This window comes from Globicephala melas, chromosome 10 (assembly GCF_963455315.2).
Source record: "Globicephala melas chromosome 10, mGloMel1.2, whole genome shotgun sequence".
Taxonomy (NCBI): domain Eukaryota; kingdom Metazoa; phylum Chordata; class Mammalia; order Artiodactyla; family Delphinidae; genus Globicephala; species Globicephala melas.
Window position 1 is genome coordinate 6,043,355 of NC_083323.1, and position 52,979 is coordinate 6,096,333.

General features: G+C 51.5%; 1 protein-coding gene and 1 pseudogene across 23 annotated transcripts; both read left to right on the forward strand.

Moving 5' to 3' along the window:
* The first annotated feature begins 3,199 nt into the window (after positions 1 to 3,199).
* LOC115852568 (mitochondrial import inner membrane translocase subunit TIM14 pseudogene) lies at positions 3,200 to 3,801 on the forward strand (annotated as a pseudogene).
* A 5,484-nt stretch (positions 3,802 to 9,285) lies between these two features.
* On the forward strand, positions 9,286 to 46,783 carry TTLL1 (TTL family tubulin polyglutamylase complex subunit L1). Of its 23 annotated transcripts, none has more exons than XR_009565363.1 (14): positions 9,286 to 9,420; positions 13,007 to 13,038; positions 17,652 to 17,848; positions 18,124 to 18,264; positions 21,050 to 21,166; positions 27,405 to 27,613; positions 29,301 to 29,481; positions 30,619 to 30,753; positions 31,516 to 31,624; positions 36,620 to 36,763; positions 40,081 to 40,167; positions 41,968 to 42,131; positions 45,316 to 45,611; positions 46,522 to 46,656. XR_009565363.1 is itself a non-coding variant. In XM_060305743.1 (13 exons), the coding sequence occupies exons 5-13, from the start codon at positions 21,054 to 21,056 to the stop codon at positions 46,649 to 46,651; spliced, it is 1,272 nt and encodes a 423-aa protein (XP_060161726.1). In that variant the 5' UTR covers positions 9,286 to 9,420; positions 13,007 to 13,038; positions 17,652 to 17,848; positions 18,124 to 18,264; positions 21,050 to 21,053; the 3' UTR covers positions 46,652 to 46,783. The 23 variants fall into 23 exon arrangements, 2 of the variants coding, with proteins under 2 accessions (XP_060161726.1, XP_060161727.1); XR_009565365.1 differs by having other exon boundaries at positions 17,774 to 17,848; XR_009565372.1 differs by having other exon boundaries at positions 17,777 to 17,848.
* The last annotated feature ends 6,196 nt before the right edge of the window (positions 46,784 to 52,979 follow it).

Consider the following 52,979-nt stretch of genomic DNA (forward strand, 5'->3'; position numbering starts at 1 on the left):
TAAGTGGGTTCCCTGAGCCTCCCTTACCTGTATCCCCACTTCTCAGCCTCCATAGTTCACAGAACTGTCTGTCCACAGTCCCCCTGCCGCCAGCTACTATGGAAGAAAGAGCCCCAGATGCAGAGTCCCGCAGACCTGGGCTCAAATCCCTCTGGCACCTGCCAGCTCCCTCCATCCTTCAGTGGCCCTCGCCTGGGCCATATGGAGGAGGCTGAGGTAAGAATGTCTGCAAGGGCTCGACTCCTGAGCCGCACTGGGCACTGGGCATGGGGGGCGTGCAGGACCCTGAGTCTTGGGAAGATCAGCCCAGTCTCCCTTGGGGGCTTCTGTGTCTGTGCTGGGGCCCTTTTGCAGGGGTGGGGAGGGAAGGAAGGGCAGATTCCCCAGGAATCTGAGATCTGTCTGGTAGAGAAGGTCTAGACTCTAGTCCCTTCCCTTCCAGACCCTCATCCCAACTCTCCAAACCTGGGTCCTGCTGTGGGTGAACACACACACACACACACACACACACACACACACACACACACAGCATGTGATCCTCACCTGAGGGCCTATTTTTCATTAATGATGGATAACAATAACAACAACAGTAATGATAGAAACCGCCCTCTGTGCCTGGACTGTCCTCAACATCCTCCCCTGCATTAGTCCTCGCAGCGCCCATCCCCCAAGCTGGTTCGTTATCTACTAGTAACTCCATTTGAAAGAGGAGAGACCCGCACCAGCACCCCAGGTTAGGCGTCCAAAGCCACAGCCTGTGGTGGGGCGGCTCCTTCCTCTATCACTGACTGAACACCTACTCAGCGCTACCTGGCGGAAGGCCTGAACACCTGACCCCGGCTGGGGTACAGTGTGGGGGAGCCCAGCATGAAGACCAAGGGAGAGCTCCCGTGGGCACAGAAGAGAGCTGGGCCCTGCAGAAGTGCCGCCCCAGCCCAGGTGGCTTTTCTCTGAGGAGCTGCCCTCACCCGCCCACTGGCTCTGGGCACGGAAGGCTCTTTCCAGAAGCTGTCTGTGCGTCCACTTTGTGCGGTGACAGGCATTCTGACCTCTGAACTCCCTCTCAGCCTCAAAGCCCTGGGGATTCTCTCCTCCCTCTGCTGGGTCCATGAGCCCCCTGGGGCGTGTAGCTGGGACAAGGCTGAAGCCTGAAGCAGCCATGTGTCCCCCGCCACCTGCTTGCGGATTTACCCCTCTTTCAGCTACCCTGTGCCAGCCCTGGCTTGGGGGCTGGGTGGGGAGCCTGGGCCCTGGCCCCGCAGCCCGGGCTTCTGGACAGGACCACAGGGCATTCAGGGCCAGGCCTGGGACACAGGCACGAGATGCGAAACCAAGGTGCTCGGGGTTGTGTTTTCTGCCTGAGTGGGGAGCAGCGTGGCGGAGGGTGAGGGGAAGGACAAGTCCACAAGGGGACTGGCCCAGAGTAGACTCACCACCGATTTTGAAAAAAAGGGAGGAGAGATGGGACTTCCCTGGTGGTCCAGTGGTTAAGACTCTGCGCTTCCACTGCAGGGGACACGGGTTCGATCCCTGGTTGGGGAACTAAGATCCCTCAAGCCATGCTAGTGAGGAAAAAAAAAAAAAAAAAGGGAAGAGAGAAAGAGGAAGTGACAGGAGAAACTTATAGACAAAGGAGTGAAATGGAGGAAGCCGGAACAGGTTGCAGAGGTCAGAAATCACTGGCCCCACAGGGCCTGTGTGTATTTCTTGTCCACAAATAGCACATAAGTACTTATTCGCTTATGCGCTAATGGTCCCTCTCCCCCAAGGGACCTGTGTTTGTCCCACTGAAGCCAAGCTTGGGGTAAGGGCCCCGTAATTATCTTTCAAATGATAATGACAATGTTTGTTTTCTAATGCTGGTGCTGCCTTCTAAACAGAGCTCAAACCCACTCTTGGGCAACCACAGTATCAAGAAAGATGCTATTCCTGACGGGTTTTCCCAAGAGGGTCTGTTCTCACCCTTTTATTTTTTTGGCCATACTGTGCAATTTATGGGATCTTAGTTCCCCAATCAGGGATTGAACCCAGACCCTCGGCAGTGAGAGCATGGAGTCCTAACCACTGGACCACCAGGGAATTCCCTTTTCACCCATTTCTTTTTTTTTTTAATTAATTTATTTTTATTTTTGGCTGTGTTGGTCTTCGTTGCTGCACGCAGGCTTTCTCTGATTGCGGCGAGCAGGGGCTACTCTTTGTTGCGGCGCATGGGCTTCTCATTGCGGTGCCTTTTCTTGTTGTGGAGCACGGGCTCTAGGTGCACGGACTTCAGTAGTTTTGGCACACAGGCTCAGTAGTTGTGGCTCGCGGGCTCTAGAGCACAGGCTCAGCAGTTGTGGCGCACAGGCTTAGTTGCTCCGCAGCATGTGGGATCTTCCCGGACCAGGGCTCGAACCCGTGTCCCCTGCACTGGCAGGTGGATTCTTAACCACTGCGCCACCGGGGAAGCCCCCTTTTCACCCATTTCTGAGCCCACAGGGACTCTACCCCTTTGGCCCCAGGCCAGGCAGCTCCCCTCCCCCCACCCTCACCCTGGGGCCAGAAATGGGTGTGACAGAACCAGAGCTGGGCTCCAGTGTCCAGTCCCTTCCTCAGTCCCTAGCGGATGCTCGGTCTGGATCTTGGTTCTGGCCTTCTGGCCTCACGCAGCAAGGGCCCGGGGTGAGGGTACTAGGGACCCCAGTAAGGTGGGGGGAGCAGAGGTCTGTGTACCTGCAGGGCAGGGCCAGCTGGCTGGCCTGAGCCTAAGCAGGGTGGTGGGTTGGTGCTGGTTCTGTAGTAATGCTGGGCGCCATTGCAGGTTCGTCATGGCCTCAGGGAACTGGGCTGGGGCTCCATCGAAATCCTTGAATGGTTCTGGCTGGCACCTTGACAATGGCAAGCCGCCCTTGGAGGCAGCATGAGTCAGGCAGGTCATTCAGTGCCAGTCACAGCTGGATTGATAATAGTAATGGGCGTCATGGCCTTGGGCAAGTTAATTAGTGCCTTCAAGCCTCAGATTCCATTTTTTTTTCAGATACCATATTAAAGAGTGGGGATATCACACCCATTAGGATCCCTGCTATTTAAATAAATAAATAAACAAACCCAACAACAGGAAATAAGCATTGGTGAGGACGTGGGCAGATTGGAACCCTTGTGCCCTGTTGGCGGGGGTGTGAAATGCTGTAGCCAGGGTGGTCGAGGCCTCTGGGCTGGGATGAACCTCGCTCGGGGTGGAGCCAGGGGAGCCACAGCCAGTACAGTGGTAGCGGTTGGACTGACCATTGCTGCTGCAGAGTTTGCAGGCTTGTTTTTTTCCGGTACGCGGGTCTCTCACTGTTGTGGCCTCTCCCGTTGCGGAGCACGGGCTCCGGACGCGCAGGCTCAGCGGCCATGGCTCATGGGCCCAGCCGCTCCGCGGCACGTGGGATCCTCCCGGACCGGGGCACGAACCCGTGTCCCCTGCATCGGCAGGCGGACTCCCAACCACTGCGCCACCAGGGAAGCCCTTGTAGGCTGTCTTAAGCTTTGCAAGCCAGGAAACACATGGAGCCTCAAGTAAAACAAGTTTTTCAAAGTCTACCAAAATGTGCCTTCTGTGGTGGTTATTACAGAGGTGGGTTTGAACCCAAAATGACAAAATGGGAGGCAGCATTAGCATGGTAATTAGTGTAAGCCCTACTGCCAATAAAGGAAAAATAAGAAATGTTTATTAACGAGCTATGCTTTTAAATCACATGACAACGGGGGGATCCCTTTATATAGCAGCCCAAAATCAGTGATGCTAAAGATTTACTAGAAGGCCAAACTGAAAAATGAAATAAATGTATGATGAAGTTTACTTTTTTTTTTTTAGGCCGAGCCACGCAGCTTGGGGGATCTTAGTTCCCCAACCAGGGATCGAACCCAGGTCCTCGTCAATGTAAGCACAGAGTCCTAACCACTGGACCACCAGGGAATTCCCATATGATGAATTTTAAGTTCTTATTCACTTATGTACTTGAGTACCAGCTTTTTAAAAATAAAGTGCCTCAAAACTTAAAATGGTGTAGACACCCCTCAAAAAACGAAACACAGAGTTATCATAGGATCCAGCAAGCCCACTTCTGAGAATATCTCCAAAAAAATGGAAAGCAGACTCTTGAACAGATACTCGATCACCCATGTTCAGAGTTATTCACAATGGCCAAAAGGTGGGAACAACTCAAATACACGTCCATTGACTGATGAATGAATGAACAAAATGATAAATACATACAATGGAGTATTATTCAGCCTTAAAGAGGAAAAAGCATTCTGACACACGCTACAACAGGGATGAAACTTGAGGACATTATGCTAAGTGAAATAAACCAGTCACAAAAAGACAAATTCTGAATGTTTTCACTTACGTGAGGCACCTGAAGTAGTCAGATTCATAGAGACAGAAAGTAGATGGTGGTCAACAGGGCTGGGGGGAGGGGAATGGGGAGTTAGTGTTTAGTGGGAAAAGTTTCAGTTGGCAAGATGATTGAGTTCTAAAGATTGGTTATGCAACCATGTGAATATACTTTATCACACTACTGAACTGTACGCTTAAAAATGGTTAGTATAATAAACGTTATGTTGTGTGTATTTTACCGCATTAAAAAGAAACATGAGATAACACTACTCACCAAGCAGGGTCCTCGAGAGGGTGTAACGAGGGGACTTCCGGCTAAGATCTTAGGGTGGTATCCTGCACAAAGTAGGGGCGGGCTCCATGGGCCTGCAACCTGGGCAGCCATACAGGGCCCCTGAGCTCAGATCGGTCCCTCACTTGGTTAATGCTGCTGTAGTTGTGTTGAAATTCCTAATAATTTTTGAACAAGGGTACGTGCGTTTTCATTTTGCACGGCGTCCTACAAATTATGTAGCTGGTTCTGCCCCTCAGCCAATGGGAGGCTGGTGGTTCTTAGTGAAAAAGACACCTGGACAGACCTTGCCATCCACCTCGTTCAGAAAGAGCTGGTGAAGGATGTGCTGTGTTGGGGGTGGAGAAGGGTATGGGGGCCACATGGCAACAGCACCCCTCCCTGGGGGTTGAGGAGCAGTGGGGCCACCTGCCAAGGGAGGAGAGGGCCACAGACAGCAGAGGCTGGTAAGGGGCTGGGCCATATCACCCCAAGATGGGGCCCCGGCCATCGCCGAGTTGGTATTTCAAGTCTCCCCCGGCAGACCGAGGCCCCAAGGAACCAGCCTCAGAAATCAGCCATCGAAGGAACGTCTCATACGCGAAACAGTGTTTATTGAACACCTACTATGAGCCAGCGGTAAACACACCATCTGTGATCCTCCCGTTCTCATTCACTTTCTGGGTTTAAGGACTGAGGCCGGGAACCAAGGAGGGACCAGTGTCAGCAGTGGGGTGTGAACCCGGCCAGTCGGGCTCCAGGTTAGCGCTGGCTCCACTAGATGGCGCTAAACGTAAATAATGATGGGCGCAAAGAGCTCCACGGGCCAGGGAGGGGTTGTGCGGAGGTTTCTGGAATGCCCGCAAGCAAAGCTCAGAGCATCACCTTGAAAGTGCAGCCGTCTCTCCAGAAGGCGGCTCTTTGTTTTTCAGGGAGGCAGTAGTGTGAACGATCAGGTTTCCTAGGTTCAAATCCAGGCTCTGCCACTTAAAAGTTCCACACATTTTCACAACTTTTAAATTTTTATTTATTTATTTTTCTTGCTTAATATAAGTTTTATTTGATATTCTTCCTAGCTTTTCATTGCTTTTTTAAAAAATTCACAACTTTTTAACTGATGAAATAAAAATATAATAACAATTGAGCATAATTTTTTTGGTAATACAGGTCTACTAATGAGAAGAATGGATTTCTTTGCGGGGCAGGAGAGGAGATAATTTCACTTAATTGGGGTCCAAAGTTAGTGTGTTCCCTAACAAATCGGCTGCAAACGGTCACAAGTAAAAATCATTCTTAGCTTTCTGGAGCCGGTAGTGGGCTGGATTCGGCCAGTGGTTTGCTGACTCTTGATCTAGTATTTTAATTGCGTTAACTGTTTCCTTGGCATTCAATTTTCCTTTTGCTGAATTTTGTGCCTTTCTTGAATGTTCTTGGTCTTTAATGTTTTTGGCTGAGTGTCTGAACTCTCTCTTTTATGAACTATTCTCAAGGTTCACGGACTGAACTGAATGTTTATGTCTCCCCTCACCACCCCCGACCCCCCCCCCCATTCCTGTGCTGAAATCCTAATCCCCAATGTGATGGTATTAGGAGGTGGGCCTTAGGGAGGTGATTAGGTCATGAGGGTGGAGCCCTCATGAATGGGATTAGTCCCTGTATGAGCCGCCAGAGAGCTCCCTCACTCCTTCTGCCATGTGGGGACTCAGCAAGATGATTATCCAGGAATCAGGAAGCAAGCCCCCACCAGACACCGAATCTGCTGGCGCCAGAATGGCGAGAAATATATGTGTTGTTTAGAAGGCACCCAGTCGCTGGTGTTTTTGTGTTCGAGCAGCCCAAATGGACTAAGACACATGGATTTATCCTAAGTGTCAGAGGACTGCTCTCTAAGGAGACCGACCAGTGATTACCTTACTTAATTTTCTGCCCAACTGTCCATGTCCCTGCTTCTTACCTCAGGGCAATTTCAGAGTTTTGTTCAGAAAACTGATTATGGGTGGAACTTCTCTCTTTTGCATGTTGGGGAGCATTTGTCCTCATTTTTATTGGGGTTGCCCGTTTATCTGTTCTTATCTCATCTTCCAGGAATTCCTCACTGTTTTTTTTGTCTATTGGGAGTATTTCTACTAGTCTTCCAACTATGTCATGGATTTCTAGCAGATGATCACTTATGCAGTCTGTAGTTCAACTAACTTAACACCAAAAGGGAGATGTGTCTTTGAAAAGAATTTAACAACCAACAATTGCAGTTTAGTACTTTATACAATGGTTATCCTTCAAAACGTATAAACTGGGATCTGCCATAACTTGTGATACTCCAAGGTGACATCTCCCCTGCCTGAGTCCTTCTGCCCATGTGAGGAAGATGGGAGTGCCCCATATGAGCAATCCCCCTTGCCTGCCTGGTGGAGCTAAGAACACCAGTGATAACGCAGAATGACAAACGGATCCTCACTAGCCACAAAGGCATGATTTTGGAACAGATGATTTTTTTTTTTTGGCCGTGCCTCAGGGCTTGCGGGATCTTAGCTCCCCAACCAGGGATGGAAACCCGGCCCCAGCAGTGAAAGCGCCGAGTCCTAACCACTGGACCACCAGGGAGTTCCCAGAAACAGATGATCTTAAAACAAAACCTTTTAGAGAAATTCCTTTATTTGCATGTTTTTGGTATTCAGATTCCTGGATAGTTAATTTTCTATTGTATTTTTCTATTTCTTCTTCTGCCATTTCAGTGAGATTTTGGGGTGTGAAAAGATGTTCAGTCCACTGTTTCAAAATGGAAAAAAGTTTGTTTTTTATTTTATTTTTTTAATTTTTAAAAATATTTATTTTTATTATTTATTAATTTATTATTTATTTTTATTTTAGTTGCGGCAGGTGGACTCTTCATTGCAACACAATGAAGTTGTGGTGCATGGGCTCCAGAGCATGTGGGCTCACTAGTTGTGGAGCACAGGCTTAGTTGCCCCTCAGCATGTAGGATCTTAGTTCCCCGACCAGGGATTGAACCTGCATCCCCTGCATTGGAAGGCAGATTCTTAACCACTGACCACCATGGAAGTCCCAAAAGTTTGTTTTTTAACTTTATTTTATTGAAGCTTTAAAAAATTTAAAAATAACACTTTTGTGCTACTAAAAAATTCAGACAATAAAAAATATAGGCTATAAGAAGAGAAAGTACTTTCTATGCCAACTCCTGAAGAGAATGACTCTTAACAGTAACTGCATATCTTTTTTCAAGCTTTTTTTATGCCTCTTATATATAATGCATATACATATTAATGATTTTTAAAATCATACTATACAAAGTTGTGTAATTTTCACTTTTCATTTAATATATTATGTATATGTTTCCAGGTCAGCACACGTAGATCCACTTTATCCCTTTAATAGGTAAATACTATTTCATTAAATTGATGAACTTTAATTTAGCCAATAAGACTTCTGCTAAAAAACATTTATATTTTTCCCAATTTTTTTTTTTTTTTTGCCGTACGCGGGCCTCTCACAGTTGAGGCCTCTCCCGTTGTGGAGCACAGGCTCCGGACGCGCAGGCTCAGCGGCCATGGCTCACGGGCCCAGCCCTCGCTGCAACTGGAGAAGGCCCACGCACAGTAACAAAGACCAAATGCAGCCATAAATAAATAAATTTATTAAAAAAAAAAGAAAAGGCTGGGATTTTCCCGTGCCCAGACACCTAGAATGTAACAGAGCAGGGATGTAAATTCTGTGTCTCTTCTTTTATGCTGCCTTCAAGTACATTTTCATGGCTGACAGATGTCTGGGGTACATGCTCTTTTATTTTGTATTAATTCAACAAGTATTTGAGCAATTAGTATTTGTGCCTTTTTTTTTTTTAATAATCTTCCCAACAACCCTTCAATATAGGTGCTACTGTCCCATTTACAGACAAGAAACTGAGGCAAGAGAAGTGACGGTGACCTGCCAAAAGCCACAAAGCTAGTAGATTTTGAAGCAAGGATTCAATCTAGGCCTGGCTTGTTTTTCTGAGTTTTTTGGCCACGCGTGCGCGGCTTGTGGCATCTTAATTCCCCAACCAGTGACTGAACCCGCGCCCTCGGCAGTGAAACCGCGGAGTCCTAACCACTGGACCGCCAGGGAATTCCCCTGGCTTCAGTTTTAAATTTCTCACTAGGCTAGGCTGCCTCTTCCTAACAGAAGGCGTTTTAAAAATCTAGTTTGAGGACCTAAACCTGTCCCACGCTCAGGGAACACTTCACCAATGAGGTTACCTTTGAGTAGGCCATTTATTGATTACTGGCTGCTGAGCACAACTTGTTATCCTTACAACAATAGCACTAGGGAGGTGCTATGAACAGTCCTAGTTGTACAGATACTGAAGCTGAGCAGCAGAGGGGATAAAGAGCCGACTGGACCCAGGGCCCCAGGCATCATACCGCTCTACCTCCCACTATCAGGCTCGATCCCGAGCCCTCGCAACCTCATTTCTGGGCCCTGAAGGTTGCAAGGCTCCCGGGGGTGGACGACTGACTCCTCGTAGGATCTCAGCGCCAGGCGTAGCAGGCCACCGGCATAGAGGTGTAGAGACCGGCAGGGAAAGTCTGACCCCGGAAGCAGTCGCGGCGCTGGCAAGGCCGCGTCTTCGGTTGCCAGGGCGCCGCCCCGGAAGTAGAGCCTGTCCGCGCTGGGTAGCGGTTCGCGTCCTCCTCTGAGCGCCGAGTGGGGTTGGAGGCGGGGCCGGGCCGCGGCGCCGGGCCGCCGTGCTCCGCGCTTCTGGGCGCTCCTCTGCGCTGTGCGCCCACAGGTGAGGCCCCGCCGCCGAGGCCGCCGCCTCCGGGGACCGAGGGTGTGGCCGTGCCCGGTGGGCGAGTGCGCATGCGCGAACGATTGTGGGCCCTGGTCTACGGGGCCGGGAAGGTGCGGTTTAGATGCTGCTCGCTGGACTCGCGTTCCCCGGGAAGCCTGCGCTGACCACTGTACCCCTCTTCCTCCTCCGAGTTCCTATGACTTAACTTGTGCCGCTCGATCCTTGTAATTGCATTCTTCTTATTATTGGTTATCCCAGAATTTCATTGTTCCTAGGCTTTTTCATTCATTTGCAATCTGTATCGTTCCTATTGGCTTCTTGGAGGGCGCGGTGTACCTGTGGCTAGAGCTCTGGACAGGAGACAGGAGATAAGTGTTCCCCGCCCTGCTCACCTCTCTCTGGGGGACTGTTTTCCCATCATTAGACGGGGTGGGGTGGTGGTAGTCATACACTCCTAGAGTAGCTGTGGCATTACAGGGGATTCATTCTAGACCTAAAAGTATCTGGTCGTTGTAAGCCGTTTGGAGGTTTGTTTGCAAAGCGGTTCTTTGTTCAGGAAATATTTAATGAGCACATTTGGGTGCTGGGTTGTGACAGTACAAAAAGATTGGCCCTGCCCTGCACTCAGGGAGTTACAGGCACTGGTAAACAGGTACGTGGAGCATGGGGGTGAGGAGGCGGGCAGGGCAACACGGCTGCGACTGAATGCTGCACGGCACTGATGTGAAGTCATTTATATTGTTACTTTATTTAAAGATGGCTCTTTTTTGCCTTTTCAAAAAAGACTTAACTAGCTGGAAAAGAATGCAAGTGTCCTAGGATCCTGGCCTAGCTGGGACTTTATTTTTTCTTTTTTTGCAGTACGCAGGCCTCTCACTGTTGTGGCCTCTCCCGTTGCGGAGCACAGGCTCCGGACGCGCAGGCTCAGCGGCCATGGCTCACGGGCCCAGCCGCTCCGCAGCATATGGGATCTTCCCAGACCGGGGCACGAACCCGTGTCCCCTGCATCGGCAGGCGCACTCTCAACCACTGCGCCACGAGGGAAGCCCAGCTGGGACTTTATTGAAACTGATAGTGATTAAAGTGTCTGGGGTAGGGGGATGAGGCAGAGACTGCTCCCATTTTCCGATGGCTGGACCCGGAAGAGTGAAGTGACTCCCATGAGGGTGAGTCCCCCGCCCTCCGCTGTTTCTCCTCAGAGGTTGTTCTAACTTTTGTCTGGGAGTAGTCATAACTCCAGGAGGTAAAAGGCCTCTTGGCAGAGCTTTGTCCTCCTGGGGTTGTAGGCACAGAGATTTCCCAAGATGTTCCCTCGCTCGGTGGAAATCAGCTAAACTCCCGGCCTCCTATTTCTCACCAGGGTAAAGCTGTGGAAGTGTTTATGGGTGATGGTTTCCTGGGTCTCCCCCTTCGGACTTACAGCCCCTGTAGGGCTGGGCTGCGCCTACTTCACTGCTTGGCACAAACAGTGCTTGTTTGACTGTGTGTGTGTGGAGGGAATTCACGTCTTTATTTTTGTTCATTCGTCACGTATTGGTTGAGAGCCTGCTATTGCTAGACGCTGTTCTGGGTGCTGGGATTCAGCAGGAGATAACGTGGCACAGCACTGCTGCTCACAATGTGACGTATCTGTGTCAGACAGTCACCAAGGAACCAAATACATGAACTAGACCAGGTCTTTTCTTTTTAAAAATAATTAATTAATTAATTTATTTTTGGCTGCGTTGAGTCTTTGTTGCTACGCGTGGGCTTTCTCTAGTTGCGGCGAGCGGGGGCTACTCTTTGTTGAGGTGCGCGGGCTTCTCATCGCGGTGGCTTCTCTTGTTGCGGAGCACAGGCTCTAGGCGTGTGGGCTTCAGTAGCTGTGGCGCATGGGCTCCATAGTTGTGGCTCGCGGGCTCTAGAGCGCAGGCTCAGTAGTTGTGGCGCACGGGCTTGGTTGCTCTGCGGCATGTGGGATCTTCCTGGACCAGGATCGAACCTGTGTCCTCTGCATTGGCAGGCGGATTCTTAACCACTGCACCACCAGGGAAGTCCCTTTTTAAAAAAATTAAATTAAATTAAATTATTTATTATTTATTTATTTTTGGCTGTGCCAGGTCTTCGTTGCATGCAGCACACGGGATCTTTGTTGCAGCATATGGACTTCTTAGTTGTGGCAGGCATGCGGGATCTAGTTCCCTGACCAGGGATCGAACCCAGGCACCCTGCATTGGGAGCATGGAGTCTTACCCACTGGACCACCAGGGGAGTCTCATAGGCCAGGTCTTTTCAAACTTGCACTTGCATAAGAATCGCCTGAGAGCTTGTTAAGACACAGATTACTGGGCCCCGCTCCCAGAGTCTGAATGTGTACACTCTTGCGTGTGCATGGGGGCAGCTGGAAGGTTTGTATTTCTAACGAGCTGCAGGTTGTGATGCGGATGCTGCTGGTCCACGGACCATGCTTTGAGTTGGCGCCGACTAAACAACTGTGTACAACGTGAGCACCACGGAGAAGTAAAGTGACAGCTCTGTAAAGGGGGAGGATTGAGACTGGGAAGCCCAGTCTGAGGAGCTGACCTTGGAGAAAGGGCCAGATGTGGGGGAAGAGCAAAGCCTTAAGACTAGATGCCGCTTGGCGGGTGTGGGGAGCTGAAAGAGGCTGGCGCCTGGAGAGGGAAGACAGGTGGGAAGGGCGCTGGGAGACAAGGCCCGAGAGGCATGGGGGTCCCGGGTCACGCTGGGCCAGCCTTGCAGGCCATGGGTGGACTGCTAGGTTTATTCTCAGTGCAGTGGGAAGCCGCTGCAGGCTTATGAAAGGAGTGACAAGATCTGCTTTGTGTCTGAAAAGATTGGTCTGCTGCTGGGTGGGGAATGTGTTGCCATGGGGTGAGAATGGGGCCAAGGAAGCCAGTTGTGGCCAGGGTTGTGGGGATGCTGGGGAGAGACACAGACGGATCCGGAATTTTCTGGGGGTGGAGCGGGCATGATTTGCTGCTGGACTGGACTGATGGTTACTTCCTCCCCAGGACTGAGGTTGGATTTTGTTAGGTTGTTAAAGCACTTTTCCACTGGGGCTGCCGCTGGTTGAACGCGTCTCTTGCCTTCGCTGGATCAGGACTGTCCAGGAGCCCCTGGTCCCGGGTGGCTTTCCGTCTCCCGTCACCCGCCTGGCACGGAGTGGCTGTTGGTGCCCAGTGGATGGATGAGAAACTACACTGTCGGTGGCCCGGACGCCCAGGGATGTCCCGGCGGAAACCTGTTCTCAGGCTTGTGAAGATCCTGCCCACTTGCCCCAGGAGTGGGCCCCACGGTGTTCTGGAAATAACCAGCAACTGTCTGGTTTTAGGATGGCTTTCCGAGGCTGACATGCCTCAGGCGGTGACAGCCCACTCTGACTTCAAGCTGTGAGCAGCATGAGGACCAGCACGTCACTCTCTGCTTTTCCTGATTAGGTTTTTATGATGTTCAGTTTGAAAGTAGCTGACCCTGTGGCTTAAAATTCTGAGGTGTCAGTTCATATGAACCAGTAGAGAGGTAACGTGTCAAGTTCATCACATAATACCGCTAATTCCACTTTTTTTTTTCTTTTCTATTTTAGGAGGAAGCCACAGGAAAACAATCTGACATCAGGTATTTCTCTATTTACCTGATAAATAGATAAGGCTTAGTATTTCCTAGGGTTGGGAAGGCGTCAGCCCTGGCTTCCGTAATGTGGGGATTGGCCAGCTGGTTCCTTAGTCTTCTACAGATGATACCTGAGCCCCCTCATTGTGCCTGGCCCTGGCTGGGTGCTGGGGGACCCACCCCCTGCCCTGTGGGGTCGATGACGCCTGACAAGGGGGATGCATGTAATGACGGTTGACACCCGCGTGTGGGAGGGAGACTGTGCGGGTGGCCACGGCAGCAGTCTCTGCTCTGCCTCTTGCTTTCCAAGCTCCACATTCCCGTCTGTAAGTGGGGAGAGTACCTGCCTGCCGGCCTCAGGTGAGCCGTAACTATGTACCCAGTAGAGAAGGATCTACACACACACCACCCAGCCTGGGGCCTGATGCATCCTGGTGTTCGGGGAGTGGTAGCTGTTGTTTCAGCGATGATAGAAATACGTACTCAGTTACTGTGTAAGGGCGGGGCCTGGCAAGCCCTCCGGGAGGAGGAGCTGGAAAGGAGGCGCGTGCGGAGCCGAAATCGGGGGCAGCTTCAGGGTGAAGCTCTTTCTGCCTGATGCACTCGTTTCAAACCCAGTTGACGGTCTGGAGAACCTGCTGTGTGCCAGGTCCACGCCCACCTGACCTTGCAGTAATCCCAGCAGCACCGCCCAGGAGCTGTCACTTTCTTTCTTTCTTTTTTTTTTTTTTTTTAACATTTTTATTGGAGTATAATTGCTTTACAATGGTGTGGTATTTTCTGCTTTGTAACTGTGTGAGTCAGTTCTTTCCCATTTATTTCACTGGGGAGGCTGAGGCCCGGGGAGGACTTGCCAGGATCCGCAGCGGTGGCTCCATGGCTCAGATGCGTCTCTAACCGAGCTGGGTCTCTAAGCCTCGGGTGTGGAGGGAACTGCCCTCCCTCCTTTGGCTCTTCCCAAGGCTGCCTTTTCATCTGCTCTCAGTGGCGGTTTCCACATTGATTTGGTGCATTTCTGAAAAGAGGTTCTTTTAAAGGAGAGGGGGCCTTCCTTCATCCTTTCCTTTTTTAACCGTAAATGACTGTCTTGTCTTCTTGCTCAGCACTTTACTGTGCTCTGTTCCCCAAATATATATACGTAAACCTCCTTATGGGTGTACATTTCTTATGCTTCGTTTTTCCCTAGTGTTTAGGATGGTTATCTCTTGTATTAGTTTCCTAGGTCTGTGGTATCAAAGTGCCCCAAACTGGGTGGCGCAGTGAGGCCAGAAGCCTGAAATCAAGGTGTTGGCAGAGCCGTGCTCTCTCTGAAGATTCTAGGGGAGGGCTCCTTGCAGCTTCCAGTTTCTGGGAGCCCCCGGCATTTCTTGACTTGTTGCAGCCTTACCTCCGATCTCTGCCTCCATCTGCACATGGCTGCCTTCCCTCTGTCTGTCTGTCCGTTCTTGTGTCTTCACAAGGCGTTCCCTGCCTGTGTGTCTGTGTCCAACTTTCCATCTCATAAGAGTACCTGTCTTTGGATTAAGGCTGACCCGAATGACCTCATCGTAACTGCAAAGACCATACTTTGACCAAATAAGGTCATGTTTACAGGTACCCGGGTTAGGACTTCAATGTATCTTTTCAGGGGCACAGTTCAACCCATAACATTTTCAGGGAAGCAATGAGTCGGGTTCCAAGGACCCAGCCTTGAGGACTTGTCCATCAGTCACTCACACAACAAGCAGTCATTTTTTGCGTCTCATGTGCTGAAGGGCTGGAGATAATGGGGTCGGGCAAATGGACTGTAGGGTCGCTTCAAATACTCCCCTTTAAATCTAGAATCAGTGGGTTGAGAGGGAAACGGGTGACTACGAGAGTCCCTCGCCTCACACGTTTATGGAAGGAACGTACAGAAAGAACTGAAATGCAAGTCGGGAAGTTCTGAGTGCCCGCAAGGATGGCAGGAAGGGTCTGCAGGGGGTCCCGAGGAGGGAGACACTAATTCCAGTGAAGGCGATGAGAATGGCCCCCTGGGGGAAGTGGCCTTCGAACTGTGCCCCGCGTGGTTGGTGGAGCTGGATAAACGTTAGGATGGAGGGACAGCGCGGGCACAGGTTCGCGGGCGAGCACATGAGCACGGAGCAGCAGAGGGGGGTGCGTTCAGCCAGAGCAAGGGCTGCGTGAAGTGAAGGGGTGGCCTGGCAGCTTGGGAAGGTCAGCGGGAGCCAATAAGTAATTAATTCAGAAGTACTTATCACGACAAGAGAGGAACCCAAGGCATCCTCCGTTGGGCACTTAAACAGAAGACGCCATCCACTGAATGTTCCGGTTAGTTACCATTTGGCTGTATTCATGAACTGTTAGAACACCTCTTGATCTTGTGCTATGTACATTTCTCTGTGTATTAATGTTTTTTCTCATTTTTAATATTTTGGCTGCATGGCATGTGGGATCTTAGTTCCCCAACCAGGGGTCAAACCTGTGCCCCCTGCATTGGAAGCATGGAGTCTTAACCACTGGACTGCCAGGGAAATTCCTAATTTTTTTTTCTTTTTAATTTATTTTTGGCTGCATTGAGTCTTAGTTGTAGCATGTGGGCTCTTCTTTGCGGCGCATGGGTTCTCTAGTTGAGGCGCGCGAGCTCAGTAGTTGCAGTGCACGGGCTTAGTTGCCCTGCGGCATGTGGATCTTAGTTCCCCGACCAGGGATCGAACTTGCATCCCCTGCCTTGGAAGGTGGATTCTTAACCACTGGACCACCAGGGAAGTTCCCCTAATTTTTTTTCCCCCTAATTTTTAAAAAATTTTATTGAAGTATAGTTGATTTACGATGTTGTGTTAAATTCTGCTGTACAGCAGTGTTTCAGTTCTACATGCATATATTCTTTTTCGTATTTATTTCCAGTATGGTTTATCACAGGATATTGAATATATTTAGTTCCCTGTGCTATACAGTAGGACCTTGTTGTTTATCCATCCTATATATAGTAGTTTGCATCTGCTAATCCCAAACTCCCAATCCTTCCCTACCCTACCCTGTCTCCCTTGGCAACCACAAGTCTGTTCTCTATGTCTGTGAGTCTGTTTCTGTTTCATAGATATGTTCATTTGTGTCATATTTTAGATTCCACATATAAGTGATATCATATGATATCCGTCTTTCTCTTTCTGACTTACTTTGCTTAGTATAATAACCTCTAGGTCCATCCACGCTGCTTCAAATGGCATTATTTCATTCTTTTTTATGGCTGAGTAATATTCCGTTGTATATACATACCACATCTTCCTTATCCATTTATCTGTTGATAGATATTTAAGTTGTTTCCATGTCTTAGCTATTGTAAATAGTACTGCTATGAACATTGGGGTGCATGTGTCTTTTCAAATTATATTAGTTTTCTCCGGATACATGCCCAGGAGTGGGATTGCAGAATCATATGGCAACTCTGTTTTTAGTTTTTTGAGGAACCGCCATACTGTTTTCCATAGTGGCTGCACCAATTTACATTCCCACTGACAGTGTAGGAGGGTTCCCTTTTCTCCACACCCTCTCCAGCATTTGTTATTTGTAGACTTTTTGATAATGGCCGTTCTGACTGGTGTGAGGTGTTACCTCATTGTAGTTTTGATTTGCATTTCTCTAGTAATTAGCAATGATGAGCATCTTTTCTTGTGCCTGTTGGCCATCTGCATGTCTTCTTTGGGGAAATGTCTATTTAGGTCTTCTGCCCATTTTTTGATTGGGTTTTTCTTTTGTTATTGACTTGTATGAGCTCTTTGTATATTTTGGAAATTAAGCATTTGTCAGTTGCATCATTTGCAAACATTTTCTCCCAGTCCATAGGTTGTCTTTTCATTTTGTTTATGGTTTCCTCTGCTGTGCAAAAGCTTATGTTTGATTAGGTCCCATCTGTTTATTCTTGCTTTTATTTCTATTGCCTTAGGAGACTGACCTAAGAAAACTGGTACAATTTATGTCAGAGAATGTTTTGCCTATGTTCTCTTCTAGGAGTTTTTTGGTGTCATGTCTTATATTTAAGTCTTTAAGTCATTTTGAGTTTATTTTTGTGTGTAGTGTGAGGGTGTGTTCTAACTTCAGTGATTTTCACGAGGCTGTCCAGCTTTCTCAACACCACTTGCTGAAGAGACTGTCTTCTGCATTGTGTATCCTTGCCTCCTTTGTCAGAGATTAATTGACCATATGTATGTGGGTTTATTTCTGGGCTCTCTAATCTTTTTTTTTTAATACATTTTTTTTTTTTTTTTGGCTGCGTTGGGTCTTCGTTGCTGCACGTGGGCTTTTCTCTAGTGGCGGTGAGCGGGGGCTACTCTTCGTTGTGGTGTGCAGGCTTCTCACTGCAGTGGCTTCTCTTGTTGCGGAGCACGGGCTCTAGGCACACGGGCTTCAGTAGTTGTGGCTCGCGGGCTCTAGAGCGCAGGCTCAGTAGTTGTGGCGCACGGGCTTAGTTGCTCCGTGGCATGTGGGCTCTTCCCAGATCAGCGCTCGAACCCGTGTCCCCTGCACTGGCAGGCACATTCTTAACCACTGCGCCACCAGGGAAGTCCCTGGGCCCTCTATTCTATTCCATTGATCCCTATGTCTGTTTTTGTGCCAATCATTTGTATATTTTATTTTAGGTAAGAATCCGAGTCAAAATTTGGTGAAACTGAAGAGAAATTGGATGTTCCCGGTGGCTCCATAAGTACCTATGGTAGGTCCGGGCTGAGATGTTTTCCTTGGTGACCACTTGTCCACACAGCAGGTGGAGGGTGCAGGAGGCCGAGAGGAAACCTACCCTTCTCGGAGGCTCCATTTCCTGCTCAGTAAAGTGAAGGTGAGAATATTTGCCCCATCGGCCTTATTGGGTTTAGGAGTGTACCCTTGGAAGTATTTTCAGACTATTTTATAACTGAAGTGCAGCACACGTATAAAGTATGGCCTTTATCATTATTCTGTGTTGTTGCTCTTACTTCTGCGTCATCTCCAGGTGGGAGCTGTGGCGGGAGTGAGGTCGCCCAGTGAGACTGGCGCTTGAAGTGCAGGGTGTGGGTTGTGGTGTAGGCGCTACCTGGCTTGGGGGTGATTCTCACCGAAATCCTGTGTCTGCAGTTGGACTCTAGGGGGCAGAGTACGAGCAGGATTGGTCAGGGATGCAGGGCTGTTCAGACTGAAATCAAATACAGGCCGACCTCAGAGATAACTGCAGATTCCAGTCCAGACCACCGCAGTGAAGCGAATTATCGCAAGAAGGCAAGTCACATGAGTTTTTTGGTTTCCCACTGGATTTAAAAGTTATCTTTACACTGTACTGCAGACTGTATTGGGCGTTAGCAACTTGTCTAAAAGAGGTACATGCCTTAACTAAAAATTTTATTGCTAAAAAATGGTAGGCATCACCTGCGCCTTCAGTGAGTTATAGTAGTAACACCAAAGATCACTAGATCACAGATCACCGTAGCACATATATAATAATGAAAAAGTGTGAAATATTACAAGAATATTGTGACACAGAGACACGAAGTGAGCAAATACTGTTGGAAAAATGGTGCCGACAGACTTGCTCGATGCAAGGTTGCCACAAAACTTCAATTTGTAACACACGCAGTATGTGCAAATCACCGGTGGTGAAAAAGTAAACTCCCCTCAGCAGTCGGCCTGGACAGTGCAAGAGGGTGTGAGGCGTGCGGGGTTTGCTCCGGTACAGACATGAGTTACCGGCACACGGGGACTCGGCTTCTGTGGTGCTTCTGCCATCATTTCCGTGTGGTGGCTGCTGACCTGCACGTGGGTCATGACCGATCAGTCAGCAACCTTATGTGGCTGTCACGTGGCACTTAGAGCTTGCAGAGAGCGGTCCATTTATTCCTCACTTTGACCCTGTGGGCGTTGTCATCATCCTGATGAAGGCCAAGTTCACAGAGGGAAGGGCTGGGCTGTGTGGAAAGAGGTTTAGGGTAGGGTCACCCTAGGTTTGGCTCAAGCCACCATCAGTCCCTTTGGTCTGTTCTTACACAGGCTCTTAACCTTTGAGCCTCAGCGTCCTCATCTGAAAACTGGGGATAATGACAATCGTATGAGATGCTTCCTGAGTGCTTCTTACGTGCCAGGCACCGTTCTCGGTGCTTTACACGTGTTCACACATTTACTTCTCACTCCAGCCTATGACATGGATAGATACTGTTGTTATCCCCATTTTACAGAGGGGGAAACAAGTTCGGAGAGGTTAAGTAACTTGCCCAAAGTCACACAGCTCGTGAGCGGTGGAGCTGGGCCTCAAACCCAAGCTCCGGGACCTATGCTTGACCACAGTCCCGCCTCGATGATACTACCCGCCTTGCTGGGCAACACGAGGAGGGAGTGGGCTGATGCTGGGTGGAAGCACCCCAAGCTCCGCCTGGTGGATTCTATCATGAGAGTGTCTTCTCTTTTCCTCTCCCAAGCAACACATACCTGGGTCCCCATCTCTACGTCCCATGCCTTTTCTGCCCGGTTAAGTTGCCCCAAACGTGAAGCTATTATAAGTCCATGGGGGAGGTGCCTCCTTTCATAAAAGGCCCTCGAGGCTCCTCAGGTCCCCCGGCTTTCAAGCCCAGTTTTTCACAGAAGCCCTTCCTGAAAGCCCTTCACCTTCTGTGAAGAGGTACACAGAAGCGTAACAAATGCAGCCGTCTCTGGTCGGCGCTGGGGTGGGAGCCTGGAATCCTGGGCTGCCCCAGCAGTTTGAAAATGAGAATTCAAAGGAGGAAACAAGTCCAGAAACTTTCTCAAAGTCACATGGTGGTACTGACAGGCCTGTGACCACAGTCACTCATTCTCTCTGAAGTGATCATTTGCTGCATGCCAGGCACGGTGCCAGGCCCTGGGTGCAAAGCAGTGACAAAGAAAGCCAGCTCCTGCCCTCTAGCAAGGACAGAACTGCAGGGTGCCAAGGGGCTGCGTAGCTGGTCTGGAGAGTCAGAGAGGCTTTGTGGAGGAAGTGACATTCACTTATGCTGGCAGACTGGTGGGCGGTCGCTTGGCCAGGCAGAGCAGGGCGGAGTGCTGCAGGCAGAGCATGTGCCAAGGCCCTGAGGTAGAAGAGGAGGTGGGCAGAGAAGTCCAATGTGGCAGGAACAGCGGGTGAGGGAGAAGGTGGCACAAGATGTACCTGGAAAAGCAGGTGAGGGCCAGGGGGCTGCGTATTTTAAGTACAGTGAGAGCCACGTTGCTTGTTCACCAGGATTGATGTGGTGAGACAAACACTTAATGTCACCCACAGTTAGGGACTTCCCTGGTGGTCCAGTGGCTAAGACTCCATGCTCCCAAAGCAGGGGACCCGGGTTTGATCCCTGGTCGGGGAAACTAGATCCCACATACATGCCGCAACTAAAAAGATCCCGCGTGTTGCAACTGAGACCTGATGCAGCCAAAATAAATAAACAAATAGATAGATATTAAAAAAGATCACCCACAGTTAAAGAGAGTGAATTGGTGAAGCGAATCCGGAAGCAGCAGGGAGATAGGCAGAACTTGAGGGGACGGGGGGTGCCCAGACTGGGGTGAGTACTCGCACCCACCCGTCAGGAGCCAGCTCCAGGATCCCTGCTCAGGGCAGCCTCCCCGCTGCCTCCGCTCTCACAGTGGTGCCTGTCCTCGTGCCTGTCCTCGTGGTTCCAGTCACAGCTGCCATTCGGCGTGTGTTGCCGTTATTTGCCGCTTAACGAGGATTCTCAGTCTCAGCACACCTGGCCTTTGGGGCTGGATGCTTTGTTGGCGGGGGCCGGCGGGGGGCATACTGTACGTCGGAGGGCGTTGAGCAGGATCCCTACCTCTGCTCCCAGATGCCAGCAGCATCCCTCACCCCCAGTGCTGGCAAGCGAAGTGCTGCAGGCATTGCCGGATGTCCCCCGGGGGTGAGCTGCCCTGGCTGAGAGCCACTGTGGGGAGGACTGAGCTGGGGGTGGGGGACGTCTGCTCGCCTCGTGTAGAGGACTCCTTTGGGCGAAGGGACGTGAGCTGTTAAGTTTCATGGCTCCGATAAGGTGATCTCTTCCAGGATTATGGCAGGAAAAGTGAAATGGGTCACTGATATCGAGAAGTCGGTGCTGATAAATAACTTTGAAAAGAGAGGATGGGTCCAAGTGACAGAAAACGAGGACTGGAATTTTTACTGGTAAGTATAAACCAGGGTTTGGTTGTCTTCCAGAGCCCGTTTATCAGCGCGGTTAATCCCATACCGGCGCACGGACTGTCCTGTGCAGGCGCCCCCACGCCATCGTGCCGCCTCCCCTTACACTTCGCTCATCCGGGCCCTTCGTGCGCGCGGGGAGAAGGCCCTGGGTTAGTGTACGTGGTGGAGCGTCCCCTGCTCCTGGTTATCAGGAGGTCCCGGGATGTCTCAGCACGGCTGAGTGTGGTTACACGGCAGTGGGAATTTGGGTGAGAAACCAGAGCCCCACCCGCCTCCAGTTCGTGCTGGTCACAGTGGTGCCCTGTTGCCTGGCACCTCGGGGTGCGCTGGGGAGGTCAGCATCCTGTGGGGTGGTGTGGGGAGGAGATTGGGGAAAGGGCTGTGGGGAGGGCTCGGGACTTCCTTTCACCTCCCTCCCGTTAGGCCAAGAGGGTGCCGGCTGGACTGGCTGAGAAACCGCAGAAATGCGTGAGGCTGGAAAAGCAGTGTGTGGGCCCTGAGTCCCGGGTGGCACCACCCGCGAGGAGCCTGGAGGCTTCCTAGACCCCCCTCCTCGCCTCTCACTTCCTCAGGGTGAGGTCCTGTGTCCTCCTTGGTCCAGGCCTGGTCTGCTCCCTCCCTCGGGGCGGCCTCCACATCCCTGCTGGGTTCCTCAGCTAAACATTTGGCTGACCCTGTGCCGCTCCTGGGTCCAGAGCACTGCAGTGAACCTTTGAGGGGGCAGGGGGCCAGTGGGGGCACACGTCGGGGTCGGCAGGGGCTTTGTCACCCTGTACATCCCCCGCCCCGGACTCACTCTCCCTGCCGCCACCTTGAGAGACGTTACTCGGCTTCTCTCAGCCACTTCCCTTCCCCGCTCCTCCCCTGGTCCCCGCCGGTGCAGCGGGCTGCGCGTTTTCCCCTGTTGACCCGCTGCTGAAACGGTCTTTCTTTTCCGTCTGTGTACGTGCTACGCTTTCTATGCCTCCTCAGCCCCCCATTTGGAGACGCAGTGCATCCAGGGGTTACATGTCCAGACCCTGGAGCCAGAGCCACGCGTGGCTTCAGCCCTGGCTCTTCCGCTGCCGTCTGTGTGGCTGTTAGCAGAGGACTTGGCCTCTCTCTGCAAATACCGTTGTTTGAGGTTTCAAGGAAGCAGTGAAGCACAGAACTCGGGGCAGCGCCTGGCACATGGCGGGCACCCCATCAGCATGTGCTGCCACTGTCCTTTGTGCACCAGCACACCTGCCCTGGAAGCCACCTCTGCCTCTCGCGCCCTCCCAGGCTGCTCTATTCAGGTGCCGTGGCAGCAGATGCTGAGTGCCGTGATTTGTGATTTCCCGGCCTGTCCCCTCTTCCAGTGTCACTGTGAACCCCTGGAGAATGAGGACCTGGCCTGGCTTATGTCAGCATCCCCGGAGCCTGGCCGGGCCTGGGCACAGAGTAGGCAGCACCCAGCCTCCAGCTGCAGCGGTGGATGGAGAGGTGACCCTAGCTTTGCTCCTGGCAGCAGTGAAGTCACCTGCCCTTTAAACTGCAACCTGGGAACTCCCTGGCGGTCCAGTGGTTAGGACTCTGCGCGTTCACTGCCGAGGGCCTGGGCTCGATCCCTGGTTGGGAAACTAAGATCCCACAAGCCAGGCAGCATGGCCAATAAACAAACAAACAAACAAACTGCAACCTAATTTCCCTTCAGGAGTGTGGACTGCAGAGAGGAAGGGTGTTTATGGAGTAGTTCAGTGCCTGTGTATGGTTTAGTGTCAAGTTTACGTTCTTTCTTCTCAAAGGTAAAGTGAAATCCTTTATCCAGAGCCCTGTTTCATGGGAGCTCTGAAAAGAAGGCTGAACAGGACAGTATTTTGTACTTGCTGTTTGGTGTCCCACTGCCCAGTGCTGTGGGGCCCAGCAGAACTCAGCGCGTTCTTTCGGCTTCTCTGGGCAGGGGGTCACATGCCAGGGATGGGGGTGGGGGGGGGTGGGGATTTGAATGCTTGCTTCTTCATGCCGAGAAGCGTTTTGGAGCTTTTCTTAACCAACAAGAGAATGACGGAGAAGAAAAGAGCTAAACGGTATGATAAGTTTGGATATTTGAGATATCTTGAGAGCTCATGCTTTAAGCACTAAGTGTCCTGTCGGGTCTTAAAAATTGGTTAGGGAAGAATATTGGAAACAACTAAACATTAACTGGTTGGGGAAAGGTGAATAGATTAACCAAGTGGATTACGGTACAGCCATTGAAATAATTGCGATGATTATAAAGCAGTTTGGGAAACTGAATAACAGTAAGTGTGAAGAAAAACATATTACAAAATTGTATTTGTATTCTGATAACAACTATGCGAAAACAGCTTGCATGCGGGCAGGAAGCAGAAGGAGTGAGAAACAGGTAAACACTGGCTCTCCTGGAGGGGGTGTATGGGTTATCCATTGCCGAACTGATGGTGAGTAACAAACACCACAAACTTAGGGGCCTGAAACAACAACCACTTCTTGCTGCACAGGAGTTTGTGGGTTTGGCTGAGCGGTTCTTTTGGTCTGGCAGAACTTCACTCACACATCTGCTGTCACCTGGTGGGTCATCTGAGGCTTGGCTGGTCTAGGATGCCCTTGGCTAGGACGACAGGGGCTTCTCTCCACAAATCCCTCACATCCCTCCAACCGGCTAGCCTGGGCTCGTGGTGGTGTCGGGGGCCCAAGAGGGAGGTGGCAGCTCTCAAGGCCTTTCGGGGCTAGTCTCAGAAATGGCACACCATCACTCTGCCCTTCTTTTTGGCCAAAGAAAGGCATTAGGTCAGCCCCAGTTCAAGGGGAAATATATTTCACCTCCCGATGGGAGTTGAGGGGTGGACAGTTGGGACCCTTTTTACAATCAGGCTACACAGTAGGTGAACATTTATTTATAACAAAGGGTCCTTTGTTCCTTGGAGAGATGCCTGATGCTGGGCCTCAGGAAGAATTGTACAAGGTGAGCTTGGAATAGCTTGTCTTAAGGGAAAGCGAGGACGTCGTCGAGGCCTGCTGGATTCAGGTTAATAAAACTCAGGAGACAGCTTGCAGAGTTCCTTCTGCCCCAAATAGGGACACCTAGAGCTTCCATAAGAATAATGACAGCAGACTGAAACTCATGAATCATGTTTGAATCTATGAGTTCATAAAAATGCCCCCCAAAAGAACTGAAACGGAACAAAACCCCACATAATTTGTGGCACGTTAAAATGGCCACAGAGTTTTTGACACCACTTCCTTCTGCAGATGGGGTTTTCGTTCCCCTCCTCCTGACCTTGGGTGGGCTCTGTGATTGCTTTGGCCAGTGGGATGCAGGCAGTGTGATCCAGTCAGTGTGATACAGGCCTTAAGAAACCAGCAGCTTCCTCCTCCTGTGTGGGAACCCCCTGCGGGAGCCCTGAGCTGCCACGTGAGAAGCCTGCCCGTCCCGGGGCCGTTGTGCTGGAGAAGTTGCAGCTGCACCCACCTTCCAGCCACGCCTGCCAAGGTGCCGGATGTGGAAGAAGCCTTCTCGGGGCCCCCAGACCAGCCGGCTGAATCCCACCCAGCGACCTCAGTGCTGCCTGGGGCAGAGCGCTCTGCTGAGCCCTGCCCAAATTCTTGACCCACAAAACCTCGAGATATCATAAAATGGTGGTTGTCTTAAGTAGCTAACGTTGGGTAATTCGTGTTGCAGTGATAGGTTCCCAGAACACAGCTCACCACACGTCTGCGGGTGGTAGGGAACCAGCTCACTATTTTGAAAACTGGTAAAGGGAAAGAGTCACACACTTACTCAGTCTTCCCTGTACGAACCATTCATGGGTTACCTAAATTGTTGACGAAGGGAAGTTTCTCCTTGTAGAAATATTCCTGCCGATAAATGAAGGCGGAATGAAAAAGGAGAATTTTACTGTTTTGCAACCCCTCATGGCCTAAGGATCTACACCTGTGCAGGACGGAGGCCGCTGACCACAGGACAATAGGACACTTAAGTGTGGCTGGTCCAGACAGAGACGTATGTGCCGGAGTGTGACGTACGCTCCCGTTTTAGTACGAAGAAACAAATGTAAAATTCCTCATCACAAATTTTTATGTTGGTAATTTGTTGAAATGATAATATTTGGGATATATTAGGTTAAATAAGATACATTAAAATTACTTTCACCTCTTTCATTTAACTTTTTTTGGCTGCGTTGGGTCTTCGTTGCTGCACGCGGGCTTTCTCTAGTTGCGGCAAGCGGGGGCTACTCTTCGTTGCGGTGCTCAGGCTTCTCATTGTGGTGGCTTCTCTTGTTGCGGAGCACAGGCTCTAGGTGTGCGGGCTTCAGTAGTTGTGGCACGCGGGCTCAGTAGTTGTGGTGCATGGACTTAGTTGCTCCACGGCATGTGGGATCTTCCCGGACCAGGGATCGAACCCGTGTCCCCTGCATTGGCAGGCGGATTCCCAACCACTGTGTCACTAAGGAAGTCCCCCTTTAACTTTTGTTTTAATGTGACTACTAGAAAATTCACTATGTGACTCAGCTGTGGGTCACATTTTCTATTGGGCAGTGCAGCTGATTAGTCACTGACATCCCGAAGGGAGAGGCTCTCCGGCTGGATGCCACCCTGGGACGCAGCTCTGCCCCCATCAGCCTGCAGCTCATCAGACCTCTAGGTCTGACTCCCAACTTACAGGAAGTACAGGGCCCTGGGGAGCATGATAAATAAGGAAGCTGTGAGAACCCCTACAGAACAGATACCCGGTGTCTTCAACAAATAAATTGCCTAGAAAAAAATTAAGGAGGGGTGGGGGAGAATGTATAGATTTAAAGAGATGTGTGAGAGAGAGAACAACTAATCAGAAGGCCTGGCCCTTATTTGCAAAAGTTGTAAAAAAATATTTATCAGACAACTGGGGAGATTTGAACACTGAGTAATATTTGATGATATTTAGGAATTACTGCTCCTGGGATTTCCCTGGCGGTCCAGCGGTTAAGACTCTGCGCTTCCACTGCAGGGAGCGCAGGTTCGATCCCTGGTTTGGGAACTAAGATCCTGCAAGCTGCGTGGTGCAGGAAAAAAAAAAAAAATGGAATTGGCTGCGCTCCTTTTTTTTTTAAGTTGTGATAACAGTGTAAAATAGCATATCATATAATATAAAAAGGAGTCCTTAACGGTTAGAGATTCTAACAGGAATAATTTGGATGAAATGATATGGTATCTGGGAAGTGCCTCAAAATAAGCCAGTGCTGTGAGGTACAGGCAAAGCAAGGCTGGCCTCGTGGTGACTGTTGAAGCTGGATTACGGGCTTCTGTTACACTTTTCTCTATACTTCTTCGTGTGTTTGAGCTTTCCCATAATAAACAGTGTGGTTTTTTTTTTTTTTTAATCCTTTTAATCCTTTTGTTCTAATGATTATGGAATCAAAAGAAACCCTCTGGTTGGTGCTATGGGGAGGGGGCGGGTTGGGGGCAGGGAGTACAGAGAGGACCTTGCCTTGTCTTGTGACTCCAGGACTCCCTTGTGGGTGCCAGCCCTTCTGTCCTTCCTGCTTCTCTGGGGGTGGCTAGGGAAGTCAGACAGGTGTGGCAGGGAGACTGGCTTTCTTAGAGGATGAGAAGGAATCTATTTCTCTTTCAACTCTCATTTCACTGGGGGCTTCGCGGTTTAGCTGGCCTGTCAGGGGTCTCTCCAAGAATATCACATGCCAACTCAGGGTCCTTAAATAACCCCTGTTTTTTTGTTGTTTTTAATTTTTTGGGTTTGCCACGTGACTTGCGGGATCTTAGTTCCTGACCAGGGATGGAACCTGCACCGCTTGCAGTTGAAGCACGGACTCTTAACCACTGGACCACCAGGGAAGTCCGTGGGGTTTTGGTTTTAGGGGGTCCCTGTCCTTCCTGACTTTGGGTGCAGATATTGAGTCAATGAGTTTCCTGACTTCAGAGTCTGACTTTCATTAGTTGGGTATCAAAATCAATGTTATCATTAACTGATAAACATTTATTGAGCATCTACTCTGTGCCAGAGAGTACAACCAATCAGGGCAGAGTCAAAACAGCCCCTGCCTCAGATAGTTGAGGTACAGTCAGCGGACACACAGCCTGCTGCTGTGGGCCAGGCACCTGGCTCGGTGCCGGGCTGGGGACAGGTAAGCTCTGAGGGAGCGTGCTTCCTGGTCAGGAGTCCCCGGGCTTTAATGACACCCGCCTCCACATGGACACATTCTGAGCTTCTGTCCTGCACATCCCTTCTGTGCTTCTCTTTCAGGATGAGTGTGCAAACCATCCGCAATGTTTTTAGTGTTGAGACTGGCTACCGGCTCTCAGATGATCAAATAGTCAACCATTTCCCGAACCACTATGAACTGACGCGGAAGGATCTGATGGTGAAAAACATCAAGAGATACAGGAAAGAGCTGGAGAAGGAAGGGAGTCCTTTGGCAGAGAAGGACGAAAGTGGGAAATACCTCTACCTGGGTTTGTGTCCTTTCCACCGGCCTCACGTTTTAAATAGATAGTGGAGTATTCTCCAGTGGCACAAGACCGCGAGATGGTGACTGTTGGCTTTGAGGGATGAACGTGTTTGTGGGCACCTCTTTCATTCCAGGCATCTCCAGAATTGGGGGAGGGGGCTCCACTTGGAATCTGAGTTTGTGTGAGTGCCTTGGGAATGTGCACAGGAGGTGGTGGGCGTGGGGGACACTCCCTGAGTTACAGACTGCCAGGAGGGACCATTACTGTGTCCAGCAATGCCTGGGGAGCACAGTGCGTCCCTGCCCCGTCTGGTGAGAAAAGCTGGGCTGTTGGGTAATTTCAGAATCCCTTTAGCACACGTGGGGAAAAGTACATAAGTGACCTCTCTGGGCCTCGTTTCCTAATCTGATAAATGGGAATGATAACAATACCTATCTTACAGTTTACTGTGGGGATTAAATGATACAGATTTGTAAAGTACTTAGCACACAGCTAAAAGAGAAAACTCATTACAGGCAGACCTCAGAGGTACGGTGGGTTCAGTTCCAGACCACCAAAATAAAGCAAATTACCACAATGGGACTTCGCTGGTGGTCCAGTGGTTAGGACTCCACGCTTCCACTGTCAGGGGCCCGGGTTCGATCCCTGGTCAGGGAACTATGATCCTGCAAACTGCATGGTGTGGCCCCAAATAAATAAGTAAACAAATAAAAAGAACGAAGTTTTAAAATAAAATAAAGCGAATACCGCAATAAAAGCAAGCCACATGAAATTTTTTGGTTTTCCACTGCATGTAAAAGTTATCCTTACACTAAACTGTAGTCTGTCAAGTGTACAATAGCATTATGTCTTAAAAAAAAGTCAATGTACATACCTTAATTACTTAATTAATTATATTTTTGGCGACATTGGGTCTTTGTTGCTGCATGTGGGCTTTCTCTAGTTGCGGCGAGCAGGGGCTACTCTTTGTTGCGATTTTCAGGCCTCTCATTGTGGTGGCTTCTCTTGTTGTGGAGCATGGGCTCTAGGCGCACGGGCTTCAGTAGTTGTGGCACGTGGGCTCAGTAGTTGCGGCTTGCGGGCTCTAGAGCGCAGGCTCAGTAGTTGTGGCGCACGAGCTTAGTTGCTCCACGGCATGTGGGATCTTCCCGGACCAGGGATTGAACCCGTGTCCCCTGCATTGGCAGGCGGCTTCTTAACCACTGCGCCACCAGGGAAGTCCCGACATACCTTAATTTAAAAATACTTTATTGCTTAGAAATGTTAACCATCATCCGAGCCTTCAGTGAGTTGTAATTTTTTTGCAGTAGTAACATCAGAGATCACTGATTTCAGATCACCATAGCAAACATGATAATAATGAAAAAGTTTGAAATACTGTGAGAATTACCAAAACGTGACACAGAAACACAAAGTGAACAAATGCTGTGGAAAAATGGTGCCGATTAACTTGCTCCACGCAGGGTTGCCACAAACCTTCAGTTTGTAAAAAATGCATTATCTGTGTAGCAAAATAAAATGAGGTTCGCCTGCGTTGTACCGGGATTGAACTGCAGAAGCCCTTGCCCTGTGAGATGCTGGGTGGGGGCATGAGGTAGCGAAACAGGCCCTGAAGAGGCAGTGGCAGCATCTTTCTGTCCGTGGCCCCCGGCGGGCTGGCTCACCGTTGTCCCCTCTCTGTTACCCTCAGACTTCGTCCCCGTCACCTACATGCTGCCTGCCGACTACAACCTGTTCGTGGAGGAGTTCAGGAAAAGCCCCTCTAGCACCTGGATCATGAAACCTTGTGGCAAAGCCCAGGGAAAGGGCATCTTTCTGATCAACAAGCTCTCGCAAATCAAAAAGTGGTCCCGGGACAGCAAAACGTCTTCGTAAGTGGGGGAGCCCGTTGCGTGTGCTTTGCCACGGGTGGAGGGGGGGCCCTTGCTTGCTTTTCCAGGTGTGCAGCATTTGTTCAGGTATACACGTGGCAGCAGGACAAGGCTCTGTGGCCACTGTAGCGTCACCAGTCGTAGAATCTCACCTGGGGATGGTGGGTAAACTGGCGTAAGGCCACAGGAGCAGGGAGCCTCGCTGGCCGCTCTCTGTCCTGAAAGCTGGGGGGAGACCCGTCCAGTCCTGGTGCTTCTGAGGTGGCGAAGCACATGCTTAACACCTGGGTGCCTGGGCTTGAACCCCTGTCTGACACTCACCACCTGAGTTTTGTTGTATAGACTCTTCGGTTCTTCATCCGGGTAAACTGGGGACACAAGTAGCACCAGCCTCACGGGGCCGAGGTGGGGATGGACCCGAGCGCCAGGCAGTGTGTGCGGTCAGCGTAGAGAAGACCTACGTGACCGTCAGTCAGGTCTCCTCTCTGGGTTGGGTGCCCCTCAGAACGGAGGACACCAGGAGGTTTACTCTAAGGCTCACTCTTTGCCTCTTCGAGGTCCTTAACTGCCGGGAAGTGCCTGGAGGCCACCATTGGTGCCATCCTTTCCGGGTGGGCCGATGGCTCCCCTGAATTCCCAGGAGTGGCAGGGATGCCTCCTTGTGTCCCGCATTTAAGTCTGACTGCATGATGCCAGCACCCGGGGGTTCCTCTGTGGATACCCCCCACCCTCGTTTTCTCCCCGTGAACTGGCCTCTCACTTAATGAGAGGCAGCAAGCTTGTCACCAGCCGACTAAAGACTTCTGGTCTTTTTTTTTTAAATTTATTTTATTGAAGTACAGTTGATTTGCAATGCTGTGTTCATTTCTGCTGTACAGCAAAGTGATTCAGTTATACATATATAGATTCTTTTTTGTATTCTTTTCCATTATGGTTTATCACAGGATATTTGAATATATCTCCCTGTGTTGTACAGGAGGACCTTGTTGTTTATCCATCCTATGTATAACAGTTTGCAACTGTTAACCCCAAACTCCCAATCCATCCCTCCCTGACCCCCTCCCCCTTGGCAACCAGAAGTCTGTTCTCTATGAGACCTCTGGTCTTTGCATCTAACCTCGACTTTGACATGCCCAGGTTCATGACTCAGTCTACCAAGGAAGCCTACGTGATCTCTCTGTACATTAACAACCCATTACTAATCGGCGGCAGGAAGTTTGACCTGCGCTTGTATGTTCTGGTGTCTACGTACCGCCCACTGCGCTGCTACATGTAAGAGCCGGAGTTTTGTTTCCATTTCTTTAGACTGAGTTTTGGGAATTCCCTGGTGGTCCAGTGGTTAGGACTTGGCTTCCACTGCGGGGGGTCCGGGTTCGATTCCTGGTTGGGGAGCTAAGATTCCCACATAATGCGCGCTGTGGCAAAAAAAAAAAAAAGACCGTGCTTTGACACGATACTTCCTACTCCTCGGAGACCTTGCAAGGGTTGGTCGAACTCCTTGTACGCGTAGTGCCTGGCATGTGATCCATGTTGAGTAAGGCAGTAACTTTGACACGAATGTGAATCTTTAAAACAAAAAGCAACTCTTTTACCCTTACAAAGATACTCAGAGAAAGAAGCCAGACACAGAAGGCCACATGTTGTTCAATTCCGTTTATATGACGCACCCAGAAGAGGCAAAACTGTAGAAACAGAAAGTAGATTAGTGTTTGCCCAACACCAGGGTTGGGAAGTGACTACTGATGGTCGCAGAGTTTCTTTCTGGGGTGATGCAGATGTAACACTGATTGTGGTGATGGTTGCACGACTCTGAATACACCAAACACCGTTGAGTTGGACACTTCACGTGGATGAGTCGTATGGCACGTAAATGATATCTTAATAAAGCTATTATGTAAAAAGAATCATAAAAAATAACAAAGCAGCTGTTTAAAAAGTTTAAAACAAAAAGCAGCTCTTTTAAGAGAAAAAAAAGTGTTATATTTTGTTTACGCTTGTCCTCAGAGTATTGAATTGATCTGAATTCCCACTTAGGTATAAACTTGGATTTTGCCGCTTTTGCACAGTAAAATACACCCCGAGTACCAGTGAGCTGGACAACATGTTTGTTCATCTCACCAACGTTGCCATTCAGAAACACGGGGTAAGTGTTTCTTTTCCCTTGAGCTTAAGGAAATGGACTGATTTTATGGGTTTCTTTGTTTTTCTATTTGCAGGAGGGGTTGGGTGGGTACAGGAGTTGAATTTAAGATGCCCTGGCACTGATGAGGATTTTGTGGGTTTCTTCATTTTTCTATTTGCAGGAGAGGGTGGGTTGGTATAAGAGTTGTATTTAAGATGCTCTGGCACTGATTGGGAGGGGGAACCCCAAATATCCAGTGTGCTTGTCCCACGGGGGGTGGGGCATTTGGAGAAAGTCCCGCATTCAAGTAGTTCTGGGACCTTGGGCAACTTCATTGACTCTTGGAGCCTGGGTCTCTCGAGTTATAAGAGGAGATAATATTATTACCTTGTGGGGCTTGTGGGAGGATTATATGAGAGAACCTGTGCTTGGTCATTCAGTTAAAGACCAGGTACTGAGCATCTGTCTGGGTTGGTCCCATGATGAGGGCTACAATTATGGGCAAAAACCTCCTTCACCCCTACTCTCATGGAGCCTAGAGCCTGTGGGGGGAAGGCAGTCATCAAATAATCACACTGCAACTGAGATGCGCATTCTGCAGGTAGAGATGCAGGCCTGGAGGAGCTTGGAATGAAGGGGCCTGTAGTCCAGGTGGTCGGAGGCCGCCGCGCACAAGTGGCCTTGAGCAGAGAGCTGAAGTCTGAGCGGGGGTTCCCTGGGTGGAGGAGTGGAAAGAGCATTCTAGCAGAGGGCATAGCACGTGCCAAGGCCCCATGACAGGAAGGAGCATCGCAGGAGCTGAAAGGAGTTGGGGCAGCTGGAGCCCCCATGCAAGGCGGGTAGAGTGAGAGGGCCCTGTAGAGGCCAGCGGAGGCCGGGACACAGGACGTGGTAGGTTCTGTGCAGGCTTTGGGGCTATAATCCAGTCCTGGCGAACAAGGCCTGAAGGTCTCATTTCTATAGGAAAGACTCTTCTATTTGGGTCTTGCTTGAATGGAAGCCTGAATACCCTAGTCTTTTTATCATTTGAATAGAAAGAGGGTAAATATTGATAGAAAACAAGCTTTTCTGAGTAAACTACTGAAAGGTTTGGTCAGACCAGCTTGGGCCCAATCCCGTGCCCATCACTTAACCTCTGGGTGACTTGGGCAAGTCACCCAGCCTCCCTCTCAAACAGGAGCCCTGGTTTTTACCGTCCTGGTCGTGGCAACTGGCTTCCCTGTGGGGCTGACCCCAGTTCACCTGCCCCTCGGGTTTTCCTGCGAGCAAAGTGAGAGAGCGTTGCCGTTACGGTGCTCACAGCTAGAGGGGAAGGGGTGACTCAGCCAAGGCCTTACTCGTAAGAATTTGGGGAAATGGTCTCTCAGGTGACACAGCACAGAACTTGTCAGCCATTTGGGGACGCCACACCCTTCATAACCAAGTAGCACATTTTGTGAAGTCTGGGCAGGGGTGGGAAATGACAGTGACCGACCTCCAGTCCCCTTGGTGCCCCGAGGACAGGGCATGATGTGCTGGCCTGTTAAGCCGCCTCACCCTGGGGGGGCCAGACTGAAGTTGGGAGGGTCCCATCTGATGAGCCTTCTCAGGACATCAAACACGAGGTCACTATTTCCATCACTAAGGAAAATAAACCATTTTATTTATTTATTTTTTTTTGAATTTTATTATATTTATTTTTTTATACAGCAGGTTATTAGTTATCCATTTTATACATATTAGTGTATATATGTCAATCCCAATCTCCCAATTCATCGCACGAATTGACCTATTTTCTTTTGTCAGTTTTTCACCTATATATGTTGAGGCTTTCTTATTAGGTATATAAAAATACAAAATTGTTATATCTTTCTTTATTATTATGAAGTAACCCTATTTATCTCTAACAATACTTACTACCTTATGGTCTAGTTTCCCTGAAAACAATATAACTATACCGGGTTTCCTTTGCTTAGCATTTGAATGGTATTATATATAGTATTTTTTTTTAACATCTTTATTGGAGTATAATTGCTTTACAATGGTATGTTAGTTTCAGCTTCACAACAAAATGAATCAGTTATATATATACATATATTCCCATATCTCTTCCCGCTTGCGTCTCCCTCCCTCCCACGCTCCCTATCCCACCCCTCCAGGCGGTCACAAAGCACCGAGCTGATCTCCCTGTGCTATGTGGCTGCTTCCCACTAGCTATCTACCTTACGTTTGGTAGTGTATATATGTCCATGCCTCTTTATCGCTTTGTCACCGTTTACCCTTCCCCCTCCCCATAGCCTCAAGTCCATTCTCTAGTAAGTCTGTGTCTTTATTCCTGTTTCACCCCTAGGTTTTTCATGACATTTTTTTTTTCTTAAATTCCATATATATGTGTTAGCATAAAAGACAGAAGGAGAGAGCTGAGGCTGTCTTCAGCCTGGCATCTCTACGTGCACCGGAAGCAGCAGTGCTCTCCACGTTCTTCCTATTTCTAAATGCTTCGCTTTTTAATGTAAGAAACAGGTTACTCCGAGAAACGTCCGTTTCACCCTTGAATGAAAGCTTCAGCATTGCGTAGAGAATAGATGTTATATTGAACACAGAAATGCTGTGGACCGGTGGATCTGCTTGTCCACTGAGGGCCCCTGGGGGCAGAGCACCACCCTGCACTCTCGGGCAGGATGATGAGACACATCCCTGCCCTCAGGAAGCTCAGAGTCCAGCCAGAGGGGCAGATTGCAAAGGACTGAGTGTCAGGAAAGGTCAGGAGACCTCAGTGCTGCCTTGAGAGTGCGGGAGTGGGGTTTGGGGCCTGCCAGGAGGCTGGCTTAACCACGACTGCTGGCGGGTTTCCCAGGGTGCAGGGTGGGTCCTGAAATGCGCAGTGTTTGCACGTTGATAGGAGAAAAATGTTCTGAGATAACTCTGATAAAATAACTTTCCTACTGCCAAAAAGCAGGCGCTTTTTGGATCATTACTTTGTATCTATACTTTTTTTTTTTTTTTTTTTTTTTGCGGGCCTCTCACTGCTGTGGCCTCTCCCGTTGCGGAGCACAGGCTCCGGACACGCAGGCTCAGCGGCCATGGCTCACGGGCCCAGCCGCTCCGCGGCATGTGGGGTCTTCCCGGACTGGGGCACGAACCCGTGTCCCCTGCATCGGCAGGCGGACTCTCAACCACTGCGCCACCAGGGAAGCCCTGTATCTATACTTTTTATATTTATGCACATGTAAGACAGTGTTTTCATAAAGTGTACACTTTATGCCTCTGGAACTTTTTTTTTAAGTAAACAACTTTTTCTTGATAGTAAAAAGAATCTGTATATAGGAAAAGAAAAGGTATTGCTGGACAGTTAGCCTAGTTTTTCCTATAATTTATTTAGGGCTACAGTCCTTTTTTTTTAGGGATACAAACACCAAATAATATATTTGAGAGCCTGTTTGAGGTGAACAAGCTTGGGCACCTCATCTTTTGAGGCATTTTAGTAAGAACTGACATGTAAAAGGAATTTGTCTCTGACCTTGAAAAGATGCTTTTAAAGATATGGATAATTCTTGGCTTTTATGTGTAAACAGAGTCTGCTTTGAGTTTGTTCCTTGTTAGGCTGATTTTGTTTTAGTTCACAGTTACCAACTTTCTACTTAGAAAATGAAATCTCCGTCTCATAACTTTCTAATACACGTCAGTATTTTCTAGCTTTTTGCCTCCAAAGGGGCAGTGTGTGGAGAATTAATGTTCAGAGTCAGAGAAGTAGAAAGAGCACTGAACTGGCATTGGAAACCCTGGGCTAAGGTCCCAGCTCTGTCACAGCCAGGATGAAAGCTTGGGCAAGTAACGGGGCCTCTCTGAGCCCGAGTCTCTCAGACAGCTGGGATGCTGTGAGGGAGGTTCACGTGTGGGTCTCTTAAACCATCGTGCCCGGGGCACGGTGTGTCCCAGGTTGGCTTCTCCAGGAAACAGAGGCAGAGATGAGCGTGCAGGAGGTTTACTGGGGCACGATGTCGTGGGCAACGCCAGGAGTTGGGGGGAGCCGGATCGGGCAGAGGGGGGTCAAGTGGGGACACAGCTGCAGCAGGGGCCCCAGCCAACCTCAGCGCGCTCTGCAGCTGGGTGCCCCTGAAGAGTTGTCCCAGACGGAGACAGGGGCCAATACCCAGGCACCAACCCCTCACTGGCTGTGGGCTGCCCGAGGAGGGGTTGGACTAGGCAGGTCCTCTTAACCAAGGGCAGCTCCCTGAAAGGGTCTCTGCTGCAAGGAGGAGCGCCTTGATCTTGAAGGGGTGTCTGGGTGGCACTCCCTCCACAGCACGCACTGCGAGGGATAAAGCATTGATTATGAGAATACTGCAGAGTTGATTAGTTGGCCCTCCATATCCCAGGGCTCCACATCTGTGGGTTCAAGCAGTCGTGGGTTGAAAATATTCGAAAAGGGACTTTCCTGGCAGTCCAGTGGTTAAGACTCTGCGCTTCCTCCGCAGGGGGCGTGGGTTCCATCCCTGGTTGGGGAAGTAAGATCCTGCCAGCTGCGAGAAGCAACCAAACAAAGAGAATTCAGAAAAAAGAAAAATTCCAGAAATTTCCAAAACAGCAAAACTTGAATTTGCTGCTCAGTGGCAACTATTTTTGTAGCATTTATGTTGTGTTTACAATTTACATAGCATTTACATCACATTAGCTATTATAAGGAATCTAGAGATGATTTAAAGTACACAGGAGATGGGGAGGATGTGTGTAGGTTACAGGCAAATACAATGTCATTTTATATAAGGGACTTAGGCGTCCAAGGATTTTGGCATCCAAGGGGGGGTCCTGGAACCACTCCCCTGTGGATACCGAGGGACAACTGTATTTTAAAAAATCGCATGTGTAGGAGGCCCAGATCCCCAAGGGGCAGGGCGCATCCGCTTTGTTCCCGGGTGCTCGCCCGGCCCCCTCCCCCGCACACCAAGGGGCACCAGGAAATGCACAAGGGTGAGAGCAAGCGCTGGGCTCCTCTGGGAGCATTGCCTGGGGCCCCATCCCCTTTTCTGTGGCCAGGAGGATTACAACCACATCCACGGGGGCAAGTGGACGGTGCACAACCTGCGACTCTACCTGGAGAGCACCCGAGGCAAGGAGGTGACCAGCAGGCTGTTCGACGAGATCCACTGGATCATCGTGCAGTCCCTGAAGGCTGTGGCGGTGAGTCCCAGGGGTGTTGGGGGGCGGGGCGGGGCGCCCTGGGAGCAGAGGGAGCGAAGGAGACCACGCAGGCCTAGCAAGAGTTTGGGATTTGGGGGTGCAGGTGGCTCTTTTGTTAAAAATAGCTGTTTTTATGGTCTCACCTCCTACACGTCTGCCAGGGGCCAGGGTGGTCTCGGGAAGGGAGAGGGGCTGGCTCCTGGCTGGTGTTGCTGCAGCCATGGCCCTGGAACCTCTACAGAAGGGCAGGGACCTCGTGACGTCATCGTCGGCTCTTCTGTGCCCACTGAGTCAAGAATGAGTGTTTTGTCATGAGCTGATGCTTTGGAGATGGACTTTTCAGCAGCCTCCCGATTTTTAGGCTTCCTGCTTTGCTATTTCATAGACATTTAGGGCTGGAGAGAGCCTCCCTTTTTTTTTACTCAAGTCTCATATCTGTTGTCTGGTTTGAAGGTTTTGTGTTTCGTTTCACCGTTCTAAAGCAGGTGTGCATCTATTTTCAAAGGGAAAGCAAAGGATAAACCCTGGAGCACCAGCACGCAGGCCGCTATTTCTGGTGCAGGTAGCGGTGGGCAGACTGCAGTAGTGCCCACACACCGGCGTTGAGGGGCTGTGAAAAGAGCTGCGCTTGCTGGAGTCGGAAACGCGGGGAGATTGCTGTTCTGGAGAAAGTGTGATGTGGGTTTGGCAGCGAGGTGGACGTGTGTGAAAAAATTTATGTGAAACCTTCTCAGTGGAAGATTAAGGCCCTCTCTCCCCACTTTTCCTTTTCCCCCTTTGGCCGCGCTGTGCGGCTTGGCGGGATCTTACTTCCCCGACCAGGGATTGAACCTGGGCCAAGGCAGTTCCTAACCACTGGACCGCTGGGGAATTTGCTCTCCCATTTTTATCTTTGAAACTGCCAACTTATACTAATTCCCCTGTACGTGAAAAGCTTTGTTGAAACAACTGTGTAAAGAAAATTATGGACAGGAAAGGTGACCCGTCAGTGGACACCTTGGCTTTGCTGTGCCTTGAATCGAGCTCTTCCTGTGTCACCAAGCGCTGATGAGCCCTGCCTGTGCCTTCAGTCTGCATCTCGGGCCCACAGGGAGGACTCGGCGGGGAAAAGCCCAGGGTCTAGTTAGTCTAGTTAGCGGTTGGAGAGAGGTGTCTCAGGCGTCACGGTGCGGATGTGTGGGGGGGCCTGGGCTCAGACTTCAAGCCGAGGCCACCATGTGCCTCCTGGCGACGTGGCACAAGTGCCTGCCCTCCGTGGGCCTCGGGGGTGTCCTCTGTGAAATTGGGATCACGACCCTGGTGTCTCAGGCTGGTTGTGTGAACGCGCTCCGCGGAGGCTAACTTACGGGCTGGGAAGGTAAATGGCAGCGGCTGTAACACAGGCGATGTGGGAGCCTTAGTGCCTGGTTAAACCAGTGCCTCCGCTCCCGTCCTGGCCTGATGGGCAGAACTCTGAGAAAGAGTTCTCACACAGGCCTGTGTCCTGGCCCCGGCTCCACAGCCCGTCTCGAGGCTGGATCCGCCAGGCGCCTCTGAGCGTCTTCTCCTGGCCTCAGCCTCCTGAGCTGAGAAGCTGCTGGATTTCTAAGGCTCTGAGGCTTTGGGGAGCAGGGATTTATTTTTTCAGTTTTTATTAATTTAGCAAATATTTGGTCACCTTGTTTTTACCAGGTTGTTGCCTTCGGGGAATCTAGGGGAGAGGCAGGCAGGGAAACAGGAGGCTGCGGTAACTCGTGAGGAGGGCCTGGTGCAGGGTGTGGACCACGTGGGGGCCCACGGAGAGGCCGAGAGGCAGAGCTCGGGAGCAGAATGCTCAGAGGGCCAGAGACAGGGGGGCTGGGGGATGACAGAGGGTGAGTGACTGTCCTCTGTTCCCTCTGTGCTGCAGAGGCTTTGGGGGACAGTGGTGTGTACGCTGGCCGGGTTAGGACACCAGGCTTTCAGTGGAAATGCAACAATTCCGCTAAATTTCCACGTGATGAAACAGCCCCCCAGCCTGGTTTTCCTCCAGTGAGTGGGGCTGCACTGGGCTCTCTCCCCCTTAGACGTTTCCTGTTCTAAATCCAGTGTTTTAGGGAGAGTCCAGGCATCCACTAACGTATGAATAGGCCTCACCATCCTCACAGTCGCGTCTGTGTGCTCCCCTCGCTGTGGGGTGCATGAGAGTCCCCGGGGAGCACGTAGCACTGCTGCTGGCTGGGCCTCTCCTGGAGGGTTTAATCCAGGCAGCTTGGGCAGCCTGGAAATCTGTGTTGTAAACAAGCCGCTGGTGGCTTTTTTATGCACTTGGAGAACAGTTTTTGAAATGGAATTAAAAACTGAGAAGAAGGGACTTCCCTGGTGGCACAGTGGTTAAGAATCCGCCTGCCAATGCAGGGGACACGGGTTCGAGCCCTGGTCCAGGAAGATCCCACATACCACGGAGCAACTAAGCCCGTGCGCCACAACTACTGAGCCCACGTGCTGCAACTACTGAAGCCTGTGTGCCTAGAGCCCACGCTCCGCAGCAAGAGAAGCCATCGCAGTGAGAAGCCCGTGCACTGCAACGAAGACCCCAAAATAAATAAATTAATTAAAGAAAAAAAACCTAAGAAAATCCAAAAATTTTTTTTTTTTTTTTTTTTTTTTTTGCGGCACGTGGACCTCTCACTGCCGTGGCCTCTCCCGCTGCAGAGCACAGGCTCCAGACGCGCAGGCCCAGCGGCCATGGCCCACGGGCCCAGCCGCCCCGTGGCACGTGGGATCCCCCCGGACCGGGGCACCAACCCGCGCCCCCTGCACCGGCAGGCGGACCCCCAACCACTGCGCCACCAGGGAAGCCCAATCGAAAAATTTTAAGTAAGTGGATTTGACTTTTGACTTTTGTCACAGAGAACAGAGGTTCGTACGCTGCATCTCGAGGGGTCTGTGAAGGGACTGACAGCCTGGTGGGCTGTGTGTGTGTGTGTGTGTGTGTAAGACGCACAGGCCTGAACTTTGGGTGCCTGGGCTTGGAGCTGGACTTCTGTCCACTCTGAGGAAAGTCTTGTGCCGACGGAGACTTTCATTGCTGGTCGTCAGGCCTCTGATGAATGAGACGTGGAGACGATGATTGCTTCACGAACCCCCTTTCCATCCCTGACCTTGTGGGAGGAACACGGAGAGGAAGGGGGGAGGGGAGAGGGCGGAGATGGGGAGCCGCTGGTCACAGGAGTGAGCCGCTGGCATCACCACCGTGAGTAGGGTCCTGCCGCTTTAACATCGCGCATCTCCATGATGTGGGTCTCGGCTGGGCCCCCCAGTTCTGGCTCTGTAACCCGCCGGTCCTCTCCCTGCAGCCGGTGATGAACAACGACAAACACTGCTTTGAGTGCTACGGCTATGACATCATCATCGACGACAAGCTGAAGCCCTGGCTGATCGAGGTACCCACGCGCTGCATGCCCGCGTGCCTGGTCGCCCCACACCCTCCCGGTGCCTCTGCCTCAGGCTCCGCGGCCCCAGCCAGATGTTTCCCAGGCCACGGTGGGCGCGGTAGGATGGGGGGGCAGATGTCCAGGTCTGACGGTTTGCTGATGGTTGGGGAATACACACTCCCGGTCTGTCACCTCCGGCGAGCCCAGCCCACAGAGCCCGAGCCATCCTCCCCCTTCCGAATGGGTGCTTCCGGGTGAGCCCAGGTCCTGGGGCCTGGCCCTGTCGGACACTGTTCCCATTCAGGAAAGGAGCTCACAGACCCGGAAGCCCTTGGGAGGCCGTAGCGTTCTGTCTGGAAATAAGGAACGCTATCCTCTTGGGAGGAAGGCGCAGTTTGGAAGCGGACTCATATGCGCGTTTCAAGGCGTAGACAGGATGTAGTGATGGCTGTTCTAGAAAGGGCAAGGTTCATACACCCTTTTCCTGATGACAGTGGCAGCGGGCACTGGCACACCCGTCTGAGGCCCTGACACGGAGCCCACCTTGCCGGGTGGTCCTGCTTTGCTCTGCTGCCAGGAAGAGGGGCTCAGGCCTCTGAGGGGCGCAGGGCTGGACGGGCAGAAAGGGTGCAGGCTTCCACTCTGGTGACTCATCTCCCCGCTAGTGCCCCTGAGTGCCGTGTCCTCTCACCACACCCATGTGGACGGGACGGCTCAGGCCCTTTAGCTCAGTCCTGTTTGCAGGCGAAGCTGAGTCACAAGAGCAAGTGAGTGGTCCCCTGTAGGGAAGTCAGTGGGGGCCCTGCAGGGAGCTGCCAGGAGAACAGGTTACGGGAGGGCGAGCTGTGTGTGTGTGTGTGTGTGTGTGTGTAGGTAAATGTGCGTATAGATAGACAGGTAGGTCAGTCCTTAGATATAACACATTTATGCTTTTTTCCCCTCCATCTTAAACAGAGTAAATAACTTGAATGGAACTCAAGCTTTCCTTGATGAACTAGGATCTTAATTGCGAACATTACTTCTAAAATAATAACAGGTCTTAACTGTAGCATATTTGTAATAAGAATTACAGTATTATACGATCAACCACAGTGGTAATTTCAGGGGCAACCGAGGTCCACCCTGCTGGCGGCACAAAGACACAGTCTGACTACTGGGCGGGGAAGCCGGAACAACTTGCCCATTTGCTGTCTCTTCTCTCTCACGGCCTGAGAAAACAGCCCACCAACGTCATTACAACTGTGCCTAAAATAAGGGTAAATAGGTACTGACTGAGGGCCCGTGGGACTCTCGGCGGAGTAAATGGCCATGTTTTAACACGTGGATTTTGTGACTTGGCTGACCTCCTCAGAGGCCTGGTCAGAATGTTGCTTTGTTGGTGAGCTAGTACTTACTCTCTCAGCAGAAAGGGTCCTTTTCCTTTTACTCGACCCACGATGCTGCCTGGTCAGGGTCATTGGGTTACTGATTCCAGCAAAGCTCTGGGCAGCTTTTGGTGCTGAGGACAGAGCTCATCACACAGGTAGACGCTGAAATTACGTTTGTGATGGACGTTGACCTACGACTTTTGTTTGCGTGGTGATGGATTTGTAGCTTCTGTTCCTAATCCTGTCCTTAAATACCGTTTGTATTTCACCTAACAGCTAATGAAATAGATCACAAAATGCTCCCTGAAGGTGTTAGGTATGAACAGTGTGAATCACAACCTTATCTGCGTCGCGCCCTCGCTCCAGGCGAGTAAGTGGTCCAGCCAAAGGCTGTGTTCTCTTTCCTGTCCAGCCAAAGGCTGTGTTCTCTTTCCTCTCGTAGGTGAACGCGTCCCCATCCCTCACCTCCAGCACGGCCAACGACCGAATCCTTAAGTATAACCTGATTAATGACACCCTCAACATCGCCGTCCCTAACGGCGAAATTCCAGACTGTAAATGGAACAAGTCACCCCCAAAGGAAGTCCTTGGCAATTATGAAATTCTGTAAGTTTGTGTGTCTGTGCAGCTGGCCTCGTGTGTGTCAGATTGGGGGGTACCAGGGCCCACCTGGGATCTTCTAGGTATATGTGGACTCACCTTATCGGGTAGAGTATTTTGTTTTTTGGTGTCATGGGATAGATCTTGTAGCAGACAAGCGTTTTCGTGCTGAACCAGGCCTCGGTCTGGTCTTGTGCCTGAGAAACATTAATGAAGCATTTGCCACGTTTGCTGCTGGGGCAGCGGGAGCTGGTCACCGGCCGGGGAGCAGAGGCTGGCCACGCCCTGGGCCACGCCCTGGCCCACCCTGAGAGCTGTGTGGCACTGAGGAACTAATCGATCTCTTTGAGTCTCCATGTGTACATCTTCTTAAATGAGGATGATACAATCTGTCTTATGGTGGTAAGAGGAAAAGAAGCGTAGCATTTGAGGGCTTGACACCCATTTCATTTCTCCAGCAACTTTGTGAGGTGAGGTTGTCAATGGCTCCATCTTACACGTGTGGAAGCAAAGGCTCAGAGGGGTTACGTGGCACGTTGGTAGTGACATAAAGCGGGGGAAAGTGAGAACCCATCAGGAGGGCAGTGGTCGAGCAAGTCCAATTCGTTCTCACCATAGAAGAGTGAGTGGACGTTAAGAGGACTGACCTGGGGCTGTGCCGGGGGCCCGGGAGGAAAGCAAGTGCAGGAAAGGGTGCCTGATGTGATCCACGTGAAACGGGCAGTGGTCCCGTGCCTCCTCCCTCGGTGTGATGGGCATTTCCACGTGTGGTGGCTGCTCTGAGAGTGGACGGGCCCGGAGGCGTGGAGGGACATGCATTAGGGTGTCAGCATGGACACCACTGCTGCAGGGGTGTGGGCCGGGGAAGGGGAGCCAGGAAGAGAGGGGAACAGCACCCAACCCGTAGGACTGAATATGTTAGGATCACATTACATGATCCTGTAAAAGTAAACATGTGCGTTTAACTTAACATTTTTAAAAGATGGAGAAGTGGTGAGTGAGCTTTACACAGCGCACAGATCCCAGGCTCTTGGCTGGTAGCGCTGCTGCCATGTGGACATAAGTGTGCAGCGTGGGAAGGGTGGTCGGGAACCGAAAGGGCGACCAGTTGGCCGGTCGGTTGTGTCCTCCAGCGCTTCTGCTGCGCAGGTGAGGTAGAGAGTAGGCAGAGGGTGGAAGTGCCCGGGGTGGGGTGCTCGCCAGGTGCGGGAGAAGGGCAAGGAAGCATGAGGGTGTGAGCAGATGAGGACAGTGCGGGGGTGGGTAGGGATCATGGGGTCAGGGCTGTAGGACAGTGAACTGGGAAGAGAAGGGGCAGAGGTCAGAGTGAGGCTGGCGGCCGAGGTTTTGCAGGGGCTGCGGTCACCAAACATGGCAAGGTCGGGTGCCCTGGGAACGGGGCTGAGCTGGGGTGGAGGACAAGGTCATCGGAGAGGGCAGTAGGTCAGGGAGCGGGGTCCCATCTGTTTGGTCACTGCGGTCACCAGCAACAGTGAGCCGAGAGCCTGAATCTTAAGGAATTAGGGGCAGTGACACGGAGGATTAGAGGTGACCAACAAGGCCGGGTGAGCGTGGTGAATTCTGCCGACCTGGGAAGGAGGTTTGTGGTGGGAGGGTCTCCTCCAGAGTGGGAGGGAAAACAGGCCCACTCCAGGGGCTGCAGGGGAAGCCAGGTTGCCGAGCAGGAAGGTGAAGGGGACCTTCCAGGATAAGGTGGAGGATGGGAGGTGCTGTGTCCATTGCTGACGATGGACAGAGCTCTCAGTGCGCAGAGGGAGGGAGAGTTTGCTGGTGGGGCCAGGATGGGGCCCGTCCAGAGCCTCGGAGGTTAGCATTGTGGGCGGTGCAGGGTGACACGCGGGTGACGGACATCAGACTGTGATGGAGGGCCTCGTGGGCCCAGTCCTGAGACAGATGGGGGGCTGTGTGGGGAAGGAGTCTGGCCAGGGTCTGGTGGGTCCACCTTGGTCCAGCTGAGGGTGGCGGGGAGGCGGGCTGTGAGGGCCCTGTGGGACGCTCTGCCCCCATCAACCCATTGCCTCCTTGAGGGAGTGGGCAGACGCTCCATTTCCAGTTGAAGACGCAGTGGTCCAAAGCCTCAGTGCTTTTACTTGGAGAGACAAAAAGGTGGGCCCCCCTCAATCCGTTCAGCCACCCTCTCCCCAGATGAGGTGATAAGGAAAGCCCCAGCGCGGGGCGACAGTTCTGAATCCTTCCGTTCGGGATCTGTTCCCGGTGCTTCAGACGACCTGTCAGAGTCCCGGGTGGGCTTACAGCCCTGGGGCCGCGTGGGGTGGGCCCTGACGTCACAGGCACCGCCCTGTCCTCCTGCCGTGCCAGCCTCTCTGCATTCCGCTGCGTGCTCCCAAGTGCCCTTCAGAGCATCCCAGCCAGGGTGCCGGCGCCCCGGGTGTGGCACCCAGAAACAGGCGCTCTTGCCGCTGCCCCAGCTCGCCGTCCTGGCCTTGGGGCCGCAGGGCCTGGCACCTTGCATCTGCTCCCTCCAGGGCCCCGTTCTACTTTTACAGCCTTTCAAAAAAGAAATGCTCTGAACCCTGACAGTGAGTGGATTCTGCCTGTCAGAAGGCCAGGGGAGCAGCCCACCAGCACAGGAGGGGCCTGAGAAGAGCCATCCGGTCTCTGACTCTGCTCCACACCCGCTCTGTCCGTGGGCACACCATCCCTGGGAGTCCCGGTTGCCAGCTGCTTGCCAAACACTCATTTCAGTTCATTTTGTTGTTAAGCTGCACAAATACCCAGTGAAACTGGGAGCCCACCTGTGGGTCTCCCCTCTGTTTATTCAGCAGATTCTTATTGCACACCACCCCACGAGTGAGATGCTGGGGACGACCGTGAAGCAGACGGGGGGGTGGGGTGGGGAGGGGTCACTCAGCCCTTTGGTCGGTACTGCAGACGCGCACAGGCAATAGAGTGATGACATATGAACGGGAGTCCCTGGGGGAGGGGAGGGGCCAGGGTGGCTTCCAGGAGAGCCCCCCACGGGCAGAACCGCCAGTGTCCCTGGGGAGTCCTCTGTCCAGCTTCGTCTCTCTGTAGGGAGACGGGGAGGAGAGGGGGGCCCATGTGTTGTGGTCTGACATCTACGTCTGGCAGAGGGAAACCCCGTTGTACCTGCCGCGTAGACAACACTCGGCGACTGGCCTTCCTCTTCCCTCCCCTCCCCTTTCAGCCCCGTTTGCCACCAGAAGCCCAATGCAGAAATGTGTTCTTCACCCTCAGAGCCTCTAACCCACCCTCAACCCACGGACTCTGGCTCTGGGAATGAGCTTATAACGGAAGCACACGCTCTCCCAGAAGTCAGCAAGATGTAGCTAACGCAACATAACTGAGCATCTTAGCACCGTCTACGTTTGATGTGAACGTCTTCACACGTGTCACAGAGGCTCCTCGGTCAGGGTGTGGTCAGCAGTGATACCTACGCACACACTTCAACAGTGGCAGGAACTTCACGCTCTGAGCTACAGGGTAAAAAGTTCCGAATTAGGAATCCGGACTCCTGGGTTTTATTTAATCCTGCCTCTGCCGTGTACCAGCTGTGTGACTTGAGCACAGAGTCAACCCCTCTGAGCCCCACGTTCCTCAAACAGGAAGTGGGAATCATAATGCCTCCTGGTCTGAGTCAGGAGGGTGCTGTGAAGCTACGGCGGGGGTGGGTAGGAGACCCTGTTTGCTGGAGCCTGCCTGGTGCCAGGGCCCACAACAGGTCCTGCGGGTTTCACCACCCTCATGGGACCCCCCAAAAGAGGGGCCCCACCCCGGCAAGAAAGGATCACCCAGATGCCAAAACGGTCAGGGACGCTGAGGTTCTAGGCCAGTTCTTTCTGATGCAAACGAGTCCAGGCTGTACTCTCTGTCCAGGCCGTGCTTGAGCGCCGCGCCAGCCTGACGCAGGAACGTTGGTGGGGGGGAGGGGTGGGGGGTCACAGCTGGTGGAAGCGGCACTGGCCTTGCCTGTGAGCCTGCTGCAGGGCCTCTCCCTGTCCTGGCCTCCTCCTGGGCAGGCCACCCACACCCTGTGCCCTGTCTGAAACGGGGTTAGTCATCCTCGCCCCACAGATGCTGAGTGAGATGCTGCGTGTAAAGTATTTCCAGACCTCACTTCTCTCCCTCGCTACCCTGAGGTCTCATTCCTTTCCTTGGGGTCATTGCCAAGTTCAGTCTGGTGGCCTGTATAAAATGTCAGCTGCAGGGGTGGGGACCGCCCACAGTAACAGTTTGAGGCAGTTGTACTTGTGTTCCACGGCCTGGGGCAGTGGTTGGTGGGCTGGAGGCGTGTGGGACGGGGCCAGGCTGCTTCTCCGGGTGACAGGCCTTTGCCGCACCGCAGCCATGGCGACACTGCCGCTGAGCCCTGGAGATGCTTCTCTGTTTCTAGGTACGACGAGGAGCTGGCACAGGGCGACGGGGCTGACCGAGAGCTGAGGAGTCGGCCAGGCCAGTCGCTGGGGCCCAGAGGGGGCCGATCGAGAGACTCCGGGAGGACCGTCCTCACAACCTGGAAGTGACCACCAGTGAGAGCAAAACTCCAGCCTGCACCCACCCTTGCTGAAGACCTATTTTGGAAACTTCCTTTTTCTAGAGCTTTTTTCCTTTCCTAAACCCTGTAAATAAATAAAGGCATTTCTTTGGAAGGTTAAGGAGCCCATTATTGGGGAAAAGTCCCTGTTTCTCCTTTACGCTCACACGACACTCTGACAACAGATGTATGGAGATTTTCCCACACCAAGCAGTTCTGCTGCGGCGCTGGGTGTCCTGCCGTGTAACTCAGTTCTGACGCTGTCTGCCTGGAGTTGGAGTCAGATCCCACAGGTAAGGCCTCAGTCTCACAAGACTGCCCCCACCGTCTCAACTTCAGACGCCGACCGCAAGCCCACGTTGTTAACTGTGCTTCTGACCAACTGGCTGTAAGTTGGAGGTTCCCACAACCCTATCCTTGGGTTCAATTAATTTGCTAGCGGGGCTCTTGGAATTCAGGAAGACAGTTTGCTTACTAGGTTACTGGTTTACATAAAGGGTGCAACTCGGGAAAAGCCAGATGGGAGAGATGCACAGGGCGAGGTGTGGCTGAAGGGGCACGGAGCTTCCATGTCCTCTCTGGGGACACCACCCTGGACGCTCTTCAGATTCCATAGTCCGGGAATATTTATGGAGGCCTCGTTACACAGACATGATTGATTAAATCATTGGCCATTGGCGACTGACTCAACCTCCGGCTCCTCTCCCTTCCTGGAGGCTGAGGTGTGGGGCTGAAAGTCCCACCCCTCCAATCACGTGGTTGGTTCCCCAGGCAGCCAGCTCACATCCGAGGCCACCCAGGAGCCCCAGCCCCCAGTCAGTAGCGCAAACTCTGGCTTGCTTGAAAGGGACTTGTTAGGAACAACAAAAGATACCCATTTCACCTTTATGCTCTGTAGCAATTTCAGGAACTGGGAACAAAACTAAATATAACAAAGATGTCCCTGTAGCTCTTAGAAAGGAAATTACAAGGGTTTTAGGAGCTGTGTGCCAGGAAAGGGATTGGAGACCAAATATATATTTCTTGTAAATCACAATTTCACAGTCTATTTCATAAGGGCTGTAAGAACTGATTCACAAATGTATGAAACGAGCTCTTTCCACAGAGAGTAACAGCTTCAGCGTGTGATTTAGTTTATTATAAGGTATTCACGTTTTTAAAATTTGGCACTAAATTAAAAACAAACCCCAAACCTGAATATCTTACAAAATCATGCCGCCGTGAGAAAGCAAAACATTTAATCTGACAGCTGCTTTCATTCCTTTTAGCTTGACTGCGATTTGGAGGAAAACAGGCGACTAGAAATATTCCTCAGCATTTATCGTTACAAAGTCCTTTGTCTTGATGCTCTCAGACAACTCACCTGGGTTTTGTAGGTGAGTCTGTCTGTCCGATGAGCCCAGGCAATTCCCAGCATGTGGCTCATATGACATCAGCATCTGGGTTTGCCACAGACGCAGAGGTAAGCGCTGTTCGCAGCCGTCGGCGGCGGGATAAGCTCTTGATGTGATGTGTTTACCCACAAGCCACCCTGGTCGCCACTGACCTACAGAAAAATATGGGGAGGCAGCCCGTGTCCCTCTGTAGAGCGACTGATGCGGCCGAGTAACCCATGGGGGTGTTCCTCTTAGTAAGAACCTTTTACTGTCACAGGTGACATTTTTCACGGATGCTTCATTCACTGTCCTGAGTTTCTTTTTCAACTCCCCACCTCTTTTTGGTTACAACGTTAGGAATAGGATTTTGTTGTTAACATAATTACGCCAAGGACATAGAAGATAGAGGTCTTTCCTGTACCCATGTGCGAACACCTGTCGCGCTTACATGTCGCGTGTGTATACACGTGCTCACGTATATTTAATGATGCTTCACGGCCATTTAGGGGAAAAGGCCCTTTTAAATGGATCTGGTACAGTACAAAGTGAACGAAATGTAATACAAATGGCATTTAGCCAGAGTCCAAAGAAATTGCAACTTGGAGGGATCTGTCTGCTGTGTTCACGCTAAGCCTGAAACAGCCCCAGCTCCTGGATCGAGGCGTTTCGTGTGTTCCTTAATATTTAGGCCCGCTGTGGATGGCAGGTGTGGCTTCGAGCCTCTGAATCAGACCTGGGCTTGAGGCCTGGCTCTGCTATTTATTAGTTTGTCCCAAGGCTGACAGCGGCTCTTTGGACCTCTGCTTCCCAGTGTGTAAGAAGGGGATGACCTATATTTGCCTTAGAAATAACAAGTGTCACTGCCTGCCCCACCTTGCTCTAGTTCCAGCTCTGACGGGGTTTTCTTCCCCAGGAGGGGACAGAATCCACGTGGCTGGCCTCCACCCTCAGCTTCTGCACACGGCTTTTCCACCCACCACTTCTCACAACCCAGGTTCTCCGTTATGTTGCTTTATTTTTACCTCTCAGATGTGTCTGGGAAAGGGTGAAGTCCCTGGCTGGGAATGTGACCGCAGGCTGAGCTCAGAGGGCAGTTCAATCACGGAGGAAAGAAGATAGTTTGCCAGTGACCAGGTTACTAGGTGAGAGCGAGTGTCTGCTAAATAGATTTATGCCAAATATGGACTGTGACATTAGTGATGTCATGTTCTGGGGCAGATGTTTCCTCTGGACATTTCTAGAACATGCAGGAGTAGGAAGTATGCGATGTGTGAAGAGGCCTTGGGAAGTTGTTGGGCTGTGAACAGACTGTCGGGTCACTCGGCTCAGGTCTTGGCAGTGGTGTCCCCATTTGGAATCGTCCAGGATGACAATTTTTGTTTTCTTATCAGCTCCCATTACTTTTTTCCGTTTGATGGGGTAGGAGCGGGTGGTTCCCGAAGTCTGAGGGTTGTAGCATCTGGTCATTTTCAGCGATTCTTTTTGTTTGAGTTTTCACACAGTGAACTCATCATTTGCCTGCCTCCTGAATGGGCTGCTCCCTCAGTATTCTTTGGCAGATGCTCAAGCCCAGGATGAAGGACTCTTCCTACATGTTCCCCCTCTCACAGCCCTGCAGTCCCCAAACCTGGTGACAGGCTCCTCAGTGGGCCTCCCACCTGGATCACTGGGTCTCGGCCCGCAGCCCCACCCCATGCAACTGCGTTCCACCCTCTGGCCCAGAGGATTTTTCTGACCTGTGGCCATTTCTCCCAGCACACAGTGGTTCTTCAGCGCCATCCACAGAGCCTCCTGTGCTTGGGGGGACCTGGAGGCCCTCCATACACGGTGTCCACCAGCCCCAAACTCACCTGATTTTCTAACCCCAGGAGACTGGCAGTTTCCACCATCCCTCTAGGTCCACTTTCCAGCTCTGCTGTCTCTCCAGCCAGCCCCGGAGGAGCTTCTCTGGTCTCCCCAGCGTCAGGCCATCAGCCTCCTGTGGCCCAGGGAAGCAGGTGAGTGTCCGCTGCAGGGACCCCGGCCAGCCGGCCTCTCGCCTGACTCCTGGCACTGCCCAGTGACCACAAGGTCACTAACATTAACAGGAGCTGTGCCCAAGTGGGGTGCCCTGGGACAGTTCAGGACACCTGTGAGGCAACAGGAGCACCATCAGATTTTGTGTCCTGTTTCTCATTCAAGCAGACGAGGTATTTTTATGTCTCTTCTGATTTGTCTCAGCCTGAACCGTACTGTGTCTCATACGCTCCTCTCCAACGCCCCACGCCACGTGGCTCGCGGGATCTTGGTTCCCCAACCAGGGATCGAACCCAAGCCCTCGGCAGTGAAAGAGCAGAGTCCTAACCACTGGACCTCCAGGGGATTTCCTCATATGCTTTTAAGGTGAAGATAGCATCCTCGTACTTCTGTGCCTAGAGGGTTCCGAGCGTTCCATCTCGTGCTCATTTCTTCCGTGGCTGCCGTGCTCCCTTAGCAGAAGGGAGCCTGAGGGTCCGCAGGGTCCCCTGCAGGGAGCCATGGGCTTCCCTGCCCCTTGATTGTCCTTTTTTTCCCCTTTCTTTTTCAAGTTTAATTCCCTTGATTTTTCTTATATGGTAATGCTGCGTGGTAGCCCCATATCTGGAGTCTGGGTTCTCATCCCGGGATCTCGAGTGGGTCTAAGAGAGCAAATTCTGAGCAAAGTCTTCCAGGAGTTAGCGGTGAGGACACTGTAGCTTGGACAGGACATGGAATGTGGCCTGGCAGATTGCCCAGGTGGCTGTGGCCGTTAGCAGCAGCTTGGGCAGGGGGACCAGGCAAGCTGCAGAGCCGTGGCAGAGGGGCCAGTGGGGCCTTGCTGGCCTTGTTCCCAGTGGCCCTCCACACCGGGAGGTTGGAAGCTTGGCCAGGATGGGCCCTGTGGGTGGCAGCAGCAATTTCCTTGGAGCACTTGACACCCACTGAGTAGCCTCCAGTGCCAGCCAGGGCTTTGAACTCGGCCCCTGGGTCTACTTCTGCAGGGGCATCACCTTCAGAACCTCAACCTTGTGGGACACCAATGACCCCAGACTTCTTTGTGGGTATACTGGGTTGAACAGTGTCCCTCCAAAACTCGTGTCCACCCAGAACCTCGGAATGTGACCTTGTTTGGAAATAGGTCTTTGCAGATATAATTAGTTAAGGGTCTCAAGGTGAAACCGTCTTGGATTTGGGGTGGGCCCTAAATCTCATGACTGGTGTCCCTTTCAGAAGAAGAGAGGACACAGGCACAGAGGACAAGGCCGTGTGAAGACAGAGGCAGACGCCGCCCTGAGCCAAGCAAGCCAGGCGTTGCCGGCTGCCACTTCGAAGAGAGGCGTGAACAGATCCTCCCTTGGAAGGAACCACCCCTGACACCTTGATGTTAGACTCCGGCCTCCAGAATTGTAAGAGAATAAGTTTCTGTTGTTTAATCCAGCCAGTTTGTGGTCATTTTTTCCAGCAGCTCTAGGACACGAACACAGTGGGTGAACAGCAGAGACAGCCCCAAGGAATTGGCCCTCGACCGAAGGGCCGACTGGTGACAGGTGACCACCTGGTTCTCAGGTTTGCTCCACCGCTCCCAGCTCTCAGTCCTGCTCAGACTCCCTACGAAGGCCCTGCAGGCTCGGCAGCGCTGGGCTGGCCACGTCTGTTCTCGGAGAAGAAGCATCACACCTGTGCCTTCTCTCTCCCCAGAGCCCAAGCCTCCGTGACCTCCCCTCCTGAGTTCCCGGGCCTGGCTGTGCTTGTCCCCTGTTCTCTAGTTCCTCTCTCACCTGAGTCAGATGCTTCAGAGAAAGCCCAAGTTTTCTGGGTTTTTCAGCAAATGTGATTGCTATGCTGATGTAGGTTGTGGGTGACCCTCTTGCCTGAAGGACAGCAATGGCTGCGGTGTGGTGTCTCTGCTGGTACAATGCAAGCCCACATGCCCCTGGGGCTTTCGTGCCTCTGGTGTCTGATTCAGGGCCATTCTCCAAGCTCCTTTTTTTTTTTTTTTTTTGCAGTTCGCGGGCCTCTCACTGCTGTGGCCTCTCCCGTTGCGGAGCACAGGCTCCGGATGCGCAGGCTCAGCGGCCATGGCTCACGGGCCCAGCCGCTCCACGGCACGTGGGATCTTCCCAGACCGGGACACGAACCCGCGTCCCCTGCATTGGCAGGCGGACTCTCAACCACTGCGCCACCAGGGAAGTCCCACGAGTGCTGAGCTTTGTCCGCTGACATCGTCCCCGAGGAAGAGAAAGCAGTCCCGACAGCCAAGAGCAGGCCTGGTCCCCGCAGCTTGGTGTTCTCCTGTGGAATGTAAATAATCGCACAGACCATCAGCATCAGACCAGGCCAGTGTGTAACTGATCATCAAGGCAGAATCCTTCCATCCTCGTGTCTGAACCTGAATGGCAGCATCAACATTGTCCAAGCCGCAAAATGACCAAGCTTCCCCCCGCCCTGTCCCAGCCACAGGACTGACTTCACCAATCATTGCTCGTACCTGCCCCAGGCTCCACTCCCTGTAGACAAGGTTTACTGAGACACCTGGTTACAGAATCACCTGCCCTTCCTCAGAGCATCCAATCCAGAGCAAAGCCCACCTCCTCAGACCTGTCACCCAGAAGGCCCCCAGTGCCCTAAAGTCCCAGGCGCATTCTCCTTCTAGGTAACAAACGATTCACCCACCTTGTTGCCCCGCATGGATGTTCCTGTCCTTTGGCTGAAGAACATAAGACTATGGGAATGTTTAATGATTTAACATGGGGAATTGCACTAGTTTTGACGTGGCTGAGTTTTAAAAAAGACTGAGTCCTTCCCCAAGGTTGGCAGAGGTCCTGTTCAGTCTTAGAAACAGGTAAACACGTTTTTCTCTTCAGTTGGTACTACAGATGCTGTGAGTGGGGAGGGGATAATGAAGGAGTCCCGGCAGCAGCTTGGAGAAGGAAGCTGGCCTGC

What these genes read in the sequence shown, in the direction of transcription:
- TTLL1 (XM_060305743.1), top strand. Translation starts at nt 21,054, where the DNA reads ATGGCAGGAAAAGTGAAATGGGTCACTGATATCGAGAAGTCGGTGCTG. An exon ending in TTGCCATTCAGAAACACGGG is followed by an intron (nt 31,625 to 36,619) that starts GTAAGTGTTTCT and finishes TTCTGTGGCCAG; the next exon opens with GAGGATTACAACCACATCCA. An exon ending in TGAAGCCCTGGCTGATCGAG is followed by an intron (nt 40,168 to 41,967) that starts GTACCCACGCGC and finishes TTCCTCTCGTAG; the next exon opens with GTGAACGCGTCCCCATCCCT.